Source organism: Dermacentor variabilis, unplaced genomic scaffold, assembly GCF_050947875.1.
Source record: "Dermacentor variabilis isolate Ectoservices unplaced genomic scaffold, ASM5094787v1 scaffold_29, whole genome shotgun sequence".
NCBI classification, from domain to species: domain Eukaryota; kingdom Metazoa; phylum Arthropoda; class Arachnida; order Ixodida; family Ixodidae; genus Dermacentor; species Dermacentor variabilis.
Genome location: NW_027460467.1, coordinates 33,584 through 94,531, shown reverse-complemented (window position 1 = coordinate 94,531; position 60,948 = coordinate 33,584). Strand labels below are relative to the sequence as shown.

General features: G+C 44.8%; 1 protein-coding gene and 1 non-coding gene across 2 annotated transcripts; one reads left to right on the top strand and one right to left on the bottom strand.

The window, feature by feature from the left end:
* The first annotated feature begins 7,756 nt into the window (after nucleotides 1-7,756).
* TRNAG-GCC (transfer RNA glycine (anticodon GCC)) lies at nucleotides 7,757-7,827 on the top strand. The gene has a single exon. It is a non-coding gene; the product is annotated as a tRNA-Gly (tRNA).
* Nucleotides 7,828-20,060: 12,233 nt separating this feature from the next.
* Nucleotides 20,061-57,473, bottom strand: LOC142568667 (phosducin-like protein). The gene is made up of 7 exons (XM_075678516.1): nucleotides 57,100-57,473; nucleotides 47,670-47,795; nucleotides 45,309-45,430; nucleotides 39,820-39,925; nucleotides 39,207-39,320; nucleotides 30,579-30,703; nucleotides 20,061-28,102 (listed from the first exon to the last, which is right to left on the bottom strand). The coding sequence occupies exons 1-7, from the start codon at nucleotides 57,274-57,276 to the stop codon at nucleotides 28,015-28,017; spliced, it is 858 nt and encodes a 285-aa protein (XP_075534631.1). The 5' UTR covers nucleotides 57,277-57,473; the 3' UTR covers nucleotides 20,061-28,014.
* Nucleotides 57,474-60,948: the final 3,475 nt, after the last annotated feature.

The following is a 60,948-nucleotide window of genomic DNA, read 5'->3' as shown; positions in this document are numbered from 1 at the left end:
CGAAGGGGTCACTAAAGTCTACATTTTTTTTTCAGTGTCAGAAAAAGCACGCAAATCATTTTGAAGCGAGGTGAACATACAGCAACATTTTCATTCTTTAGGCATAAGCTTATTACAAATAATTGTTAATTGGCTACCTCCTTCTCTTTAAAAATATAATAAACTTTGTCCTGTGTATATACATAAACATACTGCGTGAGTGCACGGTGTTTACAGTGGAAAGTTAAAACAATGTCGAAGAGAGAAAATACGGATGAGGCAGCCGCCGCTGGTACTTCTAATGCGCTTGTTCTCCTATTGTCAGGGTTTGCAGAAATAAAGCAAAGTATGAATTAAAATCCGTACTGCGCCATTGTTGGAGCACGTCCGCGTCAACAATGATGCAGTAAGCTATTAGCTTGAATGAAATTTTAAGTGAAAAGGTCGAGACAAGTCAAAAGAAAGTTCAAATGATGTGGGTGACAAAACTCTGGCAATGACGCGTCAGGTGGGGGGAGGGGCTCAGCATCCCCCCCCCCTCGGAAAACTCCGGACGGTTCTCGGGCTCGGAGCCCCTGTAGTCGGCGCCTATGCTATCAGTACAACCATGGTACCTAATTTATATACGGGAATAAATATTCGCGTCTGCGTTTCACTATTCGATATATTCGATATGTACTATTCGATTCGTATTCGACAACGTTGATATTCGCCCACCTGTAGACCTACGTAGATCGAATGCAGGGACGTAGCCAGGGGGGGGGGGGGGGGTCTTATGGGGCTTCAGCCTCCCCCTCCCCGAAATTTTTTTCGTGCTGTCGTGCGCCGCCAACCAAAATAACCCCCGGCGACGGAAATCATGCTGGATTTAGTCTAGAATGTCCTTTTCATGCTAGAAAAGGCATTTCAGCGCGAACATTGCGAAATCGGACTGGATTTCGCGGCAACACCCGTGCACAGGGAGTCGCATATCGTAACGCAACGAGCCCCTCCCGAGCACAAAGTTTCAAGGGCGTTTTGGTGGCGAGCGGGCTCGTCGTGATCTCGCGGAGGCCGCGATATCGACGGAGCGCATAGGTTTCAATTCTGGAACTTTATGGGTATGAAGTTCTCATAAAGTGTTGATAGGAAAGATGCATTAACATTTCCAAAGTCGTGCTTTAGATTTTCAATTCCGTAACATTGCGGGCTTAATGTTGTTACAAACATTTGAAGCCAAAGGTGCGTTGACTTTTTGAAAGTCCTACATCGGACCATACAACGAGACAAGCCAAATCAACACACTATCAGACAAGTTTACAACGCACGCAGCGAGGTCCGACGAGACGAAGCGTTGTGGTGGTTCATTTGTGGCAGTGTGTCACAGAAAAGAATATCCAAATTTTTTTTTTCACTTGCGCCAAAGCATCCATGTCAAGGTACTAAAGCCAGCAAAGGAAACTACGTTCTTATTTATTTTTCTACTTTGACTTTCATTCCTGAGAACACATTGAGCCTCTTCATTTTTTCTTCTTCTTTGTTTTTCTTTTTTTTTTTTCTCTCGCTCCCGCGGGTTGCTAGAACCAGCCACAGCGCAGGCGTTTTTCTCGTGTTGCCCCGATACCCGCGCAGCGCACTTCGATGCGCGTTCGTTTTTCTCTGACCGAGTGGATTTTCGTCTGGCATAGTTTTGGACGCTTTCTGGCTAGCAGATGAGAAAAAGAAACAAATGCGTGGCCGCTCGCCGCCATCACACTCGACGGATGGCAACGCGTCCGCTTGAGCGGAATTTCTCCGGAAAATTAGGATGCGATACCGCGCAGCATGCCTGTGGTTAACTGTGGACCAATTGTCTCACGTTTTCTTCGATATTCCTTCGGTAGCCGCATTAGGCGCCCAAAGTAGGCATTCGGTTATAGTCAACATGCCTTCCTTGCGTTTTTTTTTTTTTCAATTCCATACCCCCGCCCTACAAAATAAATAGACAGATTGTTGCGGCGCAGCAAATTGTCGCATGGTGAAAGTTTGATTTTGTTACTTCTTTTGTGGAAAGTAACGGGCCACGGCGCTTCAGTTGGCGGATACTCATTATATTATTGCGGTCAATTATGTGGACCCTCCAGGCGCATTCCTGCTGTCGCCGTCATATTCCGTATAAAGTCCAAGGGGGATAACATCGTGACCGCGCGCCGCATGCTGCATGTGCGAGTGAAAGAGTAGGGGGGAGGGGGGGGGATGTCATGGGTTTGCCGACGATGGTGGCTCGATCTTGTGTGCGCAAGGGAGAAAACCAGGGAGGAAGCTCGCCGCCTCCTGTCGCGCGCCATACATCAGAGGGAGTCGAGGGAGGGGGGGGGGGGGGCTGTGATGTGAGAGTCTGTGGTTGCGCAACATGTTTATTTGCCTTGTTTGACGCATTTTATATAGTGACTTTTTCTTAGATACGTAGATTTATTGGAGACTTATATGTATATTGAAATATCTTGTTGCGAGGTTTTGTGTATACGTGCAGTGAACTTTGTTTCCAGTTACACTTTATTGCCTCCTATCAAGCTGTATCTTCGCATTTGCATATTCCATTGTATCTTCGCATTTCTAATGCACGAGGGCGAGTGAAATGTAAATGAGCCAATCCATCCCGCGCAATAATGGTTCGGTTCATTATCTGTGAGACGTTTACGAAAGTGACACACAGATGTGAGGATAAAAGTTCTTTAATGCTCTTGTACATTGGGTTGAACATGGTTTCGTGGTATAATAGACACTCTAAATGTTTCACAGCATGTTGTCGTGAGGTTTTTGACAGCTGAAAATGTTTCGGAAAAAGAAATTAGTCGCCGTGTGGCTGCCGTGTACGTTGAACATTGCATTTCATTGGCCACTGTGAAGCGTTGGAGCAAACGGTTCCAAGAAGGAAGTGAAAGTTGCGAAGACGATCCAAGACCGTGCCAAAGCCACCGTGCAATCAACCCAACACAATTGCAAAGGCTAATTAGAAAAGAACGGAGGATAAGCATCGGTGAATTGGCAGGGCGTGTGAACATCCGTCATGGTTCGGGTCACACCATAATTCATGAACATCTCGGTTATCGGCTCTTATGTGCGCAATGGGTGCCCAAGATTTTGAACCACGGTCAGAAGACAGAGAGGTTCGGCGCTGCCTTGACTCATATAATCCTGTATCACAATGAGGGTGACGACTTTTGTCTGCAATTGTGACCGGGAACGAATCATGGTGCCACTACTACGAGCCTGAAAGACGACGGCAAAGCTTACAGAGGAAACATTTCAATTCATAACCCCCAAGAAAAGCGAAGGCCGTCATTTCTGCCGAAAAGGTGTTGACTTTTTTTCGGTAGGCAGGGTCCATAACTGATCGAATTTGCTAAACCTAGAGACACTCAATCGTTTCGGATATTGTAAAACGTCGGATCGGCTGCGTGTCGCAATCAAAAACAAATGACGTGGAAATTGAGGAATGGGGTCATTCTGCTCCACAATTCCCGTCTCCACGTCGCTGATGTCGTTAACATAAAACTGGCAAAGTTCAAGTGGGAAACGCTGCAGCATTTGCCATACAGCCTAGACCTGTCGCCTTGTGGCTTCCACATTTAGGAGCATTTGAAAAAAAAAAAACAGCTCGAAGGAACCAGAATTGTGTCGGACGATGACGTGAAGGAGTAAGTTACAGACTTTTTGAAGCAGCAATCGAAGGAATCTATGAGACGGGAATCACGCGACTCGTTAGTCAGTGGGTTAAATGTCTAAATGCTTATGGAGACTACTTTTAAACAAAGTACGCCGTTAGTCATATAATCGAATTGGCTGACTTTCATTTGACTCGCCCTCGCACATTTGGCAGAACTCCTCATTTTTATATTTATTTCATTTATTCTATACTGATAGCCTGGGTGCCAGGCTTTAAGCAGGAGTGAGCATACATAATTTTTTGGCCAAATACTTGCAACATATAACATCACAAAGACATGGTGAAAAAAATATAAAAATAACTGAACAAAGAAACTGTGCTGAAATAAACATGGCGTTATCTATAATTAAGTGCATCATTATACAACCAACACAATAAGAAAAAAATCAGGTTTGGTGCCTGAGCCCATTTATAAATAGTTCAACTGTTTCACATTTTACAACATCAGCTGGTAGACAATTCCATTCACGGGGTGTTCTCCGAGGAGGAGGAAATAACTTTATTTCCTGTCCTGCGAGTTGGCGGGGAGGGCCAAAGGCCCCGCCTAGGTGACGGCCAGGAGTTCGTGGGTCCTGGCGGCATCCTCGGCCCGCTGGACGGCCCCATAGTTGATCCTCCGAAATTCTCCGAATTGTTCTCCGAAAAATAAGTTTTTGAACGTATCTGTGGAATTTATAAAATCTGCAACTTTCTTAGAGGGACAAACGCGCATTGTACATTCTGACGATGGTTTTATATACGATGCCTTATCAATTCCAATTTTGTCATGAAAAACTAAATAAAAGAATTTCAGCCTTTCCGTACTTCTTCGTAGCCTTTGAAGTTCCGCTTTTTGAAAGACATGTGCTCTCTGTTGCGACTATAATTTCTGTGAAATTACTCACAATACACGACCGATGACAGCTGCTCCTGCGCCATGCATTCTAACAAAGGACAGTGTCATTGAGATTTTTCCCTGGTCATTGCACATGCACGAAAATATAAACAAAGTTCTTGAACGAAAGAGACAGAGAGATGCAAATGAGAGAAAAGCGCGGAGGTTAACAAAGTTTCATTAAAATATTCGTCCGCAACTTGTTCATTTCATGGCCTTTGCATGTTCCATATCAGCGGCATGCACTGCTTTGCTGGTTTCAAACTAATATAGTTCTAAAGTTTGTGTGATATTTTCTTTACGTATTAACTAGACAGAAAGCATGGAAGCATTGATATCAGTTATTTCGGGAACAATTTTTGAGACATACGAGTATACTATTTTACGAAAAAATACATATTTTACTCCTCTATCTGGACAGTGCGTAGCGTTCAACTATTCGTTTGCCGCATCTTTCGCAATTGCAATGCAGTTATTATTAATGTATTTGAACCCTCGACAAATTTCATGAGGAGGAGGCGGAGCCGGACCGTGATCCCCCCCCTCCCCCTTCCCGAACAAAATTTCTGGCTACACCACTGATCGAATGTACTAGAAAATGTTCTAGTACATTCCTACAGTCCGCTAGTTTTGAGGACGGTAAGATAAACTAAAATATAACGAATCACTGTGGCACGGCCCTTCGATAAAAACACACAATGTGTGTGTTTTCATCAATGAACATCGAACAGCCGTGGCTTGTGGGATTGGTGGCGCAAAGAAAGGGATAACATGATAACGATACTTCGTGCTTGGCCAGCAAAAATGAGCTCGCAGCTGCGGCGACCTCGATACACCCGGACGTTGAACAGCTGGCTGGACAGTTTCAGGAAACCTCACGCCTGACACAGACGACATCAAAGCAGCTTTTCATGAGCATTACCAGGCGCTATTCTCGTACCACAAAGTAGACGCTACCACATTTGGGAATGAGTTTTTACGTGCTATACCCTGACTGGACGACGAAAGAAAGCAAAGAGTGGAACTAGAGATAACAGAATCCGAAGTTGAACAGGCCATAGACAACTTAAACCCTGGAAAATCGCCTGGACCAGACGGCTTTAGCGCCGGTTTTTATAAAGAATTTAAGCACGAAATTAGCCCTGTATTGAATGTAATCTTTAACGAAGCTTACAAATGGAACACATTGCCTCCGTCTTATGGGTCGTCACACACAGTACTCATTCCTAAACCTGATGATGCAGCGAAATTAAGATATGTTACGGCGTATCGTCCCATAGCACTCACCAATATCGAGTATAAAATCTTTATGAAGATATTGGCGCGAAGATTGCAGACAGTAATACAGGACATCGTCGGGCCTCACCAGACATGTGGGATTAAAGGCCGGACTATTGTTACCAATATTCACAAAGCGCGCAGTGTACTTGAGTGCTGTGATGATTGTAATAGTCGGATTGCCATTTTACAGATTGATCTCGAGAAGGCTTTTGATTGCGTGGCTCATGAAATCCTGTTTGCCGTTTTAGACTATGCCAATCTCGGATCTGTAATCTGCGAGGGGGTCGCCCTGGCGTACCGTAACTGCACGACCAGATTGATCGTGAATAAGAGTTTAGGGGCTCCCATCAGCCTGCAACGTTCTGTGCGTCAGGGCTGCCCCCTCAGCCCTCTGTTGTTTTCTATCTACATTGAAACCCTGTGTATGAGATTGATTGAAAACAATAGAATTACGGGATTTAAGCTTCAAGCAGTTGAAGTGAAGCTGCTGGCTTATGCAGATGATGTCGCTGTTTTTGCGGAGGATCAGGAAAGCATAACTGAGGCTGTCAAATGTGTCCGTAAATTTAGCCATGTCACTGGTAGTGGAGCTAACTGGTCGAAGTGCCTTGGGCTCTGGCATGGATCATGGCCAACGAAGCCAGATCATTTTGCCAACGTGCATTGGGTGACGACCCCAGGCAAGTACTTGGGCGTCCCGCTCGATGCCTATCGTGATAGCGAGCAGTACTGGAAAGGGCAGGTCAAAGACACACGGGAGAGAGCTGAGAAGTGGAAAGGCACTAACCTTTCTATTTTTGCCAGAGCCACCGTTTGTAACCTTTTCTTTATCAGCAAGCTTTGGTACGTAATGCAGGTATTGCACTGTTCACGGTCCAACGTTCAGAAGCTACACAGGATTTTCGCCGTCTTTGTCTGGGCGTCGGGATGGGAGCGCTGTAGCCGGACCAACTTGTTCCGGAGGGTAAAAGACGGGGGGCTGGGATTGGGCCACCTCTTTGTGCGGCAGCTGGTAAACCGGTTCTTGTTCTTTAGGGACTCAACCGACCCTTTCTTGCGCACGGTATGTCAAATAAGGCTGAGTAGACAAATACCAGAGTATGTGGTTTCAACCGCAGAGTTTTCGGGAGGGATTCGAGGTTTTTACAAAGAAGTTGTATCGAGTGTTCGATTTCTTTCAGTGCGCTTCTCGAATGATTTCCTTTCCGTTGTGAACAAAAAGAAACTGTATTGTGCTTTGTGCGACGTCCTTTTCCCAGTGCCACTGTACAGGTCCTTGTACGGTGGAGGCCCAAGCAGCGATGTTTTAAAAAGAGTAAAGAAAATGCAGGTCCCGCCAGGAACAAAGACCTTCTTCTTTAAATTACACACGGGAACATTACCAGTCAAGAAGTTTTTGGAGGCAAAGGGAGTGTATTTACCGTGGGGAACACACTGTTTAATTTGCAAGCAGCCAGAGACAATAGATCATGTTTTTTTAAACTGTTGGGGAGGCGTGTTCTTCTGGGATGTATTGCAGAGGACACTAAAGAAAGAATTTCCACTAGACGCGTATGGCATTAGTTACTTAAGCATAGATAACGAGGACGGGGTGCCTTTTGACCTAATTATGCTCTTGGGCCTCCACTGTATTTGGCGCGCGAGAATGGCGGGATACCATGTTGGTAAAGATGCGCGGCCTGCACGAATGTATTTCAGGGAACAGATGCACTGGTTTATCGCTCTCCATAAGGCGACAGAGGAACCACCTGAGTGGCTCCCAAGAGTAGAGCCGTTGGTTAATTTGCGCGAATTTTGATTAGACTCAGCCAGTACGATACTGGTTGAATACGTGCCCAACAGCAAATGTATGTTGTATTTTGTTTTTTGTGTTTCGGTGATTGTTTCCTCTTGTAAATAGTTGTGTACTGAAAATCGGGCAATAAAGAAAAAAGGCGTCGGTGGTTCAGTGGTAGAATACTCGCCTGCCACGCGGGTGGCCCGGCTTCGATTCCCGGCCGACGCAGATCTTTTTTTTTTTAGATTAACAATATTTGTTTAAAGAGTTACTGAGTCTTTATCGCAATCGTTATCGTGCGACGGATGATTTAAGAATTTATTTATCAGTGATTATAAAATAAGTTATCGTGCGTGTAATCGCGGCTTTTTCAACCCGTAATCCGGCAGATTTCGAGAAGCAAAAGTCCACAAATTTCCGGAGTAAACAAGAACGTGACGTTTCCGCTGCGATGCGGCAATGCTTACGTTCGTCAAACTGGCCAATATATTAATAACTGCGGCAGCATTTCCGCTCCTTGGAGGGAGGGTGATAGCGCGGCGCCAATCTCCCCAGACACACCAGGGAATGCAAAGGTTGCTACCCCATATTCAATCAAGCCATCATTGTAGGACGGGAGACTCTAGACTTGAGCGGGAAATTTTGGAAGCGGCACACATGCGTTGACTTGGCCTAGACGCGTGTGTTAGTGAGCCTTCGGTGGCTCTCCTAGACATGCAAAGAAACCCGGTTTTTTATTAACTGGTGATAGTTGTTCTTTGCCCCTTGGCACTTTCCGTAGTCATCTAGGATGTTTTCTGCTGCGTGTGTTTCATCTTCTTCAGCATGTCAATTAAGGCACGCTGCGCGCAGATGTGACCTTTTGCTGCTGCATAATAAGTATCAGTCGCTAGTTACCGCTCGTCCTGTTCACTCCTTCGTCTTACGGCCCGCCTGAAGTAGCGGTTCTTCAAACGTGATGTTGTCGGATGGATACTGTGTTTAGCAAAAGTTTATTTCGACAAGAGACGATACGAACACTGAGTCATAATCACGGCAAAATTCCACCGGGACGATAACATGTAAGAAACGAAACACAGCACGTTTTCAACGTAAGTATAATGTCCGAGTCCTCACGCACCAACATATAAACACGTATACCCACGGAAAGGCACAGTTACACATAAACTATAAATGCCACATGTACAAAATGATTTTCAATATATACAGTTTACACAATGGTTATGTACAATGATGATGTGATAGAACACTTTACACAACTTTGAAGTGATGTGCACGAGATGTGTATATACAAAAATGATCATGTATACGAGAGGACACACACACAGTAATCACGGGCACCTGCCTTCTATGTGCATTAAATGAATACTTCTGATGGTCTGGCTACAAGAATCAGGCTGGACGAAAATTCAGCCATACGCGTCCATCAGCCACCGACAGTAAACGACATGACCAGTGTCGAAGGAACTCTTCTTCTCCAAGGAAGAACAACTCCTCCGATAGAAACGACAGTAGCTCAGAGTAGAGCCTCCCCATAAGTGGAAACAGAGCACGGTGACGACGTCCCATGGCAACTGCCTCGCACCGGTTACGCCATAGACAGAAGGCCCCCGCAGCAATTAAAAGTCGCGCGAAGCGGCCACGTGAGCAGCGACCAGATGTAATAAAGCGGTTAACTCCAAGGCCACGAAATCCAGTATGCACGGCCCTCCAAAATATCCTGGCAACGACGCATTGCAGCAGTACATGTTTATTGGATTCTTGAAGGGGGCAATTGGGACACTGCGAAGATGGGACAACGTACCACCGCTCAAGCCTGTCCCGAGTTGGAAGCACTTGCCACCTTAGACGCCACATGAAGTCGCGTAGGTGGCCAGGCAAAAATGACGCCGTTATCGCATCCCACGACACATTATTTCAAAGTGCGAGGCGCGCTGGGGGAACTAGAGGAAGCAGTAAGGCTGACATAGTATCTACTACACGGTTTTGTAGAACGTCTACATTAGGACATACCTGTTGTATGTGGCGATAAAATGCCACGGCCGTACAGTAAAACGTAGGTGCGGTTAACACTTGTGGTCCGTGATTTAAGCGTACGCCCGGTAACATGTAGCGAATTTTCGTGCCAAGGAAATAGCAACCGAGTTCACGCGCTGGACACTGATCATGCTGTAACAGACGAAGCAGAAATCGCAGAGCAAGCAGCCGGCAGCGGACAGACACCGATGGGAAGGCGAACCCACCGCGAGAGTGTGGTTGCCCAAGCGCCGCGCGACAGACCAGTTCTGTACGGCCCGACCAGAAGAAGGCACCTAGAAGGGACTGCAAGGACCTAGTAACCCGTAATGGTGGCTGCACGACGTGACAAACGTACCACACTCGGCCGCAAAATACAGACTGCCCTAAGTACCTTCTTTATGATAGGGGTAAATCATACCCTTGAACATCTTCAATATTTCGCCTTACATCTTCAAGAATTGAGAGCCACACAGAGTCTGATATGCCATTAGAGGTGTAGTCAAGGCCTAAAATGCGAAGAGAATTGCTCTTTTGAAGACGGAAAAGGGGACTTAGGCGTGTCTGTGGTGAACCAATGAACAAATAACGACATTTTGAAAAATTTAGCGCAGCACCTGAAATATTTCCGTACTCAGTGAAAATTCGAAGGCTACGGGTTAAGCTATCTTCATTCCTGAGATATAATGTGATGTCATCGGCGAAGGCTGTCACCTTCACAACACCGCTACCAGGCAGTGGGAGACCGCATACGTAAGGGTCTCTCACTATTGAGCGCAGAAATGGTTCAAGGCTGAGCACAAAGAGTACTGGGGATAGAGGGCACCCTTGACGAAGGCCACGAGTAACGGGAAACGGTGCACTTTCTCGACTATCAAGGAACAATGTACTTCGGATATTTGAATAGGTATTTCTAATAAGTTCAACAAAATTTGACGAGAAGCCGAACGAGGTCAGTACATTAAAAATGTAGTTATGTTCAAGGCTATCGAATGCCTTTTCTTGATCTAGTGAAATTAAGAGACCACGTGCCGACCTGGTCAGCGTGTATGTCATTATGTCACGCGTAACAAACGAAAGACTGTGTATCTCTCTGCCAGGGACTGAGCATGCCTGATGGTGTCCTATTAGAGAAGGCATCAGGCTTCTCAAGAGCCGGGTGATAACAGCTGTGAAGGTTTTGTAGTCAACGTTGAGAAGCGTGATTGGCCCCCATTCCTCTGGACGAACTGATGACGGATCGTGCTTAGGTATTAGCACAATACGAAGCACAATACGACCGTCCCGAAAACTAAACGGGAAATCAAAGTTCTCAAAGCATTGGCTGATAACAGATACGAAAGTGGCACCAATATCTTCCCAGAACGTTAGATAAAACTCAACGGGTAACCCGTCCGGCCCTGGGGCCGAGCCACGCTTCATGGAAGATAATGCTGCCTTCACTTCCTCGGCTGATGGTCGTGCACAAAGACGGTCAGCTACCTCAGGTGGAAGCTGAGGCAGCCCACTAAGGAATGTATGAAATCCTCGAGAGCCAGAATCTATTTGCATGGTCGTACGCGCCATGTTTTCAATATGCGTTACAAAGAGCGAATAATCACGCGTGGGAGGTGGTGTAACAGGAAGTGCTCTTGGGGCCGCAGAACCGAATGCATTCGGCTGTCTAAAAAGCGAGTTTCTTGAAAAGCGCAGAACTTCGGGGTGTGCACACGGATTACGTCTGCATCGCCAAGCAGCAGCTGACAAAGACGACGCCGCGATGAGGCGTTGGAAACGCCTCCGTAGCTCACGCTGCCAGGACCGCATCAACGGAGTCAGTTGATTGACCCGAAGGGCGATGCGGAGCTTCGTGGCAGTATCCGCCAGTTCTTCTGACATACGTCGTCTGAGCGCACGTCCTTCAACTGAACAGTGCAGACGCCACTGCACCTTGAGAGCATCCCATGACTCTCGGTCAGATCTAGAAACAGAGGCGCCCAAGACTCTTGACAAACAAGAGCGCGAGCGCGCGTCATGTAGAACGCGGATGTCCAGACGCCAGGGTTTTACTGATGAGTAAGCAGGGAAGCGAATTTCAAGTATTGTGATCGGAAATATAAACAGGGGATGAAGGTAACGTTATCACATCAGACCGGGTGACATACTGAGCTAGACTGCTTGGCACATAGGCACGGTCTAACCTGCTTGACGACGCACAGCGTGGCCAGGTCCTGGTAAATAAAGAACCATGAAAAAGTCGATATGTATCCAGCAACGAAAAATGCTGGACGAGGCGACGCAACTCCCGTGCGTTCCAATCAGGGCGACCCCAGCCCGGGCCTTGCACATCTGCTCGCGTGTCTAAGACGCAGTTAAGATCCCCAACGAGCACCACGTGACGACCGTCAAGGAAATACACGTCCAGGTCACGGAAAAAATCATTGGACCTAATGGCCTGCGCGGGTCCATATATGCACAAAATCCGTAACCTAAATGAAAATAGTACACAATCAAATGCCAATATTCGCCCAGTCCCATCATAAAAGACATGATGATCTCGCAAGAGAGCTCTGTTGAAAATAGTAATACCAACTCCGCTAGATCGTGATGTCGCGAAGGAGAAGAAACAGTCTAGGTTAAAAGTGCGTTTGAAAGTAAGGACATGTCCAACGGTGAAAAAATTTGTTTCTTGTAAACACAGTATGTCACAATTTTTTGCGCGGGCGACGCTGATAATTTCGGCTTGTTTTATAGGACTTCGGAACCCTTGTGCATTTATTGAAATAATGTTCAGGGTGTCAGCCATAATCAATTATATGTATCACCAAACTGACCTGGTGGTGTTGTTCAAGTCGGCGCCCCGGGAACAAGTCCAGGGGTTAAGCAGTGCACGCGTCACTTTTTCGACCCTCTCGAAGAAGTCCGAGGTTCTTTGGGCCGCTGTAACTCGGCACGGCGATCGGGGCCGCCGTCCGAGCCAGAGGCTGACGCATGAGCGCGTTTTACGTCTCGTGGGGCCGCCATTTCTATGTCGAGTTCATCCAGGCTTGGCGAGAGTCCAACGCTGCTATCAACTCCGAGGCTGAAGCTGTTTTTTGATGAGGATGATGTCGGTAGCGGTAGGGCGGCGGGATTGATTTCATCGTCGCCGAGAACTTCGGCAGCTGGGGGCTCATTCAGATGTAATGGTTGCGCCGTTGTAGGAGATGCAATTGAGGCGGATGAAGCCACAGCAGATTTCGTGGGTATATCGACTGTAGTGATCGCAGGGTCAGGTGTTTTATCTGCGTTTAAAACTTTGCTGCGTTCAGGAGGAGTGATGGTAGCAGCCGAAGTGGAGGCGCTTTCGGCCCCAGCACGCGTGTCCTTCGCTGCTTGGAAGGCTAGCGAACATGGCGTGTTGCGATCCGCCACGTCATCTTCTGTTTCAGTAGAGGAGGCCGGCGAAGATGATGATGATGATGAAGAAGCCTCAGGTAATGGCACAAACCCACTGAGGGGGATAGGCCACGAATCGGGTGGTAATATGACTCAATAAATAAAATAAAATAAGTTGGTTAATAAATAAATAACACGCAAAAAGAAAGGAAAACAAATAATCCAAGATGTGAAATAAACTATGAATACATGAGTTGAAGTATTGATCAATACTATAGTAAGCCTTGCGTTGATAGGAATGTTAAAAAAAGGATATATTTAGCTTTAGTAAGGTAAATTATGAATAATAATAGTAAGATTTGAACTGTGAATTTGTGCTTTTACTTTTTGAATTTTCTAGACTGCAGTAGAAATAAATCAATTCTTGAAACTAAAAACTATCAACGCATTCTTTTTGTGCCACATAGGAAATTATAAATCGCTAGGCAAACGTTCCTGTGGCTCTATCCCAAAACTGTTGCTCCAAGGGAGAGTATAACAGTGAAACAGTGCTGCTTAAAGGTAATCCTAAATTTTGAAGTGGAATTTCTAGACATACTTTTCGATGATTAGAAAACCGCCGGCATGATAATAAAAAATGATCTATAGTTTCTGGTTCATTGCAGAGGTAGCATAGAGGGGATACCGCCAGACCACATCTGTGCAAGTAAAAATTAAGTGTTGGAATACGGCAACGCAGCCTAGTAAATGAAACTTCAAATTTCCGGTTAGGACACCATTGCCGGTTCCAAGAATAATTTAAGTGTAAGAAATCTGAAGATTTTGCCAATGACAGAGCTTTTTTGTCCTCGCTCAAAGAAAATTGCCGATATCTGGCTGCAGTAATGTGCGCAGTTGCCGGCAGCACAAGTAGCACAGGACCTGCTAAAGAAGCTGTTGCTAAGGAATCGGCTTTTTCATTAATATGAATGTCTCGGTGGCCAGGGACCCATACTATATGCACTAAACTTAAGTGAGGTGGAGATGGTGGTGGAGTGGTGGAGTGAGTGAAGATGGCGCGTTGTGACTTCCCGAGCTGCATGCCTCTTCTTTTTCATTTCTTGACGCTGGTTCTTGCGGTGTCAGTGCAATTCCTTTGGTTACGGCGTCACGCGCAGTCGCAACCGCAGTTGACGCCGGCGGTAGGGGGGAAAGGCTCCAGTAGCAGCGTCTGAGTATGAACGCCGCACAGGGCACGCGACCGTAGGGTGACTATCCCCGCAACGCCGACAAGGACGGTCACACCCGTCGCTTTCGTGGCCATGGACGCCACAACGGCCACAGAACGCTGCGGTGCACTGAGCACGGTAGGGGTCGCTGGAACCGCACCGACGACACACGCGTTGCAAGCCGCGGTAGTCAAACGTCACACGATGACCAGAGACTCGCAGATAATTTGGGACCGGGGTTGTGGTATTCATTTCCATACGCACGAAGCGTGTGCCCGTGAGCACGCCATGTCGTCCGCTCATAAGACCAGCGTTGACAGACAGAACTTTGCCGTATGGTGATAGTGCCTAGACGAGGACTTCGTTCGGAACGAAGGACGGCAAAAAGAGGCAGGTTACGTTAATTGGTTACCTGCGGGCCGACGGGAACGACGGGACAACGCTCGCCACCGTTGACGAGGCAGCCAGCATCGGCGATTAGAGTCACGGAAGCCATGCTCTTGACGACACTGACTTGGAAGTTGAGGCCTCCCATGTGCTGAACGCAGTAGACCTCAGAGAGGCAAACTATTGAGGCCGTCGCGTCAACGACGGTCTGCGGACCATTCCCCGTAGGGACAACAACATCGCAAGACGTGGGCCTTCGAGGGAGTCCATGACGCTGTAGGCGCCATGGCGTGAAAGGTGGACGTCCCCGACGTGAAACACGCAGGTGCGTCGGTAGAAGCGCGTGTTCCGTGCGTCGCAGAAAACCCGGCGTCGGACATCGCGTAAACCGAAAGATTTTCGAACCACACATCTCCAGGCCATACATATGACGCAACGAATTCAATGAAATAATCGAATTTCTCAAGCTAAAATACGTGCAAAAATCGTAAACTACGACTTACATACTACTTACAGATATGATTGCTCTCGGATTTGTAAATTGAATGTACGAGAAAACGTTATTCTGTAACGCGAAAACTCAAAAAATCCCCTTTTCCAGTGTTTCTACAAACGACAGACCGGACATCCAGATGGTGTTCGCCTCCGCCGCATCGTCGTAGAATATAAGAAGGAAGAAGAAGCATGTGCTTGCTGCGGTAAAGCTAAATCAAAGCTAGAGAAGCTTTGGGGCATCATGTTTTATTAGAATGTGAAGACGTCTACGCAGCGGTCGATTAAGGCACCATATGGCCTCCTTGAAGCCCTTGGGTTCAGCGAGAGCAGCGCAAAAGTAAACATGTCCGTAATAGGGATTAGTAAGATGTGATCGGAGGATTGGTGGAAGAAAAGTAGGGAAACGACAATAAACGGAGACGTACAAAAGCACAGTTGGCAATAGGGGATCAGAAAATTTGGTTGTAAGAGTTCAGTGTTTTTTTATTGTTTAACTTAGGTAGGACATTAGGCAGTATAATTCCAAGAGCTTGGTGGCGCAAGCCACCGCCCCGTTCCAAAGGGGGCGCTTATAACATCCATCCACCCATCGTCCGCGTCGCGGCCCCTGCAAGAGGCCGCGTTTCTACCAGAAGACTCGCCTTCGTGCATAGCGTTCGCCGCGAGCGTTTCCCGGTAAACATTACGTTTACAAACGCTGCAGTTGCCGGGAACCGTGAGAAGCAGTCAGGAACCTTTGAATGCTATCGCGCTCCACCCTTACAGGCGAAGCTTAAGCGTCATTCAACTTTTTTCCCTCTTTTTTGCAGAAACGCGGCCTCGTGTGTGCTCCTGTGTGGACAGCGATGGATGGATGGATGTTACGAGCGCCCCACCAAGCTCTTGCTATAATATTGTCTAATGCCCTACCTGTGTTTAAAATGAAAAGAGAACCCACAATGAATTAATTCCCATAACTAAAGTTTCTGAACCCCTATTGTGAACTTCGTTTTTGTACGCCTCCGTTGTTTGTTGTTCTCCGTTGTTTGTCATTTCCCTACCTTTCCTTCACCAATCTTCAACCTGCCTCTTACTAATCTCAATTGCGGACATGTTTACTTTCCTCCTGCTCTTGCTGAATCCAAGAGCTTCAAGGAGGCCAGTGGTGCCCAAATCGACCGCCGGGCAGATATATCCACATTCTAATAAAACATGCTCCATCGTTTCCCTAGCTTTACCGCAGGAAGAACATGCTTCTTCTTCCTTCTTATATTTCGCTTTATAAGTGCATGTTCTAAGGCACCCTGATCTCACTTTGAAAAGTAGTGAGCTTCCCTTTGAGTTATCATACATTGTTTCTTTTCTGATTTTGTTTTTTCCTCTTAAGTAGTTCCTCATGGCAGGTTTCTTTTCCATTGCCGCCACCCATGAGATTATCTCAGCTTGACTTTCCACTTGACGTTCTTTGTTGCTGCGTTGCTGACCATACAGGCCGCATACTTGCTGGTAAGCTTCCTAGTTCGTTTCCTCCACTGTGAATCAATGTTTTTGTTGTACGAATACCTGAACACTCTCCCAACCCATTCACTTTCTTCTATATTCCTCAGTCATTTTTCATAATCAATTTTACTATGAGTTTCCCTCCCTTCAAAACTTGTCCAGCCCATTGTAAAGATGTGACGGAGGTGAGCGCCATCTGGAGGTGTTGCAAGGAGCAGGGTGCGCTGATTTATGGCCTCCGACATTGGCGCGCGCAAATCTCAGAGGCTATGACCACTCTATGAATGGTATAAACGCTGGAAAAGGGTATTGTGACTTAAGTTTCTGCATAACACAATTGTTTTCTTCTATATTTTAATTACAATCCCACGCTATCATGTCTGTAGGTTGTGTGTAAGTTGTGCTTTACGATTTTTCCGACGTATTTTACCTTGAGCAATTCAATTAGTTCAGTAACTTCCTTGCGCTGCATGGAGCGCCTGTGTGGTTCGAAATTATTTTTGACAAAACGACAGTCGACGTTGCATGCCAATGACAGAAAGGCTATCCAGTGCCATCACTGAACATGGCATTTCTGTTGCAGTTGCATCCATATGCGTCAATGCGCGCAATGTGTGATGGCTTTGTCTTGAGGGAGGCCCACTTCCTTGGGGCTCCTGCTGCTCATGATCATCTTCCATGCATATATATGGCTGTTAGAAATGCTTTATCAAAGAAGCCATTTGTTTTGCATTCTAAAGGCGGCGTGTTTCAAGATGATTCGGGTGCCCCCCTCCCCCCACCCGTCTTAGTGGCTGCAGAAAATATAACGAACCGCCATACTTACGAGGTAAATGATAAAAAATTGTGTACGTCTCGCTTCACCGCGAACTAGGCGTCGAAAGCACAACATATACGAAGCTATGAGCACTCTGTGCATTTTGTACACATCGCAGATCGCTGTGAAGATGAGGCCCGCGCGACCGCGCACTTTGTCCTCATCGCAAATCACTTTCAAGATATAGGCGCCCACGCGGCGTATGCAGTAGTCGCCGGTAGTGGCAGGCTAAGCCCCAGTTTGACCTTGGCCGAGTTAGATGGTCAGATTTACGGAACCAGTCATTTGCTGGGTTTGCACCTGGAGTAGTAGAGCTATCGCCCTAAAATGTGCTCAGCCGCTCGCGCTCATCTGCCACCCGCTTGAATCACGTTGGAGCACGCTCGCCCATCCGCTCACACAGGAAGCCAATGTGCATCAAACCACCATTCTTTTTGGGTCACTTTCACACCCACAACGTAGGGCACGCGGGTGCCATAACATCATATCGCATGTGGACTTATACAGAACATGGCGCGACAGAATCTTGCTGCTATGCTTCAGTGACCGCTGTCTGTCGCGCGGCATGCGATTTGAGAGGTTTGCCAGCAACCGCTTGTAATTCAGCCATTCGACTACCTGGGACAGCGGTAGTTTCCATTTGCCTCGATATTCCTTCGCAGCGGCAGTTAAATTTCGTTATATTGAAATCATGTATAAACACCCTTTGTTATGTTAGAGTTCGAAATTCGTGGTTTTACGGAGAAAAATTATAAAAATCTAGGATATTTTGCTATATCGAGAATTTCGTTTAATTGAAGTACATTATATCAATGTTTAACTGTATATATTGTTCAAATGTTCAGCAGCATGTTGCAGTTCACATGGCCATCTATCCTGACACTCCATGCCTGCATGGTGAGTATGCGAGTTCTCATTACTCAGGGCACTGGAGCTTGTTGACGCATAACCACAGGAACTCCTTCAAACAGCTTGTATATGGCACGGTGGTCACAGGCAACATAGCCAATATACTTTTAACAAAGACTGTACCTTACTACATATCACGCAATATATGTACTGCATATCTTACACAGCGCACTGACACTCAGTAGACAGTCTCGTCTAAAAGTGTGACCACCCAGATTTGCCATTTTTGTCATGCCACACCGGTCTAGAATACATGGCAAACCGCAAGTGCGTTCAAGTCGCCACGAGTAAGTGGTGCTTCATCATCATCATCGATCAGCCCGTTTCATTCTCACAAACTACCAAAGAACTGCGAGTGTCACTAACATGAAAGCTCTCCTTCACCTCCCGCTGTTATCAACCCGTAGAAAACTATCTCGCATATGTCTTTTCCATAAAATCTACTACCATAACACATATTTACGCTCTATCTTTATCCAACCACCACCATACATTTCATCTCGCATAGACCACCGCCAAAAGGTAAACATTCCGCACTGCAACACCGTCGGCTTTTCATACTCATTTCTTCCCCAAACGAGCAAAGATTGGAATAACTTACCCGCATTACTTACAAGCATTATTGACACCAATAACTTTAAAAGCACACTTCAAAGCTTCATGTTATAAATAATTGTTGCGTTTGCTTGTTCTGTATAATAACTGCTTTTATGCCATTGTTTTACATTATTGCTTGTATTTTTATATCGTATGTTCTTTCCTTTCTTTATTTTGTTCCGCCATGTATTTTTGCCACGCTCACAAGTTTCTATTTACCATTCTTGTTTTGTATACAATGTTTTTTGCCATGTTGTTTGCCTTCCCTCCTTATTTTGTGATTGCCTCTGTATTTACTTACTTTGCCCCTCCCCTCTGCAATGTACAACCGTACCTTGAGGGTATGATAAATAAATAAATAAATAAATAAATCATCATCATCAGCCTGGTTACGCCCACTGCAGGGCAAAGGCATCTCCCATACTTCTCCAACAACCCCGGTCATGTACTAATTGTGGCCATGCCGTCCCTGCAACCTTCTTAATCTCATCCGCCCACCTAACTTTCTGCCGCCCCCTGCTACGCTTCCCTTCCCTTGGGATCCAGTCCGTAACCCTTAATGACCACTGGTTATCTTCCCTCCTCATTACATGCGTTTGTGGTGCTTGTGAAAGGGCAACCAAAAGTTATGATAACAATGACCATGTGGCCAGTTTTCCACCAGCACAAATATTTCCTTCATTACTTCACTAAATTAATGCAGCACTTGAAGGTGTTATAGAAGTATCATTAAGTAGTATGTTTTCCTGGTGTCCAGGGACAACAAAATGTCACACCAAATTTAATCTTCTAGTCAATGGAAGCCATATTATAGGCCACAGACTAGTAATGTTTAAATTTATAATTTAATTACAGGCACTTAAAATGTTACTAATACAGCTTCTTGAAAGAGACACCTTCATGAATATTTGGTCGTGATTCTAGAAGTTGGAGAAATCCACCGTGTTTTATTTTCTTGTTCAAATGTGTGCATTAACAAACCCTACATCAGCCCATGAAATTTTAAAGAACTGAGCTAGGCAATTCATATACATTACAGTTCACTAAATGAGCAGGGATAAAACTCGGGGATACATAGGTACCCGTTTATTGATTCATTAGAAGCCTTTGTTAACGTGAACTATCATTCCCAACATGACTGGTTGCTGAGAGATGCTGTATGCAAGATGCGAACTTTCAATAAAAATATCAGCACATTTTGCTCCACCAGAAATCTTTATTTTCCTTCAGCGATTAAATCTTTGATGCAGTTCTTGCCATGACACTACAACACTTCATTTTAAAAACTGCCGCCCAGGTACATAAAGAACAAGGTTAAACAGACACAGAAGCTTTGACATGGTATCATGTGATGACAGGCTGGTAGAAAACCACCGATATTACGAAGATGCCTTAACATGCAAATAATACATTGTTTCCTCCTAAGGACTGCTGTTAAATGTGCAGTATGTGTGGTTACAAACCAACCGGCTCCAAACATTGAAAGGATTCAGTGGGTTCTTCTGATCCATGCATGGAACTCTAACACACCGACAAATATAAATGCACGTTTACCCTGATAATGAAAAGGCTCTGGCTTGGGTGACAAAAGCCTGCAATTAAAGTTCATTGTGCACATTCGAACCACTCCAAAGTTAGATGACGAGCATAACAAAGACCTCCTGGAGCTAGGTCAAGCTTATGCTGGCAAGCCTAGCACTGTGCAATTCCAAGCCAACATGGCGCTGCACATGAACAAGTCGTAAGCAAATGGGAAAATAAGGATTCCTTGATCAGTCATCTCTAGGGAGAGAGATGATGCTTCGGAATGTGTGCTCCACGTTGTGCGCTGAGGCATGTTCAAGCAAGGCTCTGCCAGACAAAAGTTCTTTGTGCAAGTCGAAAACCTCGCAGGCTCGCCATGATGCACCTTTCCTAGTCACGGCATGTAACGTACAGACATCACAATGGGGCACAAGAGAATGAACTACATGACCACTAACAACATGCGCACATTGAGGATTAAGGCACAATCGTCACAGTGTCCACGAGAATCAAATTCAAGGCAAATACAACTTGCCAAGTGCTGGCGCGTCAGTACTGCAGTGACAGGAAACGAATATCGACTCATTGCCTTTTTTTCTTAATTTCCAGCAAATCGATTCGCTTACTGAGTGATCCTGCACTCATGAGTTGTTGATTGGTCACTCTCACCCTACCGTCTGGTCGCCTCATGGTTATCTATGGGTGCCATTTTGGTTACTGTGAAATTCGGCCGTGTGATAAGATTCTCCAATCTTGGGGCTTTGAGCCAATCATAGAGGCCTTGACCAAGCAGTGAGGCAATCAGAACTGACAAGATGGCAAAATCAACAATATGGCAGAACTTCACAATGTCCAGGACTGGGATAACACGATTCCATCCCCATGCTATTCCTTCTTGTGCTCCACCAAATTTATCATTGATATCATGTGACTGTAAATAAACAAAGGTAGTCGATCATATGGCGGATGATAAGAGAGGCACAGAAACAAGCAAGAGAAATCCTTGCATTACGCCAGCCCAGAATAACACCTACTGTTGGTAGAGCGACTGCCCTGGAAAACCAATGTTGCCAAGTTTGACACCCAGAGCGGGAAAGAAATGTTTTTTTTTTTTTTCATCTGCAAAGCTTTCTTTCCGAGGAAATTGCATGGTTTTCATTTGTGGCTTCACACTTGGAAATGGATGTCAACATTTCGCTTTAGCGAAACTTGCTTTCGGATCAGTCTATAGCTTTCAGCACATCCTTTGCCTGTGCACTCTACTGGACACTAAAACCAGCTTCAACATGACAGATAGACAGAGCATGCCACATCACAAGGTATCAATACTCCCTATGCATGCAGGTACGTTCTGATGGTGTGACAGACTAGCACCAATATTCATAAAAATGTGCTCCATGCTAGGGCAGCTTGTAAAAGCAGGTTCCAGCCTATCAGAGCATTGGGCATATTATCGGTTAATGCGGCCAGTCAATGGCCAACCACTCTATAACGAAAAGGTTTGGTATTAAAGCCTGTTTCTTAATTTACAGGAGTGTTTCTCTGCATTGCACATTTGTGCAATGCAATGTGTATAAGCAGTTCATCGTTAAAGTAAGATGAAGTGCAAGTTCCACATGCTCGTAACCATCCATTGCACATGAATTTTTTGTGACAACCATCTTTATATTTTTCATCCCACAAAAGGCACAAAACCATGCACCTACTTGCAGACTGCAAAACTGACTATGCCATTTGCCTGGCAAACTGGCTTGGAGGAAAGCTAGCTTTAGAATTACGAAGCACGCCTATCTGTTGGTCAGTGGCCCTAAAATTGGGTGCTCAGACTTGACTTCAGATTATGCATTTTGTTATTTACTCATAATGATGTTTACCAATGTGGTAGTAAGGCCTAATAATTAATGCGAGGCCAGCTCTGACAAAATCATTTACGCTTGCCACAGGTGCAAGCTTATAAAGGCAGTACAAATTATCAGTTATAATATTTAGAGAAAAATGCCAGTTTACCCAGTTTTGCATACTTTCTGCAGTTATGTTGCATGCAGGACTAAGAAACTGAAACAGTGTGATAAATCCAATTGTTCCAAAAGGAGGATTTGCATGGCAAAAAACTTCACTTTTAATTCTTAGGCTCAATGGTCATTGAAACAATTACTGCACAGAATACGCTATCTGAAGAACCCGAAAAAAAAATATCACGCACAAATTATTTTTGTTAGTTCTTTAAATTGAGGGGCACAGTACAATGGTACCAACTGATTAAAATCAACTTACGGCTTCTCAGCGTAAATAATTGCATAAATGTGACAAGTTTGGTGCACGAATAGCTAAAACGCGACATTCCTTCACATGAAGGACCATTCTCATGAAGAGACATGGCCTTTTTGTTTGGAGACGGCTTCAAAGTAAACAGCACGCTAGGCAAAGGAAGATGTGAAGGACAGGCTTTCATACTGTGCAGGTATGACCTCACAGTAAGGGCCGCGCTTTCTTTTTCTTTTTCACAATTTAGCCCTTGCAAGGAATCGAACCTTTTAGTCAAAATGGTGCCAGCACAGCCGGTTACTTTTGCACAACCCGAATCCCCAGATGAGCCATTGCATCAGAGGTCAACGTGCAACTCTGGCTATCTAGTAGCGGCACGCGGAAGTACGCAGCGCAGGAAAACTCGCCAACGCGCGTGCGCAGCATAGGGCCACGGAACGCGATTACTTTCCCGCTGGAAATTTTTTTCTCCAGATTTTGGGCTGCCAATATGGGGTGGCAGTTCTTGCGCAAGTCTATACGGTACTTGTTGACTGTTGTTTTCGTCTCCTTGCACAATCGGACATTCGCGCAGGTTTTGTAAGATAACAAGAGCATTTATATAACAATGATTTGCATTCTGCTTCATCAGTCACAATCCAGATTCCACGAAGACGGCTGCCTCACCTAGCAGCATATGATCACGTGTAATTAAGAAAGAGATTAGCCTCGTAATAGTTGCATGTTCCATGAAAGGTAATACAGAAAACTGCATTATTTCTAGACTTTCAAGAGCCCTGCCATCTGATACAGTTCTGGCGCTGTGCAAGCACTACCGTGCACATACAGAATGTTATAAAAAACTGAACATGCAACACTGATGTGCGTAAAAAGAACAAAATCACAAATTTTCACACAACACAAAGAAAGAAATTCACCGATGAATACGATAATCCCTAACGCGAAATCTGAGTACAGCTGTTTTGGGTGTTTTGAATTCACGATATATTGAGACAAAGAACTTGAACATGAACTGCAGGGACCGCTCAGCAGCGACTCTCAGCCTCTGCTCAGACAGCTTGCTTCGCAGCAGCGGCAGGTGAAGCGTTTCCACCGATTGCATTGCTCATCGTTCAGAAAGAAAGCGTGAATCCAGGTACGCGTTGCTCACACAGAGCACATTCTCTAGCGGCGGCAGTGCAAGCAGCGCATGAGTAGAGGGTCCAAAGCCCACGCCAGCGCTTTGTATCGATGGATGCGCTTGCCACACGAGTTAGTAATGACATCATCAGCATGGAGCACGTCCCATGCAGCATTCTGCTTTCTTCATCCCTCTTTCACCATACCCTCCTCCTCCACTTTCCTTCCCACGCTTCTGCTGTATCCTCCCCCTCGTGCTTTCTTCGTCATCGCCACCTTTGATCCTCCACTGAGCTCTATGACCGCTCTCTTTTTTCATCCTTTGGTGCACACATTCGTTCTGCCAGTTACGCTGACGATCAAGCAGGAACGACCGCCCGAGAGCTGTGCTCTGAAATTTGGCTAAGCACATAAGAACCCAGTGCTACATAACACAGAAAGGGTTATTGCATCACTTGCACCCAATTCAGGATATTAGACAAAAATTGAAATGCACAGCTCAAGTTGACCAGAAATGAAGCGTTGTATGGCAACCAATTATGAAAACCAGAGTGAAATTCACGAAAGCCACCCACTGTTCACATAACGAGGTGGGACATCAGAATTATGGGATCAGAATCAAGTTTCTCACGCCAAAATGAAGCTGTGTGTGTTGAAAAACAAAAAAAGCTTGCTACCTCTGGCAAGGTCCCTTGAAAAGTTTCTATCAGAAAATAAAAACCCAGAATTCACTGCAGTCTCTTCGCTGCGCCTAATTAGATATTGCCGTGCTCACGCACACTGATATACAAATTTTAGTTGTAGCAGTTTTTGTCCACAAAACTCGCATCAATTTGCGATTGTGTGGCCCTGCCTTCCAACCTACAACGTTAGTGATACCACTAAGCTAGGCATTCCGATGTACTATGCCTATTTGCACTTATTTTTTGTTCAATATAGTCGAATTCAGATTCAGGAAATAATAAAAACTTTCCTGCATCCTATGCACTCGTGACTACTTGACATGATATAAACACTGTCAAATTCGTGCAGTGGAGGCGGTCACAGCATTAAGAAGGCACACTCACCATGGACATTATAATCCGTAGATACAGTAGTTCTAAAAATTCAATAATTTGAAAAGTATAGGATGTAGCAAGATGCACTTTTCATGGAAATGTACAAAAAGCATGCATTCTTCTTCAATAATAAAAAAAATCTTGCATTTGCAGTTGGATTTCTCACAGAGTGGCAACGCTGTTTTGGCCCAAAGTGCAGTTGGTGATAAAATGAAACTAATCAGAATATAATTTTTTTTGTTATAAATAAATCATGTTTTTAAGCATTTCTGTGAAAATGGTATTTTGGTTCACTCTATGCGACTCTCATGAAAAGATTTTTTTTTTATTTTATTACTTTCGGACCACCCTATAGAAGGGTGCAAAAGTAACTTTCACATAGTGTGTGTTTTTTATACAATGGTCAACAAATACAAGCCTGCTTAACAGTATACGTGCTTTCAGGCCTCATACGTAAAGCCTGGCAGCCCAAGATGGAAGCAAACAAATAATTACAGCGTGCAAACTAAGACAAAGGAATACACTGCAAGTTGACATGCCCCACATCGTCAACAAGTCTCACCCTCACAATCATTTCATAGCTTCCTTGAATCTCTTTCACCATTTTGTAGCAATCACGTGCATGGTGCATGCTGACATGTCAGCCAGGTCACGTTGTGCCCTTTACACTGTAGGAGCATTACTGGCTTGTTACACGAGCCATTCAGCTACTCACATCTGCACATATTAGAGCAAAGATACATGACAAGGAAACGTGCTCCGCGCAGCTTTAAAGGGACACTAGACAGAAATACCATATTCACCCAATTCTAACACGCATCTTTGCTTTCCGAGAAAAATGGGTCTGAAAACGGCTCGTGCGTTACAATTGGAGACGAAAGAGAAACTACATTCAAGCTGCTGGCTACCATCAAAGCCAGCATCATTGCCATTGTAATTGCAAGATGGCAACAAAAGTTTTTATGCGGGTTGACAATACTGCTGTGATGCTTTCATTACAAAAGCTCCTTTTAAAATGTTCATTCACATGCTAAGGTTGCAGTTATCAATCCACGTGCTTTTGCCTTCTCGGCATTCCACAGTAGTAAAGTAGTTCTGGCGTGGGCCACCATCCCATCCGTGATTGTTGGAGAGTCGTTCGAGAAATGTGGACCATCAAATGCAACAAATTGCGCAGAGGACCACATGTTGTGGTCCATACACACAAGATAATAGAGCTGTCTCTGTAAAGGTGGCCTTATCCTTGTCCGATTGCAAAAATCAGAGCGACTCTTCTGTTATAAAACCACAAGTGCATTATATTTGGGTGTACATCATTTTCTTCCATTGAAATCATAAAAAGCTGCGCATGCGTTACATTTTGGGGACTGTCAGAATCGGGTAAACATGGTGACAAGCAACCGCCTGCCTCCCACAAACCAGTGATACTCAACATTACCAAGCTTTTCTTTCTCAAGGCTTCAATACTGACGCCTTTGCCAGCCACAGACCATGACCAATGTTAGGGTGCAAAGTAACCCGTATAAGTACAAAACAGTGACACATAATGGGTGAGATTAAGTACAGTTCATATTGTATTTAACTGATGTAATGGTACAACTAATACAGCTGATTGCATTCTTGCAGTCAGCCAGAGTTTACCGCTCTACCACCAGAGTAACTTGAAGAGCTCAGGCTAATTTAATAATGCTTCAATGCTCTGCACCAGGACAAAATTGTTAGCCAACGAAGGGAAGTGTAAAGCTTTTCCTAACAGCTACACAGTGTAACTTATACAAGTACTAGTACAGAAGTACTAAAGAAAAACATCGCACATACCCAGTCGACTAATTAAAAAAATAGAAGTTGGTCTTGTTGAGTGCTGCAATGGAAATTTAAATGCAGTCACGAACTGAACTGCAGAAGAAAAGTAGGCTTGCCATAGCGAGGAGGGGATGTAGCCGATTGGTGTTCTGGAACCCGCACGGTTGCTTTGTTCACCCACCAACGTCTGGACACGAGCCGGCTGTTCAGTCTGCATGACTGACCCGATTTGTATGGCTGATAGTGAACAAAGAATTTTTGAGTGTTTGAAGCCATACCCCGCATGACATTGCCTCTGACCCTTTCAGTTCAACAATGTGCTTACCAAAAGAAGCAAGCCAATTTTTTTTTCTGGCTCAGAATACAAGGCTGCTTTTGTGCTAACTCAACTCGATGAGAATGGTCGAGCCTGGCTTGCTGCTTTGAAGTTCAAACAGGAGAAGGCTTACAAAGCCACACATAGCTTCAGTGGTCCCAATTCAGGTACCCCGTAATATTGTCGCATGATATGAAAAACCTGGCACGAATGGCAGAACGAAGCTTCTCTTGTTTACTTTTATTTTCGTGCTGCCATATCTAGTCTGTCCAGCAGAGCAAGCAATTCACCTTTAGTGCCAGCTACACTATCACTAATTTTTTTTGAAGGGCAAATCAGCTATGCTTACAGGATCCAATGAAGCTTTTATGAATAATGATTGGCAGTGAGAGTTTTAAAGCAGCTACTATGCATTATGATGAATACTTTTTGAGTTGCAAGTACAGCCGCACGGTGGCACTGGAACCACTTCAAGGAGTGAAAACTTGAGGAACTTTGCCGAGTACCTTCTTGTGTACTTCATCACCAGTAAAGTTAGCCTTACACCACAGAAATGGAATGGGGGCCAAGGCAGCCACCACCCATATTGCTGTACAATAAAGACATGCCCAACACATCTGTACACATACCGTTACAATGTTATGCGCACAGCACACCGGGAAACAGCGGGAGACCATTCCTGTAGCAACAAATGCTCAAACAGGTGCGGTACATGGTTGCCATGGCTGCCGGGCACTTGCTTTGCGTTGCTGTTCGCTCGATCCGCGGATGCATCCCATGAGGGCAAATGTAGCTCCGCGCTGCAGCCAGTCTGGTGTCGACATTCTACCGATGCTTCTCTGGCCGCCTCAGTGCCGCCACAACTGCAGATAAGTTAAATAACCTGCCACCTGCTTGCTGTGAACAGCAAATGGAGATGATCTTCAATGGGGCCGGCGATACTTGGGGAACAGCGCGAAAATACTGGAGAAGAATAGACAACACAGGGTGCAGTCCAGTTTTCTCACGCGGCTCCCAAGTATTCTCGTTATGCGCCAACAAGCACAATTTTTCAACCCTTCTGCATCAGTGGTCATCGTCGTCGTCATCGGCGTTGCTGGAGGGCTGATTTCGTTCTGCAAGCCGCAAGCTCTGGTCAGGAAGAAAGCCGTGCCTGGTGGGAGAGGTGCGAGTGCAAAATGTTACTCCTACTATAATACACATTGTATACATATCATACATGTGGTGAGCTGGTAATTAAGACCAAGGCATGTAATGGACGCTGCCAATTCAAGTGAAATTTGGTTATTGGTGTTTAACATACCAAAGCGACAGAGAGGCTGTGTGAAATGAAACACCGTATTTATTTGCCTAATGATTGCACTTTTTTGTAAAAAAAATTGATGCGAATTTAGGGGTGTGATCATTACACGAACTAAATTTTTCACAAAAAGAAAAAACTTTTTTTTTTTTTTTCAGCACGCATTTGCTGCAGGATGACAACAGGTCAACAACAGGCGGCTGCCGCTGTGGGAGTGCAGTACACCGAAAGAAAAATGCCGGTCGGCGGTGGAAGCCGAACGCGCCGAATGCGATTTTTTTTCTTCTCGTGAGTACATTACGTGCATTGAAACAGTTTCTTCTGTATCAGTAATGAATAATATTGTTAATATCGGTAAGTTTGTGGCAATAACGCAGCCATGTCCACTTTGAGGGGACAGAAACAGAGATGGGCATGCTTAGCTGCCAGTGACATAGAAACACATGGCCGGCATGCTGCGGAAACCGCGGCATCCACCTTCACTACTATCCTAATACGGCACGTTTCTGCTAAGGGTAGGCGAATATCTTAGCTGCATTACAAGCGTCGGCGTATGAATAGGGTACACTTCTAACGTATCAGTGTAAACGTGGCTACTATCGTTGCCGCTCGCAATTTGTTGCGTGCCGACGAGTGCAGACGAGAAGAATCGAAAGTCACCTTTTTTGTTGTTGTTGTTGACCACAACCATTATAAAGCATACAAATAATAAAGCCAAGGCAAGTTCGGCTGTAGCTTCTTTTTTCTCGTGGAAGAGTGGAAAGTGATGAAAGGAATGAAATGGGGCACCCGCTTAAGAATGTTTGGGGCGTGCAGACCGCTTGGTGCGTCTTGAAGAGTCGTTCATGTAGCATTCGACAGCATTCGACAGATGGTAAGCGTGATCATCATTACCTTGACTTGGCACACAACATATCGCTGTGGCAAGATTGGGGTGCGATTATTAGGTGGGAAAGAAAAAACTAATTTTGACGGCAAAATTCAGGGGTGCGACGATTACGCGAGTGCGATCATTATGCAAGTAAATACGGTAGCATACCTGCCAAGCAGTGAAAATTGCGAACAAGAAGGGGGAGGGGGGAGGAGAATAGCATGCATTAAAATAAAAAGCTTGCCTTGACAATTGCCCTGCATGGGATACATACACACTTTATTAACAATTATTTCAATTGTTTACCTTGAGACACAGCACAAAAACAGCAGCAAACTTGTAACAGCAAAGACGACAAGCGATCAAGCGACACACTGTAATTTTACCAACTTTGCAGTTGTCGACACGGCCAGCTTCAGGAATTTGTCTGAATAAACTTGTTACAAGTAATTAAGCATCTAGCACATGGCCACTTACAGTGCCACAAAGAACCAGCGCAGGTACTATCACAATTTATATTCTGTACGCGTTTTTTCTTTCAGTGATGCTGCACGGCCCCATCTGACATGAGCATGACTTATTTTTTCCTACAACTTGGCGCAACATTCGTAAAATCATAGGATGCGCCCAAGATCACGGACTTAACAAAAAGTTCACCAATGTTTACGATGCTCCCTAATGCCAAATTTGAGCACAGCTCTATTCGTGTTTTCATTTTGCGATATGCTGGCTGGTGGGGACAATCTGTCTCGTGCGGCACGTTGCAAACGGAGCGAAATGTGACACGACTGCCTCGCTAACCGGGAGATCACGAGAGGCGGCGCATTGGTGATGCGTGGACACGATTCACAGCAGCCGCCGCATACAGACTTCCGCTCGTGCAACGCTTTGTTTCTACGTGTCCGACACGCACCACTCTGGCGCCATCTCATAGCCATTGTCGCCGCAGAGCCCGTCTTGCGTGGCACTACGCTTTTCTTCCCACACTTTCGCCATACCCTCCCCTTTGCTTTCCTCCTCGCATTCTTTTCGCTATCACTGTCTTTCATGACCTGCTCCGCTCCTCATTCGCTCTTTCATTCTTCGCTGTGCTCGTGTGTTCGGTTACGAGGGTCACCGAGGTTTGCCGATGCAGAACACAGGAATGGGCGCCGAAGAAATGCGCTCTAAAACTACAGATTTTTTTGGGGGGGTTACATCTCGTCACGATATTGCTGCCGTGGCTTGGAATCGAATCTGCGATTTCATGCTAAACAGTGACACACCACAGCCAACTAGCCACTGCGGCGTGGAGAGAGAAAGAAAGTCAGGATTCCGCAAATCTATGACGTTCTTAGAAGATAACAATGCTCCGTGCTGTCAAAAGTATGCAAAACTCGAGGTCTACTGCGTCGGCAGCAAAGATCAGCCTGGTCGTTCTATAAATCCTAGCACCGAAAAACCAAAAAAGCTCCTCACTCAACAAGGAACGACTCTACGTCCACGGCGAAGAAGTCGTCGCCGAACTCGTCTGTGAGGCGTACAAAGTTGCCAATCAGGCCTCCGTTCTTGTACACCAACAGTGCCGGCACTCCTTTACGCTCCTGCAGGATATGGCATGGGTGTCAGACTGAAGCAACCGGGTTCAAATGTGACACAGGCACATTTTCAGTATAGAACAATGGCATTATACACCGTTATAAAATAGACAACGCTAATGCAAGGCTTGCAGGTCACCACTTTAGCAACAAAAACAAAACTCTGAACAAGGAGCCACCAGCATAATGCATTTTATCCTGTAGGTGACATTTCCCATGTCAAAAAATCCCCATGCAAAAGACAGTAAGTTGCCGCATAGTAAGTTGTACTGACAGTGCTCTCTGTCCATGTTTGAATTAGCGGACGTTGGTAATGTGCGATTCAGTACCACAAAAACACAGTACTTATTGATGGGCTACGTCAACCTTAGTACTGATATGAACAGCAGGAATTGCACACGATGGTTCCGATACCAAGGCACTGATTGGAGCCACTGCAGCGTCTTAAGCACACTTGGCAATGGCAACCGCAGCCACAGTGATAACATTGCTGAACATGCTGGGCAGCCAGCTTGATGTATCAACCACTGGTTTGAAGCCCATTATCAAGTTTCAGAGAAGCAAGGAGTCTCATGCTGGAAAATATTAGACAGCAGCTACTGCTGTTTAACAGTTCCCAAATACAGTAGAACCTCATTCAAACGTCTTGGGAAATAACGCAACAAAACAAGGTACTAATGGAGGCACTGTACGATCACAAGTTACTAAAAAATTGACAAACTGTACTGTGGTTGGCATCTACGTATATGTGAAACGTTGCGCAAATCATTGCAGCCCGTGACACCAACGCGAGCCGAGCTCGTCAGGCTCCAGCGGCCCCGAGACATGCAATGACACTTTTACAACTTCGGCAAGCTTATGCTTGTGTTCCTCGAATTCTGCCTAGGTCCACAGCTTCTTCGAGCAGGGCATTTTGGCGGGAAATTTTAACGTGCTCACTCTGCGTGAATCGTTGTAGCATGAGACGGGGGTTGGGCTGGTAGGACCAAAGTGACCCGAGACACACGTTGTCATTTTCCTATTATGTAGTAACGTGAAATATAAACAAAATCGAGCTGGTGGGCAACACGTGAATACAATGCCTACGATGCCGCCAAGGTGATACATGACGCTCCCTTTGCACTAACTGCAGCAGGGAACAGCAGATCGTTTGGGTTGTCGCCTATTAAAAGCGTGCAGCACGTTTCCAATGGCACTACGGCCCACGCGCTGTGAAGCAGATAATGAAGATGCTTATTACAGCGCTGTGTATGTCGTCTTCGCAGTCCTTGTCTTTCGCGTTGTACGTTATTTTTGATCATGCTTATTCCAACAGGGTTGGTGGCGATAGCTGTGAATGCGATGTGCGATGACCCAGGAGATTTGCTGGCACCGGAATAAGAACCTTAGTGAGCAACAGTGTTTTCAAGTCAGACGGGTGGTGAGTATTGCAGGGAAGCTGCTGTTCTCGGTAGCATGCACCTCGCGCCTTTCCTTATTTGCATGGCATCTAGTAGCCGGAAAACGTATCATGTGACCGCAGTTTGCTGATCCACTGAACAATGGTGCCGAAAGGTCATGTTCTTAGGGAATATATGAACTGGAAAAAATAAGCGTAACTGTATCGGGTCATTTTTCATGTTCTCAATCGCGAACGTAGGCGCCGGGAAATTGTACATAACAGCATCGTATCAACTGTTCTACTGTAGTGTGCTGAGAGTTGGAGTGCAAATGAGCCTTAACCAGTAAAGCTAAGGGTGTGGACGGCTCACAAGTGTGGCGTCATCCGTCATCTGTGAGCACTTATCCCAGGATAAGCCATCATAAGCAAAAGCCACTCATATACATAGGGTGCGTGGAATGCTCTGAATTGGATTCAGTCGGATCGTGCCAGCAATCTTGTAATCTGGCAATTTCGACATCGAGGCTACTTGTGCGGCTCCATGCTCTCTTCACTGCTGAAACAATATGCATAGGATGCACTGTACTTGTCCCCATGACCGACTAAGGGGCAAACTAGAATGAAATTTCACTCTGGGTAAATTTGTCATAAATGAGCATTATATACCACTTAATCAATCCTGGAAAGCCGCGGGGCTAGTAATTGCATAGTTTTCTTGTTAGGAGCCTTTAAATGGTGCCTAAGCAGACGACGGGTGCCATCAAGTGGCTCTCGCTCACACCGCCTCCGAGATTTTTCAGTGCACTGCGGTCGCCACCTTATCTCCAAGTCATGTGTCACTTCCTGCATGTGGTAATGAAGCCGTTTTATTCAGTTTCAGTTCAAAAACGGCTATTTTTGCTAGCTTTTCGCAACGCGTCCATTTGTCTATCAAATGTCAAGTTTCGCACGAAAGTTCCTTTATATCTACACCATGTTCGCTAAATCATGGGCAAAGGCGCAGTCCAAACTTAGTCCAAACTGACCTTTGACCTACATGCATGAAACTGACGCTGAATTTGTCTTATTTTATGCTATACATCTCTACATATGTGTGAGGAAGCCATTCCATAATTACGAATTATCTTGATTTTTGTCAATAACTGCACTGAACAAGGTTTTCATGGTTTTAGGAAGGCCTAACAGGAGATGGCACATCATTGCACAGGATTTAAGAGGTCCAGACTTTCAATGTCAAATTCGGAAGTATTAGAAACGCTGGCCAAGAACATGCCGGCTGGAAGCACTTGAGGGCACAAGCTGAAATTCAGAAGCAGAACAACGACGCCATTATTAGTAATCGTCACCAGCGTATGTGGAAGAGCAATGTTCCGGTTCAAAAGCACGTCGATGATGGGGCAAAGCACATATTCACCGTCAGGAACCTGTGGCTGAGCGGTCAAAGTGACATAAGTAACTTCCCCGGGTGACAGACGCACATCGTGATGCAAGCACAAGCGCGGTGGGGCAGTACTCGGAGCATCGGCGAGTTGAGGCAGTTCTAACTGAAGAACGCCGGTTGTGCAGTCGATGAGAGCAGAATGAGTGGACAAAAAGTCCAATCCAAGGATAACGTCGTGAGGGCAGTTGTCGATCACAGCAAAGAGAACAGAAGTAGGGCGGCCGGCTATACTTTTAAATACGCAGTACACATTCCAAGAACAGCCAGCCCGCCGCCGTCGGCCACATGAAGCACTCAGGCAGCTGCTGGGGTGAGGACCTTCTTTAAACGTCTACGTCGGCTAGCACTCATCACAGATACGTGAGCTGCAGTGTCGACCAGTGCTTGGACAGGTATGCCGTCTATTTTAACATCAATTACACTTCTCTTTGTGGGCACAGACAGAGGATTTGCTGCAGCAGTAGGCAATGCAGCACCACCTCCGAGGGCTGAATTTCTTCTTTTTCTGAAAGGGTGTGGCCAAAAGCCACAGGGGACGAAAGACGACATGGCTGCGGTGAACAGGAAGATGGGCGACGCATTTGCGGTGAACAGGATTTGTGTCAGCGCGGCGATGGTGAGCGACTGTACCACGTGTTCCTAACAGAGTTGTCGGTGCTGTTCGACTTGGCGGTAGGCGAAACATTGCGGGCATTTCCATTAAAACGGCTCAGGTTGGTCGACGTGCAAGGTCTTGAGGGCCACTAGTTACGAGAGTATCTGGCGGCATGACCAATATGGTAGCAGGTGAAACATATCGCCTGGTCTTCCGCGGTTCTCTACTGAGTCGGGTTGCCATAACGAGGGGAGAAGCTTCGGGGTGGAGCGAAAATAGTAGAAGGGCGCGTTCGTTGCCACTGGGGTTGGCGAAAGCACAGACAGAATGTAGGCCGATGTTTTCAAGTTCCTGTCGAACAATGGCTTGCACGAGGGGACTGACAAAGAGGTAGCATCAGGGCTACGCGAACAGAAAGCTGCGGGCGCCGTCGCGTCAAGCTGACGTCAAACAATTCGCAGACGCATGCTGCTGTGCGGGCTGATCTTCACACATCAACGTTGCGGCAGTATTGGGAAGCCTGGTGAATGGTTGCAGGACGCGTCGGCTTTTGGCCTGCTCAAATTTTCGGCACTCTTTGTTGATAGCATCGACTGTAGAGCAGCTTTTGCACATGAGCAGAATAAAGGCGTCGTCAGCAATTCCCTTGAGCAGATACCCTACCTTCTCAGCTTGACGTGTTGTGATCGGCATTGCGACAAAGCGCCAGCCCATCTTGGATATACGAAACATAGGACTCCGTGGGTGATTGGGCACGGGAGGCCAGTTCCTGCTTTGAGGCAATTTTACGGCCGGCTGGTTTGCCAAACGACTCTGTTAACTTCTCTTTGCATTGGTCCTAGCTGGTCAGCTCCTCTTCATGGTTTTCATACCACACCTTTGCCATGCCTCTTAGGTACAACAACAGGTTAGCTAGCATAGGCGTAGGGTCCCATCTGTTGATTCCACTCAAGCGTTCATACATGGCCACCCACTCTTCAACGTCGGTGCCGTCAGTCCCGCAGAAAGTTCCAGGATCCTTGCATTGCACAACGACAACCGAAGGTGACAGCGATGTAGCTGGCGATGGTGACGTAGGAGGAGGCAACGACATTGATCCCACGTGCTCACCGTCACTCATGGTGCGCATGGTGATGCACCGTCCACTGCAGAGCATTTGCAGTCGTGGTACCCTGCACCTCTACGAATATGTTACGGGGATGTTAGGAGTATAGAAAGAGTGTATTTACAATATATATACAAAATGAGTCAGAGTAGTTAAGACGGCTGACCAACAACAACACGCAGCAGCCAGCGTCCCCACAATCTTCTTCCTCTCTCTTCTTTCGTCGTTGCGTAACAATATTGTGGGGTAAATTGGCAATTAGCTTCATGTGGCCTTGAAAGAAAGAAAATTTGCTTCTGGTGTTTAAAGTCTCAAAACTGCAGAATGGGTTATGAGTAGGGGTGTGCGAATACCGAATAGCAGATTTCGAAGCGAATATTAAATTGAATGAAGAAACAAAAAATGCCGCATATTGAATCAAATATTAGAAAAATTGTTACAAAACCTAAAGCTTGCACATTTGAGTCAAGAAAACACAGTGCTGCACATATTTGGGAGTCTCCTGGCATTGCGAAACAAGTAGTAAGCTATCAGTAAATTATGTACCTGGAAATCAAGATATACAGTACGGTCTGCTCTTTCTAAAGGAAACACCAAACTAGTTTGCCAGCACTGACTACAGCTCAATTCTAGCATATGAAGGTCTGAACGATATTTTTTTGATCAATAGAATTTCAATTCAACAGAGTCAAGTGTTTTTTTTTGCTCTGAAACTAATGAACTAGTGACATCCTGTTGTATTGAATACCAATGAGGCTCTTAGTTTAATAGTGTACCTGTGTTTTGCAGCCATCTTTTATCTATTGCACAGAAAGTTTTGCTTTCCAGTTTCTCTCCGAATTACTGAAGCGCTGTCCCAACTTTACAGTAGGTGGGTTAATCTAAGGCAAAAATACCACGACAGACAAAAGGACTGCATATCACGTGACTCAATCACCGTCCCGCGTGTAGCTGGCGCCAACAGTAAAGTTGAGGATGCACCATCCACGCCATTTAATTGTCTGGCTTGGCGTTATTTGCAACCTGTCAAAAATTCTGAAATATGGAGGGTCACGGCAAGTTCGCGCGATGCTCGCGTTCCCTCCCCCTTTCCATACCCCTCATTGATCAGCTGTCCACACAAATGCATGCAACCGGCCATGACGCTTTCGTGGCCTCTGTATAAATACAACACTATAGTCTTGTACGGGGCTGTACAAAAAGAGACCAATGTGCATGAACAAACGGCATCGAAAACGAAAGGCTGCCGTGAACAGTTTTGTTGCTATCCCGTGGATTAGCCTTCGTCTGTGTCGGTTTTGTCAGTTTTTCAAGTGTCACGCAGCCCTTGTGAATAGACCTGCATCTATTCAGCCCCAAGCTGTAAGCTTATTCGCTGACACCCAATGAAGCACCACCAATTAAGCCTAACGACCTAGGCAATGTGGCCATTGTGGTAATGGGCCATAAGTCGTCCCGGAATGCTCACCGCTAATATGTTCGTACAGGTGGCTCATCAGTGATCGGTCCCAACATCACACATACGGGTTGACTTGACGGCTTTGAAGCAGCATGAAGTTTGTCACCGCATATTCAACTCAACCCACATGCCTATCGGCAGCTAATCAGCCCGATCTTCACTTTCTCACTTCACGAAATATGTGCTGCTGTGTTGCCAGTCCCTCTCCATGCATCGCGCTATCATTTCAATCGGTCCTGTCAACCTGGACGAACCTTGTACCGACAAAAGTGGCCACGGCCAACTTGGCGCCATTCTGCATTTGGGTGCTGTGTGTGCGATCACACATCGACCAACATTGGGGAGCGCTTGCAGTGACAAAGTATGTTACCGCGTCAGCCCGGGTGCCCTGTCCATGACTCGCTCCGTGTTTCTTTTGTGCCGAAAACAAAGTGAAGTGCTTGCATGGCCAGCATCAAGCATCAGGGGCTCTGCGGTGTACGCGACCTGTACCAATGCTCGGATCTCCACATCGAATTTATCAAATATTCGAAAAATCTAATAGCAGATATTCTATTTGTGCACAGAATTATTCGAACGATGGCTAATCGACTCGATTCGGTGACATACGAGTATTCGCACACACAGTTATGAGGGCCATGCAACATAGAGGAAGACTATGGATTAATTTTGACCACCTCCAGTTTTCTAACATCTCAATACAAGTACATGTGCATTTTTTAATTTCACCGCCACCTAAGTGCAGCTGCCATGGCCAAGAATCTAAACAGTGACCTTGCTCTCAGCAGCACACCACGACCAAGCCACCGCCACAATGGCTAGACTCTGTAAGTAATAACACAGGGTTTCTTTTCTCTCTCTCTCTCTTTCTTTTTTTTTTCTGCCGCCATTAAAGGGGCCCTGAAACACTTTTTGAACACAATAAGAAAATGTTGCCAATCTGTGAAAGAGGCTCCTGTGAACATCCGAGCCAACTAATATTGCAGCGCATGCAGCAGGGAATTTAGAATCTCGTGTCAAAAACTGTGACAAACTGCTCGCACTTGCCTCCACAATGTCGTCATGCTGCATAATCACAAGCAGTGATGCCCATCGACAGCATTTCGTGATTGCAAGAACGTTTGCAGTAATGCTATTATTGGTAGTTTTGAATACATAAAAATTATATACTGGGTGCGCAAAGTGCTTGAGGACACGGCTTTGAATCATCATAGACATTAACATTCTCATTCTATCTATCTAGGCACTTCGTCTTCTAGACTAGTCTAGACTTCATCTTCTACAAACCATCCATCATCTGTCTAGCATGTTTACTCAAGGATATCGGTTTCCAGGTGGCCACATGAGATGAATCCGTACGCAGTCCTAGTTGCCTTACACACCGACCACAGCGACTTCCAAAATTGCTACCTTCGTGAATATTACCAAAGTTTTTCTTTTTGGGGTAAGACAAAAGTTTCATGTCCAATTATCACACAAGAAAAAAATAATTAAGTGAGAGATGAGAGAAATAAAAGTTGCCAAAGATCAAACGCCATTTAGGCAGCTGTGTTTTTCCAGCAGCTGGAGGCCACGATGAGCAAGAACCCTGAATAGCTAATCACGGGCATTGTGGAGCACCCTCAAGAGGTAGATTCAGCCGCCAAGCTTTCTGTGCACGATGTCATCAGGTGCCACTCTTATGTAATTGATTTTCTTGCTCCCACAGGGCCTGCGTCACCCAAGAGTGGGCGGCCATGAACTTGTGCAGCCACATCACCCTTCATGTGACATCCTAATTCTGAATACAAACATGTCACGCCGCTATGTATGCAGGGGGTCACTGAGAGGGAGAGTAAGAAATGACACAGAGTCCTAAAAAACTCGCCAGAGGCCGTTACTGTGGAAGCCCTACCCCACGTGAACACGCACTATCTGATCTGAACATGCAGCCGTCATTTAAGCACAATTCAGTCAATAAACGAGCTTCAAGGTGGTTTTATCCAAATGCCGTAGAAACACAAGAAACGGTGTGAAATATTTGGAACGAACATATCGAGTCTTGCCTGACATATTGTTGTGCTTCGGGAAGTCATCCTTATGCCCCCAAGTACTTTGGGCATACGGTATGTCTGTGATCTTCAAAATACAGAAAAACCACTTCATCTTTGCCCTGCCGGCCTACTGCGTGTGGGCTCAGAGATAGCATTAACGAGCTGTGCAGCGTAGCCTACTGCAGTCACCACAGGGTGCCGCGATGAGCCCTCTCGCCGCTGAGACACTAAACTTTTGGGCAGAGCTTTGCCTCCTTGGCCTGTCCCCTGCGTAGCTTAACGGGCACTAGTGGAGAAGAAAGAGAAAGCCACTCATTGGTATGATGTCCATGTCTAACAACCCTGCTTATACTTGAAGTATTTGTGAGGCGACGTCATTAAATGGTGAAGTCATTCTATGATTACAGAAAAGTGTTTCAGGGCTTCTTTAGCATTTCATTTAGCAGGACAAGGCCCCGCGGTACAACCTGTCCGCAAGTGCAGAAGTGTCCTTACAAAATGCCGGCTCATGCCAGCCGCAGAGGCCTCGACAGTGCAGAACTTGACCTGCGGGTACTCTTCCGCCAGGCACTGCAGGCAGCCATTCATCGCTTCGCAGCCGGGCATGCCCTGTGAATATCAAGGTAGTCAACATGCCGGTCACGTACAAGTGGAAAAGCAAGTGGGTAGCCATCTAAAAAAAATGAGCACCAGCAGGCAGTGCCACCTCAAAAGAAGCAGAAGGTTCAAATAAACAAAGCACTAGAAAATTTTATTGTTTTGCACTGAGAAGTATATTTCTGTCATTGAAACAATAACCATAAGTGCTTTTAAATACAGACTACTTTTTGTAGTGCAACCAGCATAAAGAATTTCCGGAAAGGGAAGCGTGACAGACTGGGCTAGTTGTGACTTCCCACGGCGATTGGATACAATGCAAATAGAAGACATGGGACTCGGAAAGATGCGACGAGAACAACTGTTGTGCGAATACCCTTGTCACATCATTCAGCGTCCTGCATCTTCCATCTTAAAGTGCACCCAGACACCAAAAAAAGGGAATCCTTGGGTTTAAACTTATTCTATTACAATGTCACTGCATAAGTTGGATTGTGCTGAAACAAACTACCTGAGCATAAATGTGCACGATGACGGTGACGCCAGACTTTTCCCGGTCCACAGCGTCCAGGAATGCTTGGCCGTTCTCGAGACGAACTAAGTGGCCAAACTTCGGCCTGCACAAAATGCACCACAGCTCAGATTCACAGTTCTTCTCTCACGTAAAGCATACTCTTATCGTCGTCACTGCAATAGCAATCCCATCATGAATGTCAACCGATATTATGAGTCACGGCCACCCAAGCACCAGCTAATCGGGAGACGCCCTAACATAATAGGCTCTAACTTAATTAATAGCCTGGGCCCCGCTTCTCTCCAAAGACCACATTAAAAACCAAATGCAATGAAACCTTACCCACTATAAAGACCTTTTTCCTCAGTGTATAGCAACTTCCATTTTTATTCTGAACTCTGAAAGCATATCTTGAGCTTACTGCTGTTCCAGCCTTCCTTAAACTTCAAGTGCGTTTTCACAAGCAAGATCACATTTTTTGGCTCACATTGTTCAATTAACTACTGTGCAATGCTGCCTGCATGCTTTGTCGAGACCTTTAGTTGCTGACAGGCAGTAAAACCAGTCCATGACTCTTCAGTACCCACGCAACAATGGTACTTAATTTTCTCTAAGCAAACCACGCAATTTTCTACTAATTATGGTTAATTTTAACTATGGAAAAATGACATCATCATTCACTGCTATAAAACTGTGGAATGGTTTACCCATCAACATTTAATCTTCATCGTTTCATACATTTAGTTATGCCCTTAAGCTGTTTTATACATGTAACTAAGTTTACATCATTCATTAAACTACATTTGCCATCTGTATGTATTGAGTTATTTTTTATGCACTATAGGCTTGTATACAGACAATTCCTTTTCGTTAATTTTATTTTTCTATGTTGTATTTTTGCGAGTGTGTGTTTTTTTTTACTTAGCTTGCTCTCCTTTAATACATATCTACATTGTTATTATTAAACGAGGGTCCCATTGCAGTCTTTGATTTTGGAACCCTCGTCTGTATATTGTCTCTTACCAATTCATTGTGTTTAAAGAATAATCAACTGAGGCTGAAACTGAAACTGAAGCAAAAATGTGAAGTGCTTTATTGAATAATGCCCACCTTTTGAGTGAAAATGAAGCACAAATGAAGCACCAGCAAACACAGAACCATCTTATGAAGTAATTAGAATAAAAACGCAGGCCATTGTATGGTGCAGGAGACCAAATGCAAAATTTATTCTGTAAAACCCAGTGGATATGCCACAGAAAGCCTGAAACTGGACAAAATTCCACCATTATCACTCCCGAGATGGAAGTGACCACAAAAATCTGAATGCTGTCGACCCACTCTACCATGCCCGCTTTGTTGCTTCACCCCATGTATTACATGCGTGGTCTGTGGCACTGCAAGTTCTGCAAGCAATTATACAGAGCCTACACGGAGCCTACTGTGGATTACAGTACATTATTGGTAGGGCAGACCAGGTTTTAAGGCGAAAGCCTTTCTAGGCTCATGGTGAAGTTTGTGTCAGTAGACGTGACCGTCGGAGTGTCGGCCGAAGCGTCATCACGCCATATGACGACAGATTAAAGATAGATTAAAGAATGAAAAATGATCGATAGTGACTTAGCGAATGATAACGTTATAGTAGAGGTTGGTAGAGGTTAATAATGACTAGTAATGACTTGTAATGACTACTAATGACTCCTAAATGACCAATATGTCTAACGTGGGCTTGTAATGACCACAATTGATTAGAAATGACTAGGAATGTCTAGTAACGAGTAGTAATGACTAAAATGACTACTAATGACTACGAAATGACCAATATGTCTAATGACAACGTGTAACGATTACAATTCATTAGAAATGACTAAAAATGCTTAGTAATGACCAGTAATGACTAATAATGACTGAAATTACTTGTAATGACTACTAATAACTAAGATGACCAACATGTCTAACGACGGCTTGTAATGACCACAATTGATTACAAATGACTAAATATGCTTAGTAGTGAGCAGTAATGACTAAAAGAGAGAAGAGAAAGAGAAGAGGCAAACAGAAAGAGGTGAATGATAAGAGGAAGAAGAGTACGCTTTCACCGTTCACCTCTTAAGATAGATCTTAAGAGGCCCTGTAATTTTTTTTAATAGACACTATGCCTGCACATATTTATACAGTTAAATCTCGATATAACGAACTTCAATATAACGAAATCCTTGATACAACAAAGTGCTTACCTTTTCATAACCTCTTGTCCATAGAAAACCATATACTTAGAACCTCATTATAACCAAGTGTGTTTGTATACCATTTCAATATAATGCAATTTCACTGCCGCCGCAAAGGAATGCCGAGACAATAAATGGAAACTACCGCGGACGCAGATGCCCAAATGACTGAATTACAAGTGGCTGTTTGCAAATGCACCTCTCAAATCGCGCGCCGCGCGACAAGAGCGACCGCTGAAGTGGAGCCCCATCATGTTCTGTATAAATTCCAAGTGCGACAAGATCCGATCGCACCCTGCGCACTGCGTGCTTTAAGTGTGAGTGCAAGTGTGCGAGGGTGAGACAAGAAAGATGGTGGCTTTACCCACGAGTGCTGCCTTGCTGCGCGAGCAAAGGGAAAGAGAGGGAGGGTAGCAAGCTCACAATAATGTGATCAAGCACGCGTGAGGGGGCGGGGGGTAAGTTGACGTGCACCTCGGCCGTGGTGGCGCATGGCTGTAAGCGCGGCTGTGCGCGTACGCGGCTGCACACTTTGCTTTAGAGGTAATCTGCCGCATGTGCAAAGAGCGGGCATGCCAGGACAGCATGGCATCATGTAAGCTGTCTTCCAGCGCATTTAGTATTACAGGTTGCATAATCTCGGTTTTCAGTGACCCACTGGAGCGAGTGGCAGACGAAGCCTTCACTCCCCGCTGCCGGCGCTTTTCCTGATAGCATCATCCCAGTGCTGGCGACGCTATCAGCTGCGGGGGCGGAGTGCAGGCAAAAGCGTGGCTAGCTTCGTTTAATTCGTACTGCCAAGAAAATGTATTATGAAACTGTATTATTTGTCGTCGATATAAAGATTTATAAAATGAATTATATTGTCATTCAAATTTGCATTTCTTGACTGCCTGATAATTCGGGAAATTCAACAACCCCTTTCCATGTAAGAAAAATCGATCGGCGGCTGTACTTATTTGCATAAAAGGTCAAATTCCAATAGAATGAAATTTCAATAGAACGAAGCAAACTGTTGATTTTACCGACTGCCGATTTTAGCGACTTTGTTATATCAAGGTTTAACTTTTGTCGAAGTGTTGCTGCACACAGACGAACCACATTTAGAGAAAGTCATACTTGCAGCAGAAGGGTTCAGTAAATTGTACCTTTCAATAAATTATGCTTTCCATGCAACAGAATGCAAATAACTGTTTTCACATTTCCCATAACAGCCTCTCTGGATAACATACTGTGAACCAGCATCCTAATACGACTTCAGTAGAAATGTGCAAGTGATGAGTACCCAAGCTGAGCTAATCAGACATAACCTAAGCAGCCACAGATGTTAGTGAAGCATGAACAAAGCACCACTGCCATGGTACAAAACCATGGTACAAAACCATGGTACAAACCATGGTACAAAAATTTTTTTATGGTGCTGTAAGATATCTCTGATCATCTCTCTTCCTTTTTTCGAATGTAAATATCTTTTGCATGCACAAATGTCTCAGCTATTTAGATGACAGACTGCTCTCGAAAAAATAAAAGATCCTAGGAATGTGACTGAAGCATTCTTGCATGCGTAAGGACCACAAAAATGAAGTGAGCTAGGGTGGTTGCTTGGGCTAGTTGGTAATTCATTATAAAAAAAATGATGTACAGCGCGAAGGACAAGGACTGCGAGAGACTCTTTTCTCTTCGTCTTCTTCCTGTTCCTCAACAGAGCAGTGTATGTCATCTCTCGCAGTCCTTGTCCTTTGCGCTGTACGTCATTTTTTATCGTGACTACAAAAACCTCATCGTGATTTTTGAAGGTGACCGGCCTATACGACCCCCTGCGACTGTGTCAGAGAAAGTTCCTCCACGGGAGGGTGCACACTGACTAACCCTTTTTCGTATTGTTCTCTTTCTTCCCTAAGCGAGGGCAGTCAAGCAGGCCTGACCTTGTTTAACCTCCCTGCCCTATCCTCCTTGTCCCTTCCCTCTGGCAAAACCAAAGCTATTGGTTGCAGCAGCAGCTTTTATTTTTCTCCTGACAATGCGAGAACAGCACGCATGCCAGTCGCCTGAAAATTTTAGCTATACACATCAAACGTTCTACAGCATCTGAAATAAATTAAAACACCACATGCCTGGCGCGAGTCCTCAGCCCGTGTGATGCATTCAGTTCAACATTCAACTCCTTTAACACATGAATTATAACAATATGAGACCACTGCCAAATAAAACCGATGAAAAAACAACCAGTCATGTTCCAATAGAAATGAAAGCACCGTAGCTCATTACAGATCATTAATAAGTTCAGTGTGCAGAGATAAAATGCTTGTGTGGAAGGTGACAAACAAGCTGATAACATTATTAAATAAGCTCCCTAAATGTCCCCTATTGCTTAGATACAATATAGATGCATGCTCACAGCCACATGCACATGCCCGCATACATGTGAGGGTGCGATAACATGTAAGATCAGTTAAGCAAGGAAAGGTCAGTGATTACATAACATTAACTAGTATTGGGCTTTAATGGCCAATAGATGCAAGGTGGTCTACAAAGGACATTGTAGTGGAGAGCTTCAGATTAGTTTGCACCACCTAGAGTTCTTTACCATCGCCACCATCATCAACCTGTCTTTGTGTCCGCTGCAGGACGAAGGCCTCTCCCAGCGATCTCTAATTACCCGTCCTGCGCCAAGCTTACCCCATCTTATGCCAACAAATTTCCTAATCTCATCACTCAACCTAATTCTCTACTGTCCTCAACTGTGCTTCCCTCCAATTGGCACCCATTCTGCAACTCTAATAGACCGCTGGTTGCCTGCTTTACACATTACACGGCCTGCCAAGCGCCTTTTTTTTTCTCTTAATGTCAACTAGAATAGCGGCTATCCCTGTTTGCTCTTTAATAAAGGCCACTGTCGTCCTGTCTATTAACGTTACCCCTAACACTTTCCCCCTTTTTTAACATACACCTAAACCTGGCTCGTCTTCGCATTGGAATGCTGCCCTCGTGCCCGGGAGTCGACTCCACAGCCTTGTCCTCAGCAACACAATGCGATAACAATTGATCCACCATGGCGGGTGAAAGCTCAGCCACGAAGAAGGACCACGAAATCACATTATCTTTTACTCGAAGCCTTATCTTTCTTTTTGCGTAGGTACTTCTGTTTGGAGATGCAAGGTGACACCCGGGAACACAATGGAGAGAGAAGGACAAAAAAAAGAAAAAGAAGAAGAGACACGTTGGCACATACACTTTGCAAGCATTGAAAAAGTGCGTCACCTGGCATTTATCTCGGCCATCATCTCCTCCATCCGTTTGCGCATGTACTCGCGCAGGAAGTCGTCGTCCTCTTCCTGTGGCACTTCCTCTTCCTTCTTTGACTTTGACTTCTCAGCATCAAGCTACATGTGGCAGGGAATAAATGTCACCTCAAGCAATGGCCACTGCTCGATACTGTAATACGACCTGCACAGCCTACTTGGAACAGCTATAACAAATTAGGCCACGGTATGCAATGACCTGCAATGACATACAATGAAGAAGAATCTCAACATATTAACATTATTGAATTATTAGATATGCAGTGCAATTCATGTTCTACGAGTGCCCATGTTTCCTATACACTGCAAAAATTAAGTACTAATGTTTAACTCAGTAATACACACTGCTGAGCTAGTCATTCAGCACCTGGCAACACGAAGAGTGCCAATACAAACCTCCATTAGAGAAGACCACTTTGCAAACAACTTTACTAGAAGCAGACCCAGTTAAACTGGAAATACAATATGTATACCAAAAAGGCTCCGAGCAAAATAACAAGACACCTGGTGCAATAACCCAACTCTTGTCTTTAACTAGCAACACCAAATGATACACGGGCAATATGAAGAGTGCTGGCACAAATTTCCAAAAGATAACAGAAGCAAACATCGTTATCAGGGAACACTGAATTTCCAAGTAAATTGCTAATCATTCTTGGTCTAATACACAACTTCTGTTTTAAACTGGCAGCACTAAATGCTGTATGGAAGGCCACTGCTTACCCACATGCTCAGTAATGATTGCAGGTATACGGAAAGGGTTATGCTCTGTGACATCACAAATACAGGTACGAGCATCAGTGCACTTTCATTTGAACTGATGCAACTGCTTTATAACTGAACAAGTGTGGTTCGCATAATTAGCACGCCAGTTACTTCACCAGGCGACACCAACCTTTTGAAATATTTACCTGGCTATTTGGCACAATAAATTGACAGAATGGTAAACTTCAACCTTGTCTGATGGAACAGCACTGAGAAAAATGAGCGGGGTAAGTTGGGACATTTTGTGTGCTGTTCCCTGCAAACTGTGTTCCTAGCTTTTAAATAGCATGTACTTGTTTACAATACAGTTAAACAAGTTGTGTAGCATCTTTTCTTCAACCCCAAGCAGCTGTCCATTGCCTGTCACGATGAGGCAAAAGTCTCACATATTCTCCTCCACAAGCAGCTGTGGGCGCTGCATAATCCTGGAGGTCAGGCGGAGGAGCCATGTTTTAGATCAGGCGTCACTTTCAAAGAGCGTTAATGGTGGCATTTTATTTTCAAATTCAATGGTAGAAGCGATTGTTTTTGCAAGCTTCTTATGATGCATCTATTCGTATTTCAAATGTAAAATTGTGCACAGAAGCTCCCTTATGTCTACACCGTCCGAAATTAGGCTTTTCATGGGTTACAAAATTTCATTGCAGTAGGCCTTTAAGGTAATATTCTAAGATATGGTTAATGTATAAATTCACGAGTAAAAGCCAACTGCAATAAGATTTCAGGTCATGCCAATAGCCTAGATTCAATTTTTAGGTGACGTAAATAGCCTACATTCAGATAAAATAAAGATACAGCAGCCTCCTCGTAAAATTTAACGTTTGACAAATGTATGGTAGTTTTACCAAGAAAAGCTAGTAAAAATAGATGTTTTTGAAACCGAAACTCCAGGAAATGTCACCATTACCACTCGCCAGAAATGATGCAGAACTCAGAACACTGAAGACCAGTGCAGTACCTGGGTACGAACTCCCAGATTTCGTGGCGCCCATGGCGTGCCATAAATCTTGGAGGCCATGATTGGCAACTGCATGATACATGTATACGTAGAGCACCATCTGCCTGTGTGCTACTTAAGGGCTGTTAATAAGGAAGTTAGATAATTACCAGCCTTGCAGCTATGCCAACATTGCCTTTAATAGTTATATACTACTTATTTATGACCCATTCAGCCAAAGTGAAGTTTTGCTGCACTTGGCCTTTAAGTGCAATTTTTGTTTCCCTCTCTCTGTCATTGTCTCTCTTATTCTCATTAACATGTGTTTTGTGCATGCGGTAGTAATTTTCCTTTTATCGTCTAATAAAGGCATGGTATATCTTTATTTGAATATGAAGTCTATGTTGTTTGCCACCCTCTGACAGTGGGCTTTTAAATAATGAATAATAATGAAATTAAACATAAAAGAAAAATAATAATGAAATAATATTAATAAAAGCAGAATTTCTGGGCAATATTGCTCTGTCTCTCATTCAGCCCAACTCTGTTTTCGTGCATGCTGCTCCACAATGCATTCAAGCCATCTTTGAGCCCAAGCCGTGAGCAGGAGGCACCCACCTCGGAGCGGCAGGTGAGCGACAGCTTCTTGATGAGCTGCAGCCGCTCCCGTTCCTGTTCCTCTCGCCGCTCATTCTGCAGCTGCTGATAGCGCTGCCAGTCCTTCAGCACACCTTTGGGTCCTGTCTGCACAGTCAAATGGGAACTGTTGGCCTCCCCAAGAGGGTTGCCACCACTACAGCTAAAGAAAGTGACGTCAACAAACACAATGCCGCAATGCACCTTCACACTGCTCGGAGTAGGCCCTCCACTGGTTTACTTACGTATTTGTTTACACTCAACCCCGTATTCAGAAATGCAACTTAAGTTGAAGCCCATGCTTGACTTATTCTAAGTGACGCCTATCATGAACAAGCTGAAAGAAACGCAGTGAGCATCTTTGGGCACATTAACACCAGGCGTCATCTAAATTAAGTCAAGCATGGGCTTCAACTTAAGTTGCATTTCTGAATACGGGGGTCCGAGGAAGAAGTGTTCAGGAGAGGAGGAGGAAGCCCATTCAAAGAGTACAGACACAAAATGTTTGTGTGTATGTCCCCACCCTCTTTTTCTTGCTTTCTAAGGTATCTGTGGAACCCATTAGTTACAGCACGATCGAAGCATCAATTCCTCAACAGTGCCACAAATAATTAATTACAACGCATCTTATGCGACCCGTTCAAAACATGCATCAAGTGCAATGCAGCTTCAGGTGTACGTAAATAAAGGAGACTTATTCAACTCACTGAAAGTGGAGGTTGGGCCCACATGGTATCACAAACAGCGCAAGAACGCGCCAGTCAACTTGGTGCAGCAGTTGAAAGTCATACAGTGGCCATGTTGCCAAAAGCTGCCAAATTGGCCGTTCCAATCCTTCTTTTCTCTGAGAAACTCGTGGGAACTCGCTCTCGCCTCTTGTCCCATTGAGTCTTGAACAAACTGTACCTTTAGCAGCACGGCCGTAGTGTACAAGTATGTGTCAGTGGTATCTGGTACTACGACACCACTGCATCAAGTTTCAGTGACCTGAATGGTCTCCTTTCTTTTTCCATCTGAAGCAGTGTTGCACTTCGTGTACTTATTTGACTGGCTGCATAAAAAAAGGTAATATAATACACAAAATTTTTCCACCAGCAGTCTTTTAAAAATATATATATGAGCAAATATGTGTGCATAGGCAACGCACTAGGGTTACTTGAATCGACTGCTAAGGCATTCTTTCAAAACTTCATTTTCACCAAATTGGTGTAAAAAAAGGGTTTTCATTACTGGAGAGAATGAACACAAAATTTCCCTTTCTCGAATTTCACACCAAGATCTCGGTGTGCTGGCACAAAGGCGATGTTATAGATTCCAAATTGTTTCCACATTTTTTACACCTTGGCACCAGAAACATTTCTCCAAACTTTTTAGGCTGGGTTTTTGCTTCCTGCGGTCTATGGGCCTTCACAATATACTTTAGGAATGCCGCCCCCTGCTGCTTTATAGTGTATGCAGTTTGTCTTTGCTTGTCTCTCTTTATCTCTCTCTCTCCCAGTCCGCTCTCTTTCTATTTTTATCCCTACTACTCCTTCTCCCAGTGCAGGGGGTAGCCAACCAAAACTACCACTGGTTAACCTCCCTGCCTTTCTATGCATTCTTTCTCTCTCCCTCTCTCTCTTGCTTCTTTTAGAATTCAATTTAGTCTTTTTCTTGCTAATAATAGATTAACTAGACCAGAGTTGATGCTGTCAATTCACAAACTTCATGGCAGTGTCACCACCAATCATTCATTTTTGTGTACTTTCTGTCTTACCAAGCATCCTATAGTAGTAGGAGTGTGTGTATTGCTATTGCAGAATTGTAATTTGAAAATACAGATTAACTCAATACTGCTCTTTAGTGTAGTTTTACAGTGATTCCAGGGGCCAGCTTTGAAAATGTAGACAATGGTTTTGAATGCAACAAAGGGGAAAGGCAGTACCACTTAATGATAGTTCAGGATGAAAGAGCATGAGTACAGCTAACGTGACTGTTTGGCACTTTCGCTTTGTGTTGGTAGTCCTTACTTGAGGAAATGCATGATGTCTAAGAAAGAGGTAAGTGCCGAAGAGAAGGTTAAGATAATAAATTTAATGAAATGGGCACAAAGTCAAAAGCCTTGACGATGCAAGGGAAAAGATTGGGTATATCTAGATATGATTTCATTTGGTTGACACTGGCATTGTGAGAACAGTTCAAAACAATGAAACAAGCAGTGATGTTGAATGGCTTTAATGCTACGAGAGAGCTATTTGTCCTGGCCGCATGCTATTCCTTACTACCTAGGGTTATAAAAGAAACTTACTGGACTTACTGTTCTATAATGTGCACTCAAAAGCATGGCAGATGAGCTTTCTAGCACCCCACCAACTACATGATCAAGACATGGGGCTCCAGTATCTCAAATGTAAAAACAAATTATTTATATATTAACCTACTGTGGTAGCTTAGTGACTATAGTGTAGCACTGCTAAGCCGAGGATGAGGAATCAACCCCGGTCACTGCGGCCACATTTCAATGGGAGTGAAATGCAAAAACGCCCGTGTCCCGTGCATTGGAGGCGCGTCCCCTGGTGGTCAAAATTAATCCGGAGTCCCCCACTACAGCACGCCTCATAATCAAATTTGGCACGTAAAATCAAAATTGGCACGTAAAATCCCAGAATTCATTCAATTATAGATTAAATGAGGCCCATGTGACAAGGGGTGCAATGCTTCATGCTGTATGCTATGTTCAGCAGGCTTCCTTGTTACATCATATAAATCGGAGGTGGCAGCAGCCACATGATATGAAAGTATGCTGTAGCGTAGGTTGGTCAGCCTGGTGCAGTCAGTGCACCGTGACCGTTCCGTCAAAAGCTGGGCACTGCCACCACATCAGCCATCTTTCTTTTTTCTTTTTTTTTTTTTTGCTCCTTTAACCTGCACTTCCTCACATTCGACAATGATTAAGGTTGGCCTTTCACTGTGACTTCCCTTAATATGGAGTGCCCTCACTTTATCTCCCCTGTTATCCGTCGAGTACATGACACCGTCAACTTCTGTTATGATGTGGCCTGCAACCATCACATAGAGGTGACCAACTTACATGTTAGTGGTCTGCGATGTCATGTGACTACCACCAACGATTTCTGTGTGTAGCATGAGAATCCGCTCGACACATTCAACTCTTGATGCTCCTTGACCGTAGACACCCTTGCACTACAGAACACCAATCGTTCAATTGCACACCAAGTTAATCAATAAATCCAAAGCCAAACTTCACTTGACATGCGTCCTTAGATAGCCACATTAAGAGGTCATATGACAGTGATTTGTCGCATGCTCGAAGAAGCTCCATACCATGGCTACTTAGCACCTCTCTAACAAAACAAAAGAAAGCAAGATGAGGAAATCTGTGTCAGTATATGTTTAACCATTTCCAAAATTTTCTGCAATGCAGAGTAAACGAGATGAAAACTCTCAATGGAAAAGAACTTCCTTGGCAGACATGCAGTTACAGATGATCTCTATACACACTACACAAGCTTCCCCACATCATTTCAACAGCCTAATATAACTTCATGCATGCGGCAGTAACCAGACTCGCCTATTGCATTCTCCTTTTCTGAATTGGTGGCCATATCCACACATCTAGCAACCACACGTAACAGATGTTACATCATCGGCTTGCTACTCTGCTTAATGAACTTTACATGATCTCTATATATACTACACAAGCGTCCCCACATCATTTCAACAGCCTTATATAACTTCATGCATGCGGCAGTAACCAGACTCGCCTATTGCATTCTCCTTTTCTGAATTGGTGGCCATATCCACACATATAGCAGACACACGTAACAGATGTTACATTATCGGCTTGCTACTCTGCTTAATGAACTTTACAATAAAGGTATTGATGTAACAACGATGACAATACATAAGCCAAAAGACACATATCTGCAGCTGCTGCCCTGAGGAAGACAAGTCCCCTTGATGGAACGTTGGTGCAGTGCGACAATTCTTGTTCAACTACTGCTGTGTCTACTACTACATGTGTCTTGAGGACACATGTCTGTGACACATATGTTCAATGAATGGGTGGCTTTTCCTCTTGGTGTCCTTACTGCAAAGGTTTGTGCGAAGGCTTCATTATATGTGTCCTCATGGCGCATGTGCAATGGAAATAGAGCTCTTAATATATTGTCACGTTGTACCAACGGTGAAGAACAAAGTAGTGCCAACTATGAATCACGCAACTAACTCTTTATTGGGTAACCTTGTGCCCAGCAAAATAGGTAACACTGAGGGACAACAATAGTGGTGAGTAAAGTCAGTGACCGACGAAAATCTGATCTGCGGGTCAAACGCATCAGCTTTTATACATGGCTCGTCGAAGGTTCCGGCATAATTGCTGGTACCTGCATGCCTTCCAGAAAATACTACACACTTTGTGTCATGTATACAATCAGATTACACATTTCAGCGACAATAGACACAACAGATAGAATCAACGATAACCTTTGAGTAAGTTCCACATCATGCAGGCGTGTCTTGCTTTGAGCGATAAAAGTTGTTAGCAGGTGAAATGCAGTCCCCAAGAAAAGGATAAATGTGTACATGTTTCAATAGTGCCTCCAGTTGTATTTTTGTTTGCCCACAAGAAAGATGTGCACATTATTTGTACATAGCTGTAATTATGTTTTCTTTATTTTATTGCACCTCTCTCCCTTTACCATTGCACCTTTACACACACAAGTGTCCGTAAACAGTGTGTTGCAGTTGTGTCAAGGGGGAATTCACCTCATCAATCTGACGAATGCAGTAGCTTTTAGCGAATGTTCATTCCTTTCATGGAAAGGAAAATAAAGGAAATTGAAATCTGATGAGGTAACAAGAAAGACGCTCCTTTATATGTGGTTTATAGGCTTCTATCACAACAATGTGTGGTCCCCATTTCAATATGCATACATGTAGTTACTGTGCTATGGTGTACACCTTAAAAAAGCACATGTCATGTACATTTGCACTACTAAAGCTATTTCTGACATGACCTCATGAAAGCAATGTAAAGAAACTATTACTTCAGATTTTTGGAGTCAGCAATGCCATTTCAACACAAACAAACTATAAGCTTCTTTTCATTTGGGGGTCGTCAATTGAATGCGTTTATGGTTCTTTGGTATGCTGCAGGTTTTACTGTGTGTGTGTTTTTTCGATTACCATCTAACATGTACATATGTGTATTAGCAGGAATTCAGCCCTTTTACGGGTTAATCTCTTGTGTTTTCTTGCTGTCTTTATGTAGTGCTGTGTCTTTGGCTCCATCACCCAAAATCAGATGTTTCTGATTAGTTTTAGACAACCTTCCTCGGGGCATAAACAGAAAAAAAAAAAGAATGAACAGCCTCTGTAAGCAAAGGCACTAATACAGTGAACATTTTCAATGGTCTTCACACCTTCACTACTAAGAGGTGTTGCTGCACAATGGAAGCCAATAGTTAACATCACTGATGTGATGCGCACAGCGGGCAGTAAGCTACTGGATCCAAACGACATCGTGTTCCCATAAAAGCTGCTGCTCAATGTCACAGCCCCTTGGTCTGACCTTGTGCAAAAATTGCGTAAAGTAAAAGTTGATTTTGAAGTTTGCAAACCTAGATGGTTAGCAAAGAGGCATCAGACTTCTTTTCATAAAGACTGCAATTTAAGACACCTCAGCACTTCCGATTTCTGGAAGGCAGGTTTAACCGGGGTGCAAGACGGTAAGGTGACGCCAACACACTTTGAGCTACTTGTTTTCACTCTGTGGGAAGGGAAAATCATCATCATGCACCGGCACTGACATATACGCACTGTACCAAGCCAAGGCAATTGTGTCCTCGTTACAGTATATACAGCTCTCCTACCTCTGAGACCTGTTGAATGCTGTGCTGTTATTAGAAACACGAACAAATGAGAAGGGAAGACATCCATGCATGGACTGGTGGGCAAATAGAATGGACGGATATTATGATGATGTACGTGGTTTGGTGGCATAAGGGCCGACGGATATTGTAAGCACCCTTTCGAAACAAGGTGGTGGCTGATGCCATCGAGGCCATTATTTTCAAATTACTGCTGCATTTATTAACGACCCTTAATATCCATAGATTATTGTCAAAAATAAATTTATTGCTCAAAAAGGTACTGCCTTTTCATTGTGTGTATTTAAACCTTTACACCACCAATACTCTGACTGTGTTCTACTGTTTTCCACTGCACATTCATTAAGCTTTAAACTATTATTCTTACAGACCAAGGCCTTGGACAGGGCTATTACACCCTTATCTATCTACAGATGGATACTGCAACGTACTAATAAAACATGCTCAATGGCTTCTGTACTATTCAGGCACATTATATGTGTACTGACACAATGTTCAGAGACATAATGCACAGCCACTTTAATTACTGTAAAGCTTTTATGTTTCGATTTGATTCTTCGCCGTTTTATATATTTCCATCACTGGCTTGTCCATCATGCCTATCTCTAATGTTTCATTTAACCGCCCCCTCCCTCCTGCTGCCCAAGCTCTTAATGCTACATTTACTGGTCAGTTTCCTGCTTCTTTTTCTCCACTACGAGTCGATGGATTTTTATACACAGTAGATATCTAAGTAACCCCCAGCCACCAATCTATTTTCTTTCATATGGCTCAGTTGTTTCTCAAACCTTTTTTTTTTTTCTGTGAGCCTCCCCTATTTCAAGGTTTCCCTGTACAGGCTCTTTATTAGTTTTTCTGTGCACATCTAAGGCTAGCCTTCCCACAGCCTTTCGATTAACCAGTAGTCACAACAGCACTTTGGATTTTAAATATAATACTGAGTTTTCATGCATAAGTCCACGAATCACAACTCCTTTCCACACACCTGATACCTGTTGTGCTCCCATAGCGCTCTATATTTCATTACAGCTGTGTTCCTCTTGGCTTCCACTTTGAGTATTTGCTCGTGTCTTACTCTAAAGTGTTTGTAACTTCAACCCTCAGTATTTCGTTTCCCTGTAACGTGGTCGTCTCATCACAGGCCATCATTAGATACCATGAGGTCCGATTTCCTTCCATTGTCGCACTCCTACCTGCAAATATTTGCTAGGAACTGAATAAAAAATTCAATCAAATTCTAGGGTTTTACATGCATGTTAAAGTACTCCAGGTCATCCAAAATTAGAAGCTGAATATCTTTTTGACTATCCATAAAAAAACAATGTCATCAGTAGAGATTGAATGTTTAGGCACTAAAGAATGCTGTTTTAGGCACCTATAACGAGCGCTAAAGCTGCCATTTAAGGCACCAAATACTGTCCTTTAGGAATGTATAGGCTCAATTAATAAGAACTTCTATCTGAGATGCAAGATGTGAGATCAGAAAAATTTGCTATAAGAACTGTGCATCTGGGGATAAATTCTGGTTTTTTAAGGAACACATCCCACTAAACCCTTCTTTTGAGAAATTCACTTCATTTTCCCAATAAAATGGAATGAGAAAAATTGTGTAGGTTACAAGATTTACCTAAAATTTAGGGTGACTGGATACCAAGAAAAAGGTTGTGAAGAGAGTGACAAGCAAGCACCATCTCAAGATTTTCGGGTTTCATGTGGTGCCTCCAGAAAAGGAATGCTCAACCTCCACCAAAGTTAGGAGCACATATTTGTACTTCGTAACCTTCGATGATCCAATGCCCTCCGGAATTAAAGAATATTCGCTGGTCATAACCTTCGACAGTTCTTTCAGTGTGTGTCTGAGATTGTACACTGCAACTAACTCTATCAGCAACAGGTTCATTGGGGATGGCGGCTTGAATGTCCAAAATAAGCCCTACACTCCGGGTCACAGTTGCTCCCCGCGTTCGGGTTTCTTGATGATGTCAGGTAAAAACATGAAGTGACCACATAAGTATGCTAAGTCACCTTCAAGTGCATTGCCGCATAGCGCAGTTTCAGTCCTCACAGCGATGCTCTCATCTGCCACAAAGATGTTAACAACAGCCTTTTTGCCAGCAAAGCAATCCTGGTAATATTCGGCTGCCTTTAGCCAAGTTACTCAGAGGGTGATAACATTATGAACAACATAAAGGTAAGCCAAAGGACGGAAATGGGCATTTTTTAGGCTTTGAAAATCCAGTATCGGCACCAACATCGAAAGAGGCTTTTGTAAGCACCATAAGAGTGCTACTAAAATGTTTCTAGACCCACAGTTTGCCTTAATGCATTAAATAGGCACAATTATTACATGGGGGGAAAATAGGCATCTAGCCTAAAGTTCCAATCTCTTAGTCATAAGCGCACATCAAAGCCGGTAGATCCCAACCGTCTTGACATGACAGTGTTGTGCACCATACACTTTGCCGCAAAATATATGGCACACACAATTATTCCTCGTGGTGGTAACCGCTTCCAAACGAGCTTGTAGCAAGTCAAAAAGAAATCTAAAAGCAATATATATTACAAAATTAAAAATTTGACCCATAGTGGCTCCTAGAAACAATAATGCGACTGCAATCCTGCAGATACTGCTAAAAGCAGTCAACTAATATGCTTTAATTAGTATATTTACGCAAAACACGGGATCCAGAACGATCGCAACCGTTTCAATCCATTCCAACTAAGGAGACCTATTGTTCGGGGAACTGAGTGAAAAATCATAAAAGCGTCGACTCCATACAACCTACGAAAGGCCAAGGCGAAGAGCAACTACCTAAAGGTACTAGTGCCTGCTTGATTACACTGGCTGTTGTCGTGTTTTGACAGCCGTACCATTGTGCGTGCGCGGACGGCGGAGAGTTTAAGCCGAGACCACACGTACGCTTGCGGACGCGCGCTAGCTCGCGTCCGCGCGCCTAGCGCCTGCCGCGCCTCGCGAGTAATGGTGGTTTGCATCCACAAAGACGCGCGACAGCGCGCGCTCACTGGGCTCACTCACAGACGCCTCGGCAGGCGCTGCTTCGTACTTTGTTACTGACAGCGTTTCAAGATGCTTCGATATTTATAAACGTAATTGTTATATTTTTATATCTGTTAGATCAGTGCAAAAAGGAAGGAAGAACCACATTCTTGCACGATATAAATCTGCTTCACTGAGAGTTGAACGCTCCGCGCCGTAGCTGCGTAGCCAGACGCGCCGACGCGAGGCAACCCAAGCGCGCGATAACAGAGAGGAGCTGTTCCCCGAGATCACGCCGCGTTTCGACGCGTACGAGCCATGCTGCACCGTATGCGCATGCGTGGGCGCGTGAACGCGAGCTTGCGCGCGTCCGCAAGCGTACGTGTGGTCTGGGCTTTACACGCTTCAGCTGACTGCCGCCAACCCGCTTTTCGAACAAAACAAAAACACAGAAAAGTAACGAGCGCCTTGACGTGAATCCGTGCCGTGTACGTTCGACTCGGCGCGTTCGCGCGGCACTCACGTTGACAGAGCATCCTTCGCGCTGCTTGAACTCGGGCGGCGGCGGCGGTGCCTTTTCCGCGGCGGGCACGTGCGTCGGGGAGCCGTCGTTCTCCGCCGGCTCCTCTTCGTCTTCGCTGCTGCTGCTGCAGTAGTACTGGAGCTTCTCGCCCAAGATGCGGTCCTCTAGGGTCGCCATCGGTGCGCAGCCGACAATCGCGACACAGAACTCAAACGCGCCGTCCGAGGAGCCGTTGCCCTGTACAGCTTCGCCGTTCCCAATTCCGTTAGCGACGAGATCAGCAGAGGCAGCGGGGGAAGCCACACGACGCGCTGCACCATTCGAACGCACGCTTGCCTGTCGCGCTCGCCGTAGCAGCACGGCAGCACCGGTTGCCCGCGCCGACGCGGCGGCGCGCAAACAGGGATCACGGGATATCCGATCTGAACGGCGTTTCCGGCTCGGTCGACGGTTATTTTCCGCTCATATTTCGCTCGGGAGCTGCATGGGCTGCATTTCGTGGCAGTGAGTTATTATTTAGAAGTACGCCTAGAAGCGAGTGCTAAACATAGAGCAGCAGTATTCAAGAAGCGGTGACGCCATCTGTGCGAGGAAAGCGAAAGGCATATTGTTGCACGGCGAAGGGGAACCGCGGGAACGACGAAATCGTGGAATGTGGAGCGGTATCGCCGCGCGGGCGCCCGCACTACGGAGGACAAAACAATTTCCTTAACTGAGGCCATGACTGAGGCGGTCATTCTATTCTTGTCTGCACCAATCCGGCTTTGCGACGCACCGCGGACGGCGCGTACTTCAGTTTCCTCTCGGTAGAGCGCACAAGTACTACACCTACCGCGAAATCCATCCTCTGTGTAAAATTTGAGCGCGAACAAACCACCGGTTGAGCGAGAATATCAAATTGCAATTTCGCTCGCAAAGTATATTAGTTAATGAAAATGCACCAGCTATAGCCATCCAGGTTTAAGTGGACGTTTGTAGCATACTTTCAACAATGCACGTCTCCAAGTAATCTCACTTAGTATGGCCCCCTATCAATGCCTTGCTTATGATCTACCCAAGATATGTACACACAACAATATGTGGATGAGTAGGTTTGTACATTTTGTGTTGGCAGCAATCAGCGTGCAGACTTCTATAGCGCTGCGAAATTGCCTTGAGAAAGTAAAAGGTAGCAGATATACAATTTTCTTTCACTGTCTCCTTGAATACATCACAGTTTGGCCACTTCCATCTATGCCAAGATACTGTGCAGTCACAATTAAGAGCTGCCACTAATTGTGACGCAGGTTCTTGCACTTCATCTTGCTGTGCTGCTCATGAGCTGGCGATCATCATCATCAGCTTATACCTATTGCAGGACGAAAGCCTCTTGAAGTGATCTCCATTACCCTCACATTGCATCAGCTCATTTCGTCTTATGCATGCTAATTCCTTAATTTTGTCACACCACTTAAACCATCCTTGACAGGTACCTCCCTTCCCTTGGCACCCATTCTGTAAATCAAATAGACCAGCAGTAATCTGCCCTGTGCATTACATGGTCTGCCCAGCTCCATTATCCCTTCTTATTCTCAAATAGAATATACCCCCGTTTGCTCTCTAATCCACGCCACTGTCCTCCTGTCTTAAGATCGCACCTAAGGTTTTTCATTCCATCGTCTGTTGCAAGGTCCTCAACTTTTTCTCAAGCTTTTCCAAATTAACGTCCAAGTTTATGCCTCATATATATTAGCGCCTGTATAATGCAATGATTTTACACTTTTCTTTTCAAGAACAGCGGTAATTAAGCTGCCAGTCATAATTTAGTAGTGCCTACCACATTCGATCCAACCCATTTTTATTCTTCATTAAATTTTCTTCTTCCTTCAGGGCCCCCTTTAAAGGGCCCCTGAAACGGTTCGGAAACATTTTGTAGACTTGTAGGATACAGCTAAAGTTAAGAATTCGCAGCACAATTTCTGTGAAGTGTCTCATATTAAGAGAGCTACGGGCGATTACAAGTTACCCTCCTCCATAGCCATGCATTTTCCCCTCAACTCGTTCGCTGAGTGATCGGGGCTAAGCTCCGCCTTAGCTGGCTCTGCGTCGTGATGGCACGTCGTGTCGTCTACTACCGGTTCTCTAAGAGTGAGTGCATGAAGCCTCTCCTCCAGCTGCTTGGCAGTCGACCCCAAGCAAGAGCGATCGAAGCAGCATGTGTTGCGAACATTCTGTCGCAGCGCCAAACTTGTCTGGTATTCCGGTAACCACAGGCGAGCTGGGCGTTTCGACGGATGGGTAGAAACATAAACTCAAGCTGATGAAGGAACTTTAGCATAGGCGTACGTGAGCTACCTGATCAGTCTGCACGGTCCAGCCACCCGTTGGCGCACAGCTTAACAGCCAAACAAAGAGCTAATATTGCTCTAACCAAGTGTAAAACATTTTAAACATTAAAAAAAACAATGAGTTAACAATTACGCTCCTGTGAAAAAATTTACACCAGCAGCAAAGAAGAATACACTTTGTTACTGCTACTGTGTTTGGGAGCTCTGTGCCACCAGGTGGCTGCACCATGCAGACCTTTCATGTTTGCGCTTCTGCTCATCCCGTGAAATGGCCCGGTCAAACGGCCAGGCCCTGTCCCCTTGCGCTTGCGTTTACTCGAATACCGGACTTGCGAAACGCTGTTGTGGTAGTAATCTTCCGGTGTAAAGTGACAGCCGCAAACAAGCAAATTCTGGCGCCGATCGGATAGCGACAGTCCGATGCGCTGCAGCCACTCCACTTGGCTGCTGCCTTGCAGAGGGACACGATGTCGCAGCTTGACATATTGCCAGTCTCTACATTTGCAGCCCAGAACGCAACAAAGTCGAATCATGATGCTGGCGTATAGACTGAGACCGACTTTGACCGTGGAGCTCACATCAAAAGTTAGCACGTTGTAACACAAGCAGACGACGCTTGCTGTGAGCTGGAAGTGCTTAAGTGTAGCGAGAAATTGTTCTTGTGCATTCTCTTTCTTACTTTCTTTTTATAGAAACAAATTAACTAACATTCCAACTATTATGAACAACATTTATTCATCATAAGGTTGGAAAAATTATTGAGGACGTGCCCTAGGCAGCCAATTGGATAGCTCGCCCTACTAACATCATTGGGGCAAATGACGTCAAATGGGTAGGGGCGGCTTAAGATTCCGCTGAGCGATGTGCTGCGATTGGCAGCAATGTACATTTTTAAAACCTTATAATAAATTACACGCTCTACACGGAGCACTTAGATGCATCAATTAGTTATCAGAAGGACCTACTCTAATGACTCGGTACATTTTACAAAATCGTTTCAGGGTCCCTTTAGGTAAAAATTGACAGTCACATTAGCTTATGCTACAGAGGATGAAGGCGAACGCCTGCCCACTCACAAGAAATTCATTATATTACCTGACATTTTCATTCTAATGCATTCTTACTTCCTATTACTTGTTTTTTCCACCAAAGGCGGTGGGCTCAAGAACCTTAATTAACTCTACATTGATTAACGTCACCCTAATAAACACTAAAGCTCGCAGGTTCGACTCCCACCCAAAGGTTGTAGGTTTGAGTGTCTTAATTAACTATATAATTAATTGTACTTTAATCACATTTTCTTAACACCAAGGGTAGTGGATTCAACTCGTCCTTCACAAGGTCGAGGGCCAGAGTCCCTTAACTGCACCTTAATTCACTTCACCTTAATTAACACAAGAGGTAATGGGTTCAACTCTACACCTTCATGGTTTCAATTAGAATCCAACTTGAAGATATGGCTGGTTCGCGCATATCTGCAAGTGGGTTCGACTTCCAGCGACGGTCGTGGGTATAAGGGTCT

Bases quoted from the DNA above. Each gene is read 5' to 3' on its own strand.
- LOC142568667 (XM_075678516.1), bottom strand. From the start codon at position 57,276: ATGGCGACCCTAGAGGACCGCATCTTGGGCGAGAAGCTCCAGTACTAC. The intron at 47,796-57,099 runs GTGAGTGCCGCG...TTGACTGTGCAG, and splicing joins GCGAAGGATGCTCTGTCAAC to ACAGGACCCAAAGGTGTGCT. The intron at 30,704-39,206 runs GTAAGGACACTT...CATATCCTGCAG, and splicing joins CTGGCATGAGCCGGCATTTT to GAGCGTAAAGGAGTGCCGGC.